This window comes from Homarus americanus, unplaced genomic scaffold (assembly GCF_018991925.1).
Source record: "Homarus americanus isolate GMGI-L3 unplaced genomic scaffold, GMGI_Hamer_2.0 scaffold23598, whole genome shotgun sequence".
NCBI classification, from domain to species: domain Eukaryota; kingdom Metazoa; phylum Arthropoda; class Malacostraca; order Decapoda; family Nephropidae; genus Homarus; species Homarus americanus.
The window spans coordinates 4761227-4833315 of NW_024731054.1; the positions used below are offsets into that span (position 1 = coordinate 4761227).

General features: G+C 42.7%; 3 protein-coding genes across 4 annotated transcripts; 2 read left to right on the forward strand and 1 right to left on the reverse strand.

Annotated features, from left to right (window-relative positions):
- Positions 1 to 2674: 2674 nt before the first annotated feature.
- LOC121867541 (galactosylceramide sulfotransferase-like) lies at positions 2675 to 12390 on the reverse strand. The gene is made up of 10 exons (XM_042367546.1): positions 12252 to 12390; positions 11605 to 11732; positions 11127 to 11141; positions 10408 to 10708; positions 9651 to 9826; positions 8867 to 8993; positions 8476 to 8666; positions 5084 to 5162; positions 4643 to 4758; positions 2675 to 4233 (listed from the first exon to the last, which is right to left on the reverse strand). The coding sequence occupies exons 1-10, from the start codon at positions 12288 to 12290 to the stop codon at positions 3942 to 3944; spliced, it is 1464 nt and encodes a 487-aa protein (XP_042223480.1). The 5' UTR covers positions 12291 to 12390; the 3' UTR covers positions 2675 to 3941.
- Positions 12391 to 19048: 6658 nt separating this feature from the next.
- On the forward strand, positions 19049 to 27162 carry LOC121867543 (gamma-interferon-inducible lysosomal thiol reductase-like). The gene is made up of 5 exons (XM_042367547.1): positions 19049 to 19150; positions 22203 to 22358; positions 23186 to 23356; positions 23467 to 23613; positions 26324 to 27162. The coding sequence occupies exons 1-5, from the start codon at positions 19112 to 19114 to the stop codon at positions 26495 to 26497; spliced, it is 687 nt and encodes a 228-aa protein (XP_042223481.1). The 5' UTR covers positions 19049 to 19111; the 3' UTR covers positions 26498 to 27162.
- A 32435-nt stretch (positions 27163 to 59597) lies between these two features.
- On the forward strand, positions 59598 to 68940 carry LOC121867544 (venom allergen 5 2-like). 2 transcript variants are annotated; one of them, XM_042367549.1, is made up of 7 exons: positions 59598 to 59862; positions 61617 to 61871; positions 65820 to 66166; positions 66312 to 66413; positions 66502 to 66618; positions 68256 to 68366; positions 68632 to 68940. In XM_042367549.1, the coding sequence occupies exons 2-7, from the start codon at positions 61634 to 61636 to the stop codon at positions 68839 to 68841; spliced, it is 1125 nt and encodes a 374-aa protein (XP_042223483.1). In that variant the 5' UTR covers positions 59598 to 59862; positions 61617 to 61633; the 3' UTR covers positions 68842 to 68940. The 2 variants fall into 2 exon arrangements, with proteins under 2 accessions (XP_042223483.1, XP_042223482.1); XM_042367548.1 differs by having other exon boundaries at positions 59600 to 59862; positions 65817 to 66166.
- Positions 68941 to 72089: the final 3149 nt, after the last annotated feature.

Sequence of the window (72089 nt, forward strand, 5' to 3'; positions counted from 1 at the left end):
TAGCCAAGCTGTTAAATCAGTTAACTCTTATTTTCACAGAACATGAGGTGGAATATTATTACCCTCTGTTAGAGTCAACTTTCACGCACAATGCTATCCTCATCCACATACCTATGCTAGCGCAACGCAAATATAATGCATGGCATTTAGAACCTTTCCCTTTGTATTCTAATGACACACTGTTTACGCTAGATAAACCAACCGAAGTTTTGCTAATAGATGAAGATTACTCTTTGTTGGCAGTAGATGATTCTAGGGTTTTATCACGGTGAAAATCGTCATATTTACATTCGCACGTTTGCCCAGCCTAGTTCTTCACGTTTATTCCTGCTGCTGAAGGAATATGTGAATTGGCGATCATTCAAACAGCGCTAAAACAATGTCAGTATACACCAATTGCAAAGAAACTTGTGTTTCATGCACGTCTACATAACGTGCAGTATTTTTTCTTCCCTTAAGAAACTAACGTCATTTTACAGTGCCAGGATGGTGGTAAACGTTTAGTTGTGAAAGGTTACTATAAGGCTCCGGATTACTGTGAAAGATCATGTCATTCGTTGAAGACCTTGCCTACTCATCATCATTTTGCATTGAACTTAAATCTCACTTCAGATTTAATTCCTTTGTATCAGGTTCTTAATTTGACCCTAAGGTAGCAGGCAGCTATCAAACAGGGAGGTACTACCGCCTGGGAAGATATTGGAAGCCTAATGTGTTGTCTAATGGTAGACCCTGCTGCCATATGGCATCACGAAAATTGTGACCAAGTCCCAGGTTGCTATCTGACTTTCTGCCTCATTTACACACAATAGCAGGGTCTCAATTGTTTCTCTTACTATTGACAACACAACATACATATATTGTTTCTCACCATTGATCTTTTTTTTTCATTTTTGTATTTCTTTATGGTTTATTATTATTATTATTATTATTATTATTATTATTATTATTATTATTATTATTATTATTTTATTATTTTTTTTATTTTTTATTATAAATTTTATTTACTATGAATTAATTATTATTATTAATATTGTTATTAATATTATTATTACATTTTTGCCCCCAGGACACGATGTGGGTCAGTGACCTATGCCCGGGTGGACTAATCCTGTATAAAAGAAAAAAAGAGAAAAAAAGGAACTCAATATTGTATCGGATCAATTAAAATTAATTTCTTATCTGAAACAATCACATTTTGCTAATCTTGAAAATAAACTGCCATTTTATTTTTCACAGGGATTTGCAATACCTAGTTTAACTATTCCCACTTTTCTCTTAATTTCAGCAGTGATATTTTTGTTTTGTTATTATAAGTCAATAATCTTTAAGTTTACCATTGTACATAATATATTATCTCGTAAGAGACTTCAGACTAGGGCTCCAGTTACTGCTGAACCCCAGGTTGCAGTTTCTCCACTTTAGTGTCTACACACGTATATATTTGTAACATGGATAGGCCGATGTATAGATAGAGTTTTCTCTGCGAGATTAGTTAATTCCTCGAGGAGCTCGGAAGGTGTGACCGAGCGATGTATTAGCCCGCCTTATAGACATAACTATTTATATAAATATGGGTTAATATATTTGTATTGTAACTATCACCCACTGTAATTTTCCGTAGTTGTGAGGTAGCATGTTCAAAGCACGTGATGGGTAAGTTCCATGCACAAGGCATGTCCTCAGAATACCCAAGGTCAGCTATCTTGGGCTGGACCCACTAGCAATATCTACTCAACTTTCACTATAGTTGGATGTCCTTAGAGCTTATCCCTGATAGCTCCGTCCTTCCTATAGCCCTCACAGTTACAATGACTATTACAGTGATTATCCTTTGGACAGTGTACATAGACTCTTTTGATAATAAACAAAGGAACATATTGGGTTTCGCTACTAAAACCCAATAAACTTTTATCTATATTTTAGTTCAAGAATATAAGGTAACAGCTTCACAAGTGCCTGTTACAAGTGGTGACAACCCAGCAAGGTTGCTACATATATGACAGCTGCACAAGTAGTTGTTATACAATGATAACAGTCACCTAGCAGTGACACAGTTGGTAAAGGTAGAGATAATTTGTTCTCCCCATTACTGTGTTACACTGTTACTAAGAAGCTATTGTTACAAACAAGCCTAGTAAGACAACTGAAGATAAGTGTTGCGCAAGTATTGTGGAAATGTTGTGATCAATATAAAGTGAAAAGACTAAGGTATTGTACACTGGTAGTGTGCTGACTATGCAGTATATTCGAAGTGAGAAGTCCAGCTGTGAAGCCATTACCCTGTGAACAGTGTTGTGAAGAATTAGTGACTATTTAAGGAGACTACAGTGCACAAGTGTGTTTCTGTGACCTGGTGGAAATCTACCTGCCTCTTGTTTGTCTGTACATTGACACCGATTATCAGGAAATTACCGGAGACTGGCGGGATAGCCAGTAGTAATTCGACGACACTTGTGAGAAATCTACTGCTTCGGTACATATGACCCTGGCTGCTGGTAACCAGTGGTGGAAGCTGGGTAAGCGGGAAAGGAGGGTCGTAACAGAATGTTTTGTCAATAGTAAGAGAAACAATTGAGACCCTGCAATTGTGTGTAAATGAGGCAGAAAGTCAGATCAGCAACCTGGCACTTGGTTTCAATTTTTGTGATGCCATATGGCAGCAGGGCCTACCATTAGACAATACATTATGCTTCCAATATCTTCCCAGGCGGTAGTACCTTCCTGTTTGGTAGCTGCTTTCTATCTACTACCTGGTGAATTAGTTTCATGTCATCTATCAATAATTAAGGTGGCCTCCACGTACAAAAATTCACCTGGGCTGGGGGAGAATACTACATAACTTATTAAAGTGAATTTAAATGAACCTATAATGTGGTTTTGTTAGGTTACCCTTGTTTGTATGAACTTACTGTTTGCCAGCGTGTGTGTAGTCTGTGTATATTGTTTGCACCTGTAGGCTATGTGTATTGTTTGTACTGTATATGGTTTTATTCCCGAATTCATTGTATACCTGCAGTGTCTGTGTACTATGCCGAATCATTATGAAATTGTATGGTGATTTTACTGCATAATATCTGTCTAACCTGGTGATGCAGTCTTTGGTCTGGTAGAACATGTCTTTGGTATATAGGACATAACTCTACGTACCTCATCCTGGCCTTTGATGTGGCCCCTTAAACTGTTGTGTGTGAATTCTGTTGAATGTGAAGAAAAATTTGATAACACGTAGTAAAGATTCTCTAAATATCCTTATTCGACAATAAGATATGCAGAGCAGTATATGTATACAGTATACTGATTTCAATAAATTTTAGTTATATCAATACGAACTAATTTATAGACCTCTTCCTGTCTAAGGCTGTTGGTTCGTTTATATCCACCCAGCTGCACTATTCCTAGGTGCCACCTTTGAGAAGGTGACCATATGTAAAAAATTTTGTACCCCCTTACTCAGATGCGAGCCTTGAACTAATACTTCAGCCAGTGACCAAAAACAGATGGAAGCGCTGTATTTTCCCAGTGGCACCTGAACACAGTGACTCATCTACCATTTAACTGAGGCAGTCATCACTTAGTTCCCATCGAGAGAAGAAGGATGTTTCAGAAGATGCGGGTCATCACTGCAGGCAGTATAAGAGAACTGCTGTTAAACAAGGCAGATGTGCTTGTGTCTGATGTAGCTTCCTTGAGTATCAGAAAAAAAAATCAGTAGTGTAGCAAAGGAGAACATTGGGCGCTGTTTATTGCCCATCTTGAGATGTTTCATTTATTATAGATCCCCTAAAATTTCTAATCGTTTTATAATACAAAAAATAAAGTTCAATTATTTCTCATTCATCACAAAAGAGAAATAAATCGAATTTATTATTCCTTATTCTTGAAATGCTTTTGATTATCTTCCTTTACCACCTCCTGCAAAAAAAAAAAAAAAAAAGCTATTAATCTAAGTGAAATTTCTCAGTTGTGCTTGAGGCGAGGACTCTGCCTTTGACCTTTTCCTTGGGAGGATGGTGGTGGGCGAGGCGCCATGCCCTCTGTTGGTACCTACGGCCTTTGGAGACAGACGACCTCCTTGACTTAATCCTGGACTTCCTCTTGGGGGAGGGGAGTGACCAGGTGAGGTTCCAGGGGTTGTTGATGTTGAAGTGGAAGCGGCTGTACTGCTTCCAGCGGAGCTTCTGTGTATACTCTATACTGGATCTCACCAAGTCGGTGCAGTACTTCTGTTGTCTGTGTGAGAGGGAAGGCTGGATCATCCTTGTGTACATTTATATGTATATACACTATATCGCAAATTTGATTGTAAATAATAAAAAACTTCCCTGGCTGTACATACAGATTATGTAGGCGTGTTAATGCTTTATCAACACATATTTCCTGTCGACAATTTAGCCTTTGTACTAAATTTTTCCCCTTTTCACATTACTGTATAGTGCTAAACAAATTATGACCCCTCAATGAAAATATATAAACACAACATTGTACAGTACATGTAGTTATATGTAGTTTTGGTTGTTTCTTTGAAGGTATTAAGTGGTTATATTCCTCACGTGACTTTTCATTGGTAATTACTTGCTTGATTTTTTCTTTTTTTTTTTTGCTTCTGCAGCAGCCGTTGTTGTCATGGGTAACTACCTACCTGGTGGAGCCATTGTTGTGAACCTTGTATTGGACTACCAGGTATCTCTCCATGTCTTTGTGTGCACGTCGCTTCGAAACTGAGTTCGTCTCCTTCAACCCACATTCCTTCCATACCTGGAGGGAGAGTTAACAATGTCTACTCCACTCTACAATTTGGAGTATAAGGTAAAACTTTCAATCTCTTGGAATTTTAAGGTAAATCTCTTTCTCTCTCTTACATCACATAAGTTGGAATCCACTTTGGTTGTCAAGGTGATCATCCCAGCCTTTATCATAAAAAAACTTCAGACTAACATTTAAAAATATAGAACAAACACCAGTATGAATTATGCCATTATATATATTGTAGTCATATATGTAACTAGATACATTTATATTAAGATTCTACCTTAACTAGATAAGGTACAAAACCTTAATGATTCCAGAACCTAGACTTTACCTTATCTCTCATCTCTCTTAAGCTCGTTACCTCCTCCTCCATCCGCCCACGCCCGAAGGCTTCCACATGCTTGTCAAACCTGTTGAAGAATTGATAGAATGTATGGTTAGAAATAGTAGTAGAATTCCTGCCCCGCCCCGCCCCGCCCCGCCCCACCCCGTCCTGTCCAGCTCAGCCCAGCCCTCCCCGCCCTGTCGGCCAGCACACCAAAACTTACCCTCCCTCTCTCCCTCCCCTCTCAAACTACAACCATCTACCTCTCCCACTGCTCTTCCTTTCCCAGGTCGACTTCATGGCTGGGAAATGCGTTTGTCAGTGCTCAGGGCGGAATTAGAAATGTACAACCTGTATTTGTGTGAGAAGTAACACACTATGTGTGGGTTGTAGGAAAGGGACCAACTGTCGAAATCCCTACGGCAGAGATCCATCACCTGATGACGACATGTCAGACGATAGCAGTAAACCCACTCAGTCGGAAAATACTGTTCATGAGGTGAATGACAAACAGTCAACAAATTGGAATGGCTTGTCGGGGGACGATGCGGAGAAGTGGGTCAAAGAAGCCTACTCAGAAGTCGTCTGGTGGTCGCCAGCTAACCTCTTTGAATCACCCAAGTGTGCGGCCACTAAAGAAATTATCCGGGAGATGACTCGCCTCATAAACAATTACACTCACGACAGCTCCCTGGCCTCATTAGCTCTTCAAATACTGGCAATAATACCCCATTTATTCTGTCAGAGGACACACGCAAGGACTAAGGCAAAGAAAATGTGGCGGCAATGAATAAGAGACTGACAATGTGGCAGAAAGGGGCCCTTAATGATCTCCTATGCGAGGCAAGAACACTGCAGGAGAAACTAAAATTCATAGGAGTTGAAAAGCAAAACACTGAGGATGTTGCCAGAAAGTTTGGTAACAAGATGTGTGGGGGAAAAGTGTCCTTGGCTGTAAGATCTCTCACAGAGGAATCTTCCGGTGGTGTTCTGCCAATAAACAGAGAGACATTACAACAACTGAAGGAAAAACATCCCCCTGCTAGTGCAGAGGAAAGCAGCCTATATCCCTCCATATGCTGTCATGTTCGAGAAAATAACAGGAGGGAAGGTGTGGGAAAGAGCACTAAAGACACAGGGAGGGACAGGCCCTTCAGGCGTGGATGCAGACGGTTGGAGATTCATCCTCAGCACTAACAAGTTTGGTGCCGCAGCAAGTGATTTCTGCAATGCCACCGCCACCCTTGCAAGAAAGCTAACAACCTTGTGCTGCCACCACTTCCATACACAGATGGTCAGCCACCTCATTTCACTGGATAAAAATCCAGGATGTAGGCCTGTAGGAGTGGCAGAAGTGCTGATCATTGGAAAATGCATAATGGGAGTGGCAAATGATGATGTCAGGGCAGCTGCAGGGAACCTGCAAGTATGTGCTGGCCACCAGGCTAGGGGTGAAGCTGCCATTCACGCCATGAGAAAGATATTTGAGCAGCGTGATTGTGAGGCAGTACTCCTGGTTGACGCTTCCAACACATTTAACATAATCAACTGCAAGGCTACACTGCAAAACATTTAGATCAAGTGTCCAAGCTTTGCAATGTATGTTGAAAAGACCTACAGGAACCCGACAGACCTCTCTATACCAAGCTTTAAGGCTCAAAGAGGAGGTACAGTACCATCATACAGTCAGTTGAGGGAACAACGCAGGGGGACCCTGTCGCCATGACAATGTACGTAATAGGCCTATTCTTGCTTCAACACACAAAAAACTATGAAACAACCAATGTCAAGCAAGTGGCATATGCTGATGACCTTACAGGAGCAGGAAAATTGGAGGACATCAAAAAGTGGTGGGACCTGGTAACATCACGTGGTCCAAAAATAGGGTACTACCCAAATGTCAGCAAGTTCTTCCTCCTTGGGAAGCCAGAATACCATGAACGGGCAATAGAGGTGTTCAACGGAAGTGAGGTCAAAATAACTAAGGACGGCCAAAGACACCCAGGTGCTGTAATCGGTACTAATGACTTCAAGACCGAGTATGTAACTGGAAAGGTAAATGAGCGGGTGAAGGAAATCCAAGCTTTGTATAATAGTTAAAACGAAGCCACATGCGGCTTTTGCGGCATTCACCCATGGAGTCAAGCAATCGCTTGATATCAGACTCCTCCTCCACCCTCTGGAAGAAGCCATCAGAGTCACTTTTATTCCAACACCAGTGAAATTCTTTCACTTAACCCCAGTAGAAATGTCACTCCTAGCACTGCTACCGAGACTGGGAGGAATGGGAATGGCTAATCCAGAGGGGCTTGCTGCCACCGAACATCAGAATGCAGTCAAACTCACAGCAGCCCTCACTGAGCACATCTTAGCTTGATTGCAGCAAGTGAAGTTGATACCAACGAATTAAACAAGATTCGACGGTCCATTATGACAGAACGACAGCACACCCAAAGTGAGAAACTTCATCAACTAATGCAGCAAATGCCAGAGAACCTGAAAAAAGGGCAGCTATAGCACAGGAAGTGAGCGCCTCAAACTAGCTAACAACGTTATCGATAAGGGCAAAAGGCTTCAGCCTTAACAAACAAGAATTTACAGATGCCATTACTCTAAGGTATGGTTGGCCAGTAGGTTTGCCCACTCAATGCGTGTGTGGCTCACCTTACGACATTGACCACGCCATGGTGTGCGAGAAGGGGGGCTTTGTATGCATGAGGCATGAAGGAAATCTGCCACGATGTCACGGTGGACCGCCCCTCCTTTCATTAAACGGTGAGAATCTCTATCATAGGACTTCCAACGAAGCCCGTGTGGACGTCAGTGCTCGAGGATTGTGGATGCAGGGAACTGCAAGCCTTCTTTGATGTCAGGATATTCGACCCCATGGCCGCATGTCACCGTAACCTAGCTCTCAATGCTGCACACAAGAGGAACGAGAACGAGAGAATTCAGAATGTGGACCAAGGCAGCTTCACTCCTTTGGTGTTCACAACCTCTGAGGGGTTGGGACCAACTGCAAGATACTTCTATGCGAGACTGGCCGAGGAATTATCTGGACAGAAGCTGCAGCCCAGAAATTATGTTGCTTAGGTCTGCATTGTTTTGCCTCAGGGGGACGAGATCTTCGATCCCAAAGCCGACAACGGTCGCAGATATTGACTATGAGGCAACAGTCACTGAATGCCGCATACATCTGCGACTTAACTAACTCAACACAGCTAGGGTAGCTAGGTTTGTATTAGGATATTTAATATTAAGGTAATAAAATGGTGGCGAAGGTGTGGCTATTGGGGGAGGCTGGAGGCCGCGTTTAAAAAAAAAAGTAGTAGTAGTCCATTAGTGAGTAGTAGTTGTTAGTAAAATTATTGTAGGTAGTCTCTCTCTCTCTCTCTTACCTGTCCTTAAAGTAGGCGTACAACTTGACATCGGCAGCGTTGAAGTGCTCCAGCGTGTTGACAGAGTGCTCACTAAGGTAACTACGGTAGCGGTCCTTGCGTACATTGCGGGCCATAGCAACCACGTCCTCCTCGGTCCAGCACATCAAATGTCTGAGAAGCACCAGTGACTCGTCCATACGCTCCGCCACCTGGTGAGGAAAACAGAACCAAAGGAAGGAGGACATTAACATAATTTATTATTTATTTATTTATTTATTTATCTAGCACCCCTCGGTAAGACATATCTCATAGGTTCGTAAGTTTTATTTTTGTATGATGAACAGTACATTGTAGCATTAATAATGAAAATATACACTTGTAAGTCTCTCTCTCTCTCTCTCTCTCTCACCAAAACTAGATGAAAGGTTTGGTCCAGGATGTTAATGGCTTCCTTCAGTAGAGATTCTTGGCGCATGTCCAGGTCGTCAAGGCCCATGTCCCACGTAATCTGGTTCCTCCCTAGTCGTCCCATGTACCTGTCCCAACCCAGGGTGTATTAGTTCCTCACAGTACATTGTTGGTGGAGGTAACAAAGATAACAACGAAAATAACACTAATAATAATAATAATAATAATAATAATAATAATAATAATAATAATAATAATAATAATAATAATGATAATGATAATAATTCACTAAATTCATTAACCCAATAATTCACTAAATTCATTAACCCATTCTATCATATTGTAAAGTGAAAAAGAAATGTTTAGGTTCTCTTATTTTATATTTTAGTTAAACTCAAAGTCACTATTTACCGTTATTTGATTTCTTTGTTTCCTGTTGTTATTATTTACTGTTGATGAATTGCTTTGGTACTGTTGAACTTTCTGGTAATGACTTCTGTTACTCTTTATTTGTCAACTACTTGTTTTTAACTGTTTTGTTGTTATGATGTATTACTACGCCTTAACAACTACTGTCGTCAAGTGTGTATGTTAAGTTAGTAAATACAGATCATGTGAAGATTACACCCCACATATTTCAACTGATGATTAAACACCTTAATATTATTGGGAGGGGGGGAGGAGGGTTAGGTTACATTAGGTCAGCATAAGGTTGGTTGGTTTTAAGGTTAAATAAACTGGGGGCGCTAATCTTCATGTGATCCTTTTGTTTATACTCTGCTCACCTGTTGTTAGCATTCTTGAACTTGGCTTTGCTGGTTGGGTTGCCCTCCAGCTTCCACACGAGGTGATCAAAGGTGGCCCCGTAGAACTTGTGCAGATGGTAGTAGTGGAACATGGATTCGAAGACAGCTGAAGGCTCTCGAACGATGGTCACCCACACCGAGTCATCGTAGGTCAGCTGGGGACACAAGTCTCTGGGTCACAAGGTCACATGGTTGTTAGGACGAGGTATTTAAGTTGACCCGGTTAAAGTAGGTGTGATATAGGGTCAAGTAACAAAGTCAGTTTTGAAAGACGATCCACCAGAGTAAGTTAGGGAAGGTTAAATATCAATGAGACATTAACTCTTTCGTAAAACCGTTACTGGACCAAGAAGGAAACTTTGTTTTTAGAATTTCATTAATGGACCATAAACAGAAGCCTCTATAATGTCTTAATGAATCCACAAAACTAGAAGTACTCCTTTCTCGCCATTTGAGAACCCGTGAACAAACTCAGGTCATGAAGATTAGGCACTGGCATATGTCACCTTATTCAACACCCTAACATTAACTTAACCTAACCCTCCTGGTAGCATTACGATGTATAGTCATTAGGTGGAATAAGCTAGGGTGCCTAATTTGTATGAGGTCAGAACCCTCTCACCCTTGAACCCACAAAATTTGAAGCTCTCCTCTTTCTCCCATTTGTGTACCCCATGAATATCCCATCACCCTCACTCTACTGACCCCACAAACTCCCCCTCGCACACTCTCCCACCTGTTGTATGGCGCGGACGTTGAGTCTAGTGTGGTGGATGAGGAAGTGGTACTTTCCTGTCGGGGGAGCGAAGGGTGACGCCTTGAGCTCTCGTACTTTGATACTCTGGCCCACGGCGACGTCATCTAGGTACTGGCCAGAGTAAGGCAGTGCCACGGACAGGTTATTGGCATCAGCGTAGCGCATCAAAACGTTCTGGATGGTAGACGAACCGCATTTGTGGGTCTTAAGGAAGACTAGATGACGGCGCGGGCGGCATGTAGGTATAGCTCGCTGGGCTGACCACATTCTTGGTTCGTCTCTGGAAGGAGTAACGACACGTCACCACCCATAAATTATATTGCTTTCTGAAAGTTTAAATAAATTATGACTTGTCCATAGTGATTCGTGGATGATTTATACAAAACAAAATGAAACGTTAAATCTCGTGAAGATTAACCCCACCAGGTTATTTCCCCTGATGATTAAACGCCGTAAAACTACCTAGGTAGGTTAGGTTAGCTTATGCAGAATTTAAGGAAGTCACCATTTAGGATCGTTAATGTTCAGGAGAAATAAGCTCGAGGGATTATCTTCATGTGATCCAATTATTAACTTGAATATATTTTCCGATGTTCCTTTGAGACACAAGAAATGTCTAACAGTAATGCTCTGGGTGTTTATATAGAGAGAAGTGGGCATGTTAGCCTTACTGCCCATCCTCACAACACAATACTCACGCTCCTTTGATGTTCCTATGGAGAGAGAGAGTGTGAGAGACATTGTCATCCCTTGTTAATGATTCCAAACACAAGACTGAATCACCATATAAAGGTTGATTAAAACATTGTCTATAGTTCACAATATTTCATAATTATAAAGTATAAAATTAGGGGTCAGGCTAGATGTATAGATGACGTGTATAGGATGGGTTAAGGGTAAGTTAGGTGTTGAGGAAGATGATGTACCTGAGTGTGATGTGAGGTTATTTAGCATATCTGTCCATGATTATGTCTAAGTGTGAGCATAAGTGAGCATGAGGTGAGAAGAGATCACCTTGCATACTTGAGCATACCTGGCCATATGCATGCCTGGCCATGTGAATACCTGGCCTAATATACCTAGCCATGAATGTACCTGAATATAAGTGTACTTGAACATGAAGTGAGATTGTTCAGCTTATCTGAGCATGAGATAATTTCGTGTACCTGAGCATACCTGAGCATGAGGTTCTGCTGGTTGGTGAGGTTGAGTTGAAGGACGAGGGCCATGCTGCTCACCACACACAGGAGTACCAACATCTTCACCATCATCGTGGGACCTCCATTCTCCTGCCCACGAGAACCCTGTAAGTCACCACACCATCACCGTCACCATCACTACACCGTCACCACACCGTCACGATCACCACACCGTCACCATCACTACACCGTCACCATCACTACACCGTCATCATCACTACACCGTCACTATCACTACACCATCACTATACCGTCACCATCACTACAACGTCACCATCACTACACCATCACAATCACTACACCGCTACCATCACCCAAACAGCACCCACACACCCTATACCGTCACCATCACTACAACGTCACCATCACTACACCATCACAATCACTACACCGCTACCATCACCCAAACAGCACCCACACACCCTATACCGTCACCATACATCACCACACACCCTACAAAGTCACCCTATGTCACCACCCACCAAAAACTGTCACCATACATCACCATACTGTCAACCTGCATCACCACACTGTTAACCTGTATCACCACACCGTCAATATCACCATACATCACAATATAGCTTATATTTGTAGGTAATAATATTATTTTGTGCTCTCTCTCACCTTCTTTTTGATAACCTTTTGTTCTTTCTTCCGCCCCATGACGAGGACCAAGGGGCAGGGTGGCTGAGGTAGGTAGCGAGAGGTTGAAGACGTTCCGTCCTATGGTGGGTCACCGGGGCAGTTTATACAGCTTCCTTCGTCCGGCCATCTTCTGTAAGGTAACACATAACCTGTACTAGCACCATGGTTCACCTGAAGATATTTTCCTCTCTTCTACACCTCATTTCACCCGAAAGATTATTTACCCTAATGTTAACTTAATGCTACTTGGGGGATTAGCATTAAGTTGTAAGTTAGATTAGGGTAGTAATAGTTTAGGTTAGTTTTGTTGCGATAAGTTAGCATAAGAACATAAGAATGGAGGAAAGTGCAGCGGGCCCATTGGCCCATACTGGGCAGTCCCATTTACACCCAGCCCCTATTGCTCATATATCCACCCAACCTATGCTTGAAGCTATCCAGCGTATTCGAGTTAATGATGATATTTGGTAACTTGTTCCATTCATCCACTACTCTATTTCCAAACCAATGTTTACCTATTTCGCGCCAAAATCTAAATTTGTCGAATTTAAAACCATTGTTACAAGTTCGCTCCTGGTAGGATAGTTTGAGTACCTTTGTAATGTCCTCTTTGTTTAGTCCTGACTTCCATTTATACACCTCGATCATGTCGCCCTTCACTGTACTCAAGGTTCCTAATGCCCTGGATTAGTCTTGTCATACATCCTCTGAATTCTTTCCAAGGATTCTATATCCATTCTGTAATACGGTGACCAGAATTGAACTGCGTAATCCAAGTGAGGTCTCACAAGCACAAGATATAGTTTTAAGATGACCTATCTAGTCTTGTAACTGACACTCCTTTGTATGAACCCAAGTACTTTATTAGCTTTGTTTCGAGCAAATACACATTGTTTACTTGGCTTAAGATTCCTACTTATCATTACTCCTAAATCTTTCTCACGGTTGGATTTCTCAATAACATCGTTGTTCATCTGGTATCTGGTTTCCCTGTTTACATCTCCTATACTGAGCACTTTACAATTGTCTGCATTGAATTTCATCTGCCATTTTTCAGACATTCGAAAAATTTGTTTAGATCTTCCTGTAGTTTTGCGGAGTCCCCGTCAGATTTAATTACACGTCCTATTTTAGTGTCATCAGCAAATTTACTTATGTTGCTGTCTACTCCGATATCTATGTCGTTTATGTATATAATAAATATTAATGGTCCAGTTACTGAGCCTTGCTTAACTCCACTAGTGACGTTACTCCAATGGGATTTAGTGCCGTTAATGCTCACTCGCTGTTTTCTGTCCTGTAACCACGCCCTAATCCATTTTACAATATCACCTTTAATGCCATGAGCCTCCATTTTTCTCATTAGTCTTTCGTGGGGGACTCTGACGAAGGCTTTGCTAAAGTCGAGATATACCACATCATAATTGTGCCCCTTGTCCACTGATTCGAAAACTGATGAAAAGAATGCTAATAGATTAGTTAGACATGAACGCCCACTTGTGAAGCCATGTTGGGAATCATTGAATTCAATTTGTGCTTCTCCAGGTGATTTCGAAGAGAGTTTGAAATGATTGCTTCCAGTAATTTGCCTACACTTGATGTTAGACTGATTGGACGGTAGTTAGAGGACAATCTCCCTTCTTGAAAATCAGTATTACATTAGCTATTCTCCAGGATTCTGGTACTACACCTGCTTTTAAGGACATGTTAATCAACTTTGCTAAGGGCATACTAAGCTCTTCCTTACATTCCTTTACTACTCTGGCAAATATCTCATCGGAACCTGGTGACTTATTAGGCTTTAGTTTGTCTATTTGCTTACTAACATCGTTACTAGTCACTACTATCTCGCTCAATTTATTTTCTTCACTATCTCTGTATAGAGTCGGAGCTTCGGGTATCATGTTTAAATTTTCGGTGGTGAAAACTGTCGAAAAATATTTATTCAGATTATTGCTCATTTCTCTGTTGTTATCAGTTAGCTCGCCGGTATCTGACTGTATTGGTCCAATCTTTTCTCGTGTTTTAGTTTGATACATTTGATAGAATCCCATGGGGTTTGACTTCGCCTCCCTTGCTATCTTTAGCTCATAATTCTTCTTTGCTTTTCTTATCTCGGCCTTAACCCTACCGGCCAATACCTTATAATAATCTCGGAGGTAAACTTCACCACGATTTATTTTCCTACCTATAGCCTTCCTTTGTCCAATAATATTCTTTTAATAATTATTTATCCATTTAGGGTCATTGTACTTTGATCTGAGTTTTTTGTATGGTATGTTCTGCCTTTGTGCATCAAGTAACCCATTATTTAAATTGTTGTGGAACTCGGCAACCTCGGATCTCGTTGTCAGGTCAATCTCAACCGTCATGTCTCCGGATAGGGTGAGGTCGCCCTCTGTGGGTACATTGAGTGAGGTCACCTCATGTGAGGCCATGTAGTTCACCCCCATGAGTGATACCCCCTCTCTCAACTGCCTCTTCAAACTATCAAAGTTTGCCCTTCTGAAATCTGGGACTTTAATGGAATTTTCCTTACAGCTGTCCTGAAAATCTAACTGGAATCTAATTTCTTTGTGATTGCTGTTTGCAAGTTCGTTCCCTACCTCGACATTATTAATGAGGTTTTCTCTGTTCGACAGAACTAAATCGAGAATTTTATCACCCCGGGTGGGTTCAGTTATATGTTGACTTAGGAAACAGTCCTGGATGGTTTCAAGAAAATCCTCTGATTTTGAGTTACCCGTAAGGTCAGTCCAATCTATTTGGCTAAAGTTAAAGTCGCCTACTATACAGACTTTGCTATGTATGGAGGCCCTGCGCATTTCTTCCCAAATAAGGCGCTCATTAACTCTATCAAGATTAGAAGGTCTATATATTATGCTGATTCTATCCAAATTGTTTCTGTATTCTGCTCAGTTTTGATTTCCTTATTTTTTTCGCATTTTAGATTATCCCTGACATAAATTGCTACTCCGCCTCCTTTCCTAATCTGCCTGTCGGTATGGAATAATTTTTAACCTGCAATTTGATATTCGACAGGTAACTCATGTGAGTCTAGGTTTATCCATGTTTCAGTGAATGCTATTATATCGATTTTTTCGATACATACCAAGGCCCTAATATCATTCATTTTGCTTCTCATACTTCTACTGTTTGCGTAGTAGACATTTAAGTTGTGTTCTGAGTCCTCTCTCTGTCGCGTTTAAGTTTTAATTCCCTGCCTAATTTAGTTTTGTCATAATTCCTAGGTTTGGTGTAGTTAGTTGTGGGAAAATCTTTCAGGTGATCCCGGTTTCAGGTGTTCAATACAACGAATGTTTACAGCAACAGCGGATTACCTGAAGATTAGGGGCCCCAACATCACCTAAACTAACCTATAATAGCATTATTAGGGTATTTATTCATTTAGTGAAATAAGCTGTGGGGACTTATCTTCAGGTAGTAGGTAGATAGGCAGCTACCAAACAGGGAGGTACTACAGCCTGGGAAGATATTGGAAGCATAATGTGTTGTCTAATGGTAGACCCTGCTGCCATATGGCATCACGAAAATTGTGACCAAGTCCCAGGTTGCTGATCTGACTTTCTGCCTCATTTACACACAATTACAATTGCATGGTCTCAATTGCTTCTCTTAACAATGACAACACAACATACATATATTGTTTCTCACTCTTCATCTTTTTTTTTTTCATTATTATTATTATTATTATTATTATTATTATTATTATTATTGTTATTATTATTATTATTATTATTATTATTATTATTATTATTATTACATTTTCGCCCCTCAGGCCCCGATGTGGGTCAGTGACCTATGCCCGGGTGGGCTAATCCCCGTAAAAAAAAAAGTGATCCCAACAGCTCATAAAGTATATTCATCCTTCAAAAACAGAAACTGATGCAGAAAGGAAAATTAGAAGCAATTATTTTATGTTTAATATAAGAATAAAGATTGATGAAGCTAATAAACTTTAAGTTACAGCAGGACTTACACCTAACCTAACCTACCACCACAGCTTGGGCTGGTAGACTGTTTCTCAGGTCTGCCACTACCACCACAGCTTGGGCTGATAGACTGTTTCTCAGGTTTGCCACTACCACCACAGCTTGGGCTGATAGACGGTTTCTCAGGTCTGCCAGCCTCTGTGTGAAGAAATATTCCCATATATTCGTTCTGTATGATAACTTAACGAGCTTGTAGTTATGTCCTCTCGTGTTGGTGGTGCGGGACATCATTAAGGATATTGAATGTTTCATTGAGATCTGCCCTAACGCTATGATAGTAGTGGTAGCTGTGGTTCAACCTGTGTCATTAAATAATTCAGATATGCAGTTCAGCGCGTAATTGTATGAAACATTTTAAGATTAAACTATGAACAGAAATGTATTTTGTAGCTTAACCTACCGCAAATAGCATTAGGACTCTTAAACTTCAGGTAAAATAACTTGGGGTGACTAATCTCCTGGTAAGGCAAGGACTTGACATTTTTCCTTGTAACTATTTTCATAGAGATTTTATTTATATTTTTTAAGTCACAATAGTTTTGTAAAGGATAAATAAAAATAACCAACAGTATAAAACAAAACGATAAATATCACATCAATCAGTGGTGAAGGTAACAGGTGGGATGTTATCTCAGAGGGTGGAATAGCAAAGGAACTTCAGTTAGACTCAACACGTCAATGGTGGGAGATAATGACGTGTTGTTTGGGGGAAATATTAATAATGTATGAGGCTCATTGCTGACATAAATATTTTTTATCATTACTGGAGTGTCTAAGGCATGGATATGTGTAAAACAGTTTATTTATATAGGGTGATTCAGCAAAGAGTGCATATAATTGGAGGATGAAATCTTTGGATAATTCTAAACCACAATGACTCTATGGTAAAATGTCAGATTCTGCAGAGTTTCCGTGTTACAAAACGTTTAAGATGTGGTATTAATGAGAGTGAATTTGATGTGAAACTCCCCTCCCCCCTGTAACTGCCTTTATCTCTTTCGTTCACACTGTCCCTGTCTCATTGCACCTGTGGCAGCCATCTGTATCACGCTGTACTGCTGTACATAAGACATCTGTGAATAAATGATTACAAAAACCTCCGTTGTGGGTCGTTTGACCTGTGCCCGAGTGGGCTAATTCCCGTAAAAAAAAAAAAATTGAAGAATCTCCCTCTCCCAACCCACTCCACTTGAAGAAACTCCCTCCCCCAGCCCACTCTACCTGAAGAATATCCCCTCTCCCCCCCTTCAACACCATCTAGGATGGCTATTCTTTAGGTGAGCCATAAATACTGTACCCTCTTCCCACACACACCGTGAGGTCGATTCCCATCTCACTCGGGGAAGTCCTCAGTACCTGGCACATCGGTCGCTGAGAGATTAAAGTGTTGTAAAGTATTCCCAGGGACTATCTATCGTATCTCTTGCCTCGTTACCACACGTGAGAAAACTGACATCAGGTGCTGTAGGTTGTACCTCAGTTCGTTGGCTGCCCTTCTCACCTTGCCTTCCTCACTTCATCTTCACACCTCATCCTTCCTCATATTATCTTCCTCACATTACGTCATTGATATGTTAGGACGCACCTTCTATCTTATTACACAGATAATTTTTTTCCCCATATAAAGAACAAATATCATAGTTACAGTTTATTATTTTCCATTTTATTTCTTATTTTTCATTTTCTTTTTTCTCGATTTTTTTGTATTATATTTCCACTCTTTTATTTTCCTTTTTCTTTTTTTCTTTTCATAATAAAACCTAAGGCATGGGTAGACTTACTTGGTGTAGGTTTCAACATAAGAATAGCATGAAGGGGAAATGCCGAAGTGGTTATACGTTAAGACCAACATAATAGGTATTCCAGCACCCATATTATTGCTATGTCCAGTACCCCGAGGTTAAGTGTGGCCGGGCCAGGGATACCAACAGTACACAAGACAACCTTACCGGAAATAAAATAATTGATGCCCTTATTGGCTAGTCTTGGTTGAATTGTCTTACTCTTTATCATTGTTTGTATACCTGCGCCATCCAGGTACTGTTTGCTATAAGGTATCTCTACGGAGGGGTCCGATTAATTTCAAAATGACCACCGCGAATTCTGTTGTCTCGGTAGGGTTATCAAAATTCTTCGTCTTGTGTCATATTGCCTCGCACATAATACTTTTTTGGAGCGAACGTTACATTGGTTATATACATGCACGGTTTATATACAATACCCCCAAAAAGTATCGTTAAATTTTCCGTCGCTACAATTTGAAACACTAGATGAAATTCTTTGATGATCCCCAGTGCTTCATCATAAGTTGGTACTCCAGCTCGCCATATCAACAACAGTTAGAGATAGGGGTAGGAATAGGGGAGGGAGTCGTCCTTGTATGGTATACTATGTACATTCAATATAACAAGAAACTCATGAAGCTATATTAATCGTTCGAAAATGTATAAATTCATTCATGCTCAATGGTCGCGGATGTAGAACTACCAGCCGATCCGAAACAGGTCGAGTTACATTGCTCGGAAAAAACTCGAATCACATCGACCCCCATCGCGAACGACACTTTCTTGGGGTACTATACATTCTGAACCGCATACCTGCATTGTTTATGTACTTGCTGAACCAATTGTAAACTTATATGACGATCTTACTAGACACACACATACAGGTAAGTACAGACACAGTACAACCAACAAACAGGTTGAAGATATTCTAAGTGGGGGTATCGGGGAGTACCTGGGTGAGGGTAGGGTAGGGTGCGGGGGGAAGGCACTATAAGAACCCCCAAGCAGGCCATCACAAACCAGTCTGCCACAAGACGACAACATGCGAGCATCATTCCTCCTCCTCGCCTTCCTGGCCTCGGTAATTAACATCTAATATTAATTCTTATATTCTATTCGAAGAAAAGTTCGCAAAACGGAATTTGTTGGATGAGAATTCAAGTGAAACAAAATTTTATACTGCTCATCCAATTTTCGAAAAAAAATGTACCCAAAACATCTTGTATATATCAGTTTTCTTGTTTGGGGCTCAGAGTTTTGTTTTATAAATTTTGGATCATAATTTGATTGATTTTGTGAATGAGTGAATAACTGATGGACGACTGAACGATACGGTAGAGCCTGGCAGTACAGGTGTCTCCAAAGATCCTTTTTTTTGTTTTACTTTGAGGGAATATCTGCTGATTTTTTTTACGTGTGCACAAGGGCCATACAAAGGTAGTACCAGGGTCATGCAAAGGTACTTGTACCAAGGTAGTGCCAGGACAACACCTTGGTCGTACCAGAGCTACACCTTGGTCGAGCCAGGTCCATAAAAGGGTAGTAGTACCAGGGCCACACCAAGGTCATACAAGGGCCACACCAGAGTCGTACTGGGGCCACACAAGGGTATTAGGAGTATCAAGATCATACCGGGGCAACTACCTGGTCGTGCCAGGGCCATACAAGGGTAGTAGTACCAGGGCCACACTGGAGCCAGGATCAGCTGACGTGTTGGGTCGACGCGTCACCTCTGTTCATGGTAAGACACAAGACCAACACACATAACAACATTAACGTCATAAAACCTTAATATAAGCATCGTCATGACTGCTTCCCTCTCAACAACTATCATCTTAACTCAATTAAAAAAATTAGTTTGTCCTTTTTTCTTATATATATTTCACCTAATATAGCAGCAAGTGTAGTATTTGTTACTGCTTCTCTCCTGCAGTGGGTCCTAAACTGGGGGGGGATGGTACAGGAGGGAGGAGGGGTGAGGCAATGTAATGTGAAATACAATTTTTTTTTATATAAAAGAAAAGTTTTAATAAAATGACGCAAAAAAAATTATTTCATGGTATATTTTTCAGTCATTCCCTTATGCACGAGGTACATGGATAAAATAATTACAAGTTAGTTGATCTTAAAATATATCTAAAGACGAGTACAAGGTGTATATTTGATTGGTAAAAAACAAAATAGTGACGTTAAGTGAAAAGGTTTGGGAACTACTGCGTCTACATCATCAGTTTACATACTTTACAACAATGACGTCATCACAGCTCACGTAACATACGAAAGCAAACTAGTTACTTTTTGGTCGACTAATCCTCAGTGCGGTGTTCGAGTGGATAAAACACTCCCCTTGTGTTCCTTGTGTCTGTGGTTTAATCCCCAGGCACTCTCAGTCCACCCAGCTGTAAACGGGTACCTAAATTTACAACTTGGAGAAGTGTACCAGAGGCTTTAGTATACAGTGTGTTGTAGCCGATGGGACCCACTCACCCTACTCAGTGCAGTACTTGTTTAACTCATTGATACACACAACAAGTTACTCGTTGCCCATATTAAGCCTCACAAGCTGTGGGCCTTACGGATAAACAAACTTTATTGCATCACCTGAAAAATCTCCACTCCAGCTTATTTCACCTGAAGATTAACCACCCTAACACTATAGGGGGGGGGGTGAGGTAAGGTTTGGTTTATGTTAGGTTATGTTTGGTTTATGTTAGGTTAGGTTTGGTTTAGGTTAGGTTAGATTAGATTATGTTAGGTTAGGTTTGGTTTAGGTTAGGTTAGATATGGTTTATGTTAGGTTTACGATAAGGTGGTTAATCTTTAGGTGAAAATTAATAAGCTGGGGTGGTGATTCTTCAGGTGTTATAGATGGTAATAAGAAGTATAGATGTATAGAAAATATTGCTAATATAAGGAAGCTGCCATATATTTATTTTAGATGTTCAGGGATGGTGAATTATGTCAGTATGTATCAGTGTCCAGAGATACATGTCAGTGTCTGTATGAAGGTGTGTTAATGTTTATAACAATATTTTTCACTTTATACTTCAATGCATCACTGTTTACATCAATATATATCACTGTTTATAGCAATATGTATCAGTCCAGACCAACCACCACCACCACCACCACCACCACCACCTTTTTTCTCCACCATCACCACCACCACCCCCTCACCACCTCCTCCTCCTCCACCACCACTCTCTTCTCCACCACCACCACCCTCACCACCTCCTCCTCCTCCACCACCACTTTCACCACCACCAACCACCACACCCACCCACCTCCCTCCACCACCACCACACCACCACCTTCTCCACTCACCACCACCCCACCACCCACCACCCACCACCACCACCACCTCCTTCTCCACCATCACCACCCTCACCACCACCACCACCACCACCCACCACCTCCTTCACTACCACCACCACCACCACCACCACCACCTCACCACCATCACCACCTCACCACCACCACCACCACCACCCCTCCCACCCCTCCACCCCTCCACCACCACCACCACCACCACACCCACCACACCACCACCTCCTTCTCCCACCACCACACCACCACCACCACCACCACCACCACCACCTCCTCTCCACCACCACCACCACCACCACCACCACCACCACCACCACCACCACACCACCTCCTCCACCACCACCTCCCACCACCACCACCAACCACCACCACCACCACCACCACCACCACCACCACCACCACCACCACCACCACCACCACCACCACCACCACCACCACCACCCCTTCCACCACCACCACCACCACCACCTCCTCTCCACACCACCACCACCACACCACCACCACCACCACCTTCCCCCACCACCACCACCACCACCACCACCACCACCACCACCACCTCCTTCTCCACTACCACCACCACCTCCTTCTCCCACTACCCACACCACCACCACCCCACCACCACACCACCACCACCACCACCACCACCACCACCACCACCACCTCACCACCACCACCACCTCCTTCTCCACCACTACCACCACCACCACCCACCACCACCACCACCACCACCACCACCTCCTCACCACCACCACCACCTTATCCTCCTCCACCACCATCACTACCACCACCTCATCTCCTCTCCACAGGCGCTGGCCCAGGATGCGCCGCCAGTCAAGATCGATCTGTACTACGAGACGCTCTGCCCTTATAGCATAGAGTTCGTGGTGGACCAACTCTACCCAACCTGGACCATTCTGAAGGACATTATGGAGGTGGAGATGTTCCCCTTCGGTAACGCCCACGTGAGTAGTGACGCTATATTTTGGAGTAAAGTTCAAACGCAATGATCGTGACTGATTCACTGGTATATTCACTCCAGTTAAAATGTTCGAATCTCCGTAGTGTTATTTAGGCGATAGAGAAGTAATATTTTTGTTATAATTTTACGTTTTGTTTTTTATATATCCTGTCAATCATGACTTAATATCGGGTATAATTTATTAATCGGCTTAAAAACGCAATGTAAATAATCCCTAGTTATCATTCACATTTTTTCTTCTTGGACAATCTACGACGTACGCGGTATTGTAGATTACTATGAAACCTTGGATTTTTTTTCTCTAGGATGAACGGTCTCGCTACCTACTTCATAAATATAAAATCATTGGATACGACCTTTAGTATGCCACATCTGGACTTGTAGTTGGATGACGTGAAGATTAGAGACCCCAGCTTATTTTATCTGGTGATGGAATACCCTAACACTAACCTACCCTAACCTAACTTAACCTAACACTAACCTAACCCAACCTAACACTATCCTAACCTAACCTAACCTAACACTATCCTAACCTAACCTAACCTAACCTAACATTAACCTGACGTAACCTAACCTAACACTATCCTAACCTAACCTAACCTAACCTAACCTAACATAACACTAAGCTGACGTAACATAACATAACCCCTCACCAGGTAGCGTTAATTAAGATGTTTATTAACCAAGTAAAATAACCTGTGAAGGAGTACGTGGCTAATCTTCAGGTGATCTTTATAATTAATATTTCCGTGTCGAGTGTTTGTTTATTTGTTTGTTTATGTTTATTATTTATTCGTGTTTGTTTATCAGTACAAGCAGGATGGAGAGGGCTGGTCCTTCACCTGTCAACACGGGAATGGGGAGTGTCGCGCTAACATGATCCACGCCTGCGCCAAGGACCACTTCAAGGATATCAACATTGAGATGGAGTTCGTTAATTGTCTCCTTTCCTCTGACTATCCTCCTAATGCTGGAGCCACAGTGAGTACCTAACCTAAACTAACCTAACCATATCTGATTAGTATATTAAACCTTTGCCTAGTTATCTTACAGTATGCGGCACAGATACACATTACAATCTTATCTTACAGTGCGCGGCGCAGGTGGGGCAGGACTGGGCACCAATAGACGCTTGTGTCAACTCTGTGGAAGGAGAGAACCTACTGCATGAAGTGGCCGTGGAACAGGAGAAGCTTAAACCCGCTCTCTACTACGTCCCGTGGATCCTGGTGAACGACGTGAGTCCTGGGGAGAGAGAGTGGGAGGGTACTTGGGAGAGAGGAGGGTACTTGGGAGAGAGGAGGGTACTTGAGGGGAGAGGGGAGGGTACTTGAGGGGAGAGGAGAGGGTACTTGAGGGGAGAGGAGGATACTTGAGGGGAGACTTGAGGGAGAGTGAGGGGAGAGGGGGGGTAGAGGGAGAGGGAGGTACTTGAGGAGAGGGAGGAAGTTGGGGAGAAGTCTGGATTGGAGGATAGGGGAGGGTACTTGGGGAGAGGATTAACATTAGGGGAGAGGGTAAGGTATTTGAGGGAGAGGGGAGGGTACTTGGGGAGAGGGGAGGGTACTTGGGGAGAAGATTAACACTTAGGGGGGAGGGTCACAGGTGGTGTTGGGTGTAACCACAATAAGGGCAACACGAGACCAGGGCTCAAGACAGTAACTCACTTTTACAACACTAGGTAACACTTGGCAACACTAGGCAACACTAGGTAACACTTGGCAACACTAGGTAACACTTGGCAACACTAGGCAACACTAGGTAACACTTGGCAACACTAGGTAACACTTGGCAACACTAGGCAACACTAGGCAACACTAAGTAACACTAGGTAACACTTGGCAATACTAGGTAACACTAGGTAATACTTGGCAACACTAGGTAACACTTGGCAATACTAGGTAACACTAGGTAACACTTGGCAACACTAGGTAACACTTGGTAACACGTGGTAACACTTGGCAACACTAGGTAACACTTGGCAACACTTGGCAACACTAAGTAGCACTAGGTAATACTAGGTAACACTAGGTAACACTTGGTAACACTAGGTAACACTTGGAAACATTAGGTAGCACTTGGCAACACTAGGTAACACTTGGCAACATTAAGTAACACTAGGTAATTCTAGGTAACACTTGGTAACACTTGACAACACTTGGTAACACTTGGCAACACTTGGTAACATTTGGCAACATTTGGTAATACTGGGTAACGCTTAGCAACACTTCGTAATACTAGGTAACACTAGGTAACACTAGGTAACACTTGGCAACACTTCGTAATACTAGGTAACACTAGGTAACACTTAACAACACTAGGTAACACTTAGCAACACTTGGTAACACTAGGTAACACTTGGCAACACTTGGCAACACTTGGTAATACTAGGTAACACTAGGTAACACTTAGCAACACTAGGTAACACTAGGTAACACTTGGTAACACTTGGCAACACTTGGTAATATTAGGTAACACTAGGTAACACTTGGCAACACTTGGTAATACTAAATAACACAAGGTAACACTTGGCAACATTTGGTACTACTAAATAACACTAGTTAACACTTGGCAACACTAGGTAACATTAGGGAGCACTAGGTAACACTTGGCAACACTTGGCACCACTAGGTAACACTTAGTAACACTTGGCAACACTAGGTAACACTTTGTAACACTAGGTAACATTTGGCAACACTTGGTAACGGTAGGCAACACTAGGTAACACTTGGCAACACTAGGTAACACTTGGTAACACTAGGAAACACTTGGTAACACTAAGTAACACTAGGTAACACTTGAAACCACTAGGTAACACTTAGCAACACTAGGTAACACTTGGTAACACTAGGTAACACTTGGTTACACGAGGTAACACTTGGCAAAACTAGGTAACACTTGGTAACACTAGGTAACACTTGGCAACACTAGGTAACATTTGGTAACACTTGGCAACACTTGGCAACTCTAGTAATAGATATTTAAAAAAGTACTAAATAATGTTGATTTTAGTTGTGAATGATGAAGAGTTGACATGATTATTTGTAATGTGTTGGCCTTGAAGACTCGCTCTTAATGTCTCCTGAACACTATACACATCACTCTAAAATAACATCGTATTACCCCATAACCCCTGATAAGTCCCGCTACGAACACACAAACACCATCAACTCCTTGCTAGCTCAATAAATTATCTTCGTATGATAGAAATTACACGCCGGAAATCAGTCGATAGATGTAATTTCAATCATCCTAATCCCTGCATCAGTAGTTAATATGTGTGTGTGTGTTTTACGGGATATATCAATCGACAATGCATTATTCGGTGTTGCCTACATGTTTACGTACACACACACACACACACACACACACACACACACACACACACACACACACACACAGACACTCACACACGCTGGCTATATAAGTACGATCATAAGGACATAAGAATGGAGGAAACTGCACCGGGCCTATTGGCCCATACTAGGCAGTCCCGTTTACACCCAACCCCTATGGCTCATATATCCATCCAACCTATGTTTGAAGCTATCCAGCGTATTTGAATCAATGATGATGTTTGGTAACTTGTTCCACTCATCCACTACTCTAATATCTGGTTTCTCTGTTTACATCTCCTAGACTAAGTACTTTACATTTTACCACATTAAATTTCATTTGCCATTTTTCAGACCATGCGAGAAATTGGCTTAGATGTTCTTGTAGTTTTGCGGAGTTCTTGTCAGATTTAATTACACGCCCATTTTAGTATCGTCAGAAAATTTACTTATGTTGCTGTGTACGCCGATATCTATGTCGTTTATGTATATAATAAATAGTAATATTCCAAGTACTGAGCCTTGGGGAACTCCACCAGTGAAGTTACCAATCAACAACCTTAGTCATTCATTAAACCTTATTTTATACGATTTCCTCCTCTTCTCCGGACAGGTACTTGACGGGGACGGTGAGAGCCAAGACAACCTGAAGAAGGTGGTGTGTGACAATTACACTGGAACCAAACCCGAAGCCTGTAACTCCCCTGCACCCCCCGCACAACGTCCTACTACCAACAAGAAGTCCATATCCCCACGCATGGCTATACGTCTGGCTAACAGGTCCTAAGAAGGTTTAGTTACGTGTATATCCCAAGCACAGTACAGTACAGGGTATGTGGTGTTGTGGGAGCTTCGTTCTGTTCCCTCCTTCACCATCCAACACCATCACCACCGTCATCTTCATCACCTGTGTTTTGGTGAGGTCTACTAAAATGCCTTTCAACATCTGGCTATAAGTGTTTCCAAGTATTTAAACACATCACTATCTGGCTATAAGTGTTACCAAGTATTTAACACCCTCACCATCTGGCTGTAAGTGTTACCAAGTATTTAACACCCTCGCCATCTGGCTGTAAGTGTTACCAAGTACTAAAACACTTTCCACCTTCTGCTTATGAGTGTTACCAAGTATTTAACACCCTCATGATCTGGCTATAAGTGTTACCAAGATACTTGACACCTACACCATGTGCCTTGAGGAGTTACCACAACATCTGGCAGTAATCAGTCACCAAATACCACACACCAACACCTGGTCTTAAGTAATCACCATGTACCTGCTAATCACCTCCAACACCTGGGTCACAGTGCTACATTTTGCCATGAACCTCGACCCGTGCCAGCGCCATTGTCATCATGATTGTCGCCATATGACGACAACAAATGTCAGGCTGGGAGGTACAGTATTATGTGGTATAACTTCACCTGTCCAATAAAGGCAGCATTATCATATTCTTGTAACTCTTTTCTATTCCAGTCCATTCAAGGTAACACGGAGGAACACTTTCTCCCTGCATAAATGATTTTGTCAATGATCGTGTAGATATGCTGGGTTTTTTTTCCCATAAGTTGTATACAATCCTTCTAGCGCCTCACACCCCCATACAGCCGTCAGCAGGCGAGCTAGAGGGAAAAAAGTACAGTAATGAAATCGATTTTCGGCAACACACTGCTTCAAGATATGTTATTTGTTATGTTTCATGGGTCGTGTGGATACAGCCGACATTATACTCGGCCGCTTCACCCCATTGCTCCAGTAAAAATTTAAGCCAAAGCTGTATAATTGTCATGAGATTTCACCTCGCCCCACAATCTTGTCATTAATCAATAAGCTTCCCATTTTTTCTTGAGTTCCCCTCCACGAATACTAGAAGATACAACTTCCTTCCTCGTAGATGCACAAATGTTCGTTTAGTAAAATCGTAAAACTAGTTCACATTGGTTCATTAAATAAGTCGCTCAAAAAACTAACTTCAAAAAATTGTGTTGAGAAAATGTAACACAACGGACGAAGGATTTTGACAACCCTACTGAGACAACAGGAGTCGCAGTGTTCATTCATCGATCACCCCAAGTAGAGATAGTTTTTTTGAGTGACTGTACACAAACAGCGTAGGTAAACAAAAGATATGGCAAACAGTAAGTAAATTCAGATCACGTAAAGATTAGGCACCAAATGATGAAACATCCTAATGCTAACATACCCTAACCTAACCTCCCCCAGGTAACATTGGGGTGTTTTACCAGCAGGTGAAATAAGCTAGGGTGATTAATCTTCAGGTCATTGGCCAATTCAATCAAGGAGAGACCAGGAAAACTGTTTAAAAGCTTATATAAAATATTCAATGGGGTCCATTCCAACAATCTCGGCGGAACACGCGATCTTATCACTTCTTTGTTTCGTTATGACCAGTGCCTGATGATCATGTTGACCTGACTTATCCTTTACCACGGTCAGTGATTGGTGATAAGAGATAGGGCATTGTCTCTCGTCATTATTCTTATCTAACCTCAGGTATTCCCTGTCTTCTTATCCACCCTTTATCCAATTTCTCATCCCATTTTCCCCATCCCGCTCCTTCTGATGGTTGGGAAGAGTTTATTGATAGTTTCGTGTGTATAAAATCTATTGACATTTGGGTGTTCCTGGTCTGAGTGATATCGCCGGGTGAGGGCCAGACTTACACTACATGTGTGTTTTATTCACAAGATTCATATGCATCAATATTATATAATACAGTACAATAGATACGTCCCCATCTCGGTTGTGCATTAAATAATTCTAGGACCAAACATTGACAGCCTTTATGTACTCTGTAGTGACACTGTACTATACAGTAGAGTTAAGGTTTTAGTATATAATGGCCATAACATGCAATTCGATATCGGGTTTTAGTTTTCAAAGTTATAACTTATGGTAAAAGAAAAGGACAAAGGCTAAGACATAAACACGTTAAATGAACAGATTTTATTTACCATCGTACAGTCGCTCAACCGACGCTACAATCCTCGCTACCACTTCAAGCTCCCTCCTCAGCACCTCCCACTCCTGTCGTGCGTGTAGCAGCATCTGGTGAGATGCCCGTTCCTGGCCCGGCTCCAACACATTGACTATGTTAGCCCAGATGTTGTCTATTGGGTTTAAATCAAAGGCTTTACTTGGCTAGTTTTAAAAGCTCCTTGTCCCACCGCTCCGGCCACCAGAAAGTGACGATCTCAGCCGTGTGTACAGTTGTCCAGCATGAACACAGCTCAGGGTGCGTAAATCCACTTAAAGGGAATCATTACCTCCTTCATTAAGCGCAAAGCAAGGTTAGTAATTGCACTGTCACAGCTCGTGGTGTATTATTGCGTCAAAATTAACGAAAAAGACCATATAAGCGTAGGTCGAGAAACTCAGCACGAGAAAGGTATAGAAACTGTGTAAAGTACTTGTAGATAGGCGGCAACATTACCGCCAAACTCTCGACGTAGAGGAACAGATTCACAACGTTGAATATTCTAGCACAAACACTCGACGAGTTGCTGCTCCTGTGTACACTTCACAACCGTCCGTTTGGAGGACTCCACGAACAGCAGCTGTACTGTACTTATACACTGTCATAGTCCAAGCGTTGAATCCGGCTGATTATCCTGGACGACTGGTGGTGTATCAGTATGTTTTACGCCGCTGTGTTAATAACCGCTTGTTTTCATGTAATTTACAGACAAATGAATCTAGTTTTTCACTTGACGGAATTGTTAAGTCTCACAACTTATATACTTGGCAGAGGAAAATCCTCACACAGCAACTAGTAGAGTACGTCATGAACGATATGCAATCAACGTGTAGGGTAGAAATCATCTTATCGGCCCGCATCTGCTACCGCACTGCGGTTGCATTTGTGGGCCGATTAACTGGAGCTTCTTATATGCGATTCCTCGGGCAGAATTTGTCACTGCTGCTTGAATATATACCTATGATAACTCGACGACTAATGTGGCTCATGCATAATGGTGCGCCAGCTCATTTATCCCGTTTGAGTGAATAAATCGATGTTGTGTATCCCGACAAGTGGGCAGGGCGTGGTGGTACTATTCCGCCTTCTCGGTCACCAGATACAATTCCTCTTGGTTTATATTTGAGGGGTCATTTGAAAACATGGTTTATGCTACACAGGTCCGAGCATGTAATAAAAGTGTGACTCCAGGATTTTTCTACTGTCAACTACTGGTGTTACGACCTGAGGCGGTATTCAAGCCGTAGGAAATGATGTAATTATTGCCTCGTACTTCAGATCTCAGTTCCTCAAGAATCCTTTCGTGTGTTATAGTTCAAAACTTAAGGGATTGTGGTATTTTTCTTTACATTTGTTTCAAGAAAACACCTGAGCCATCTGGCGCACACTTGTGAATCCCCCTGTATGTATAGAAAAGGACCAATATGGCTCTAGTCAACAATATTTACACATACTGTACTGACTTCCCCAGGCCGCTCGTAAATCAGAAGTATCCATATTATTGTTTAAAAAATACATGAAATAAGTAATAAGTAACATGAAATATCCTTCAAAAGGGGAATTACGAAGCTGGATAAATATAACCTACGGAAAGAAAACGTTGTACGTGAACTTGACTCGAACCTCCGATTGATACAGACTAAGGTAGATATTTTGACCTTATTTGAGAGTTCCACCTGAAGCATTAAATAAAGATGTCACAAAAAAAAAAACATAGTTCAACTTGATCCAAAAGCAAATACTGAAAATTATTTAGTCGGCAGAAATGTGAAACTGCTAAACTTTGAAACTAAGACAATAGTAAGCGATAATATAAAAAAAACAGTATTTTTCAGTAAGGTATAGAGGACCAAACGTTTCATAAAATAAATAAAACAATCTCAATTGAACGTAAAAACACAAAACCTAGTCATAAAAAATGGATTTCGGCAACAATGTTTACTGGTGATATAACTAGATGGCGTCACTTGCACTGTCTAGCTGCGGCTTGGTATGAAGGCTCGGGTGTGCAGTGTTGTGCTCTCGACATCACAAGATTAAGCGTGTGTGGGACAGAGATCAGTTCCCTAAAAGTCAATGTGAGTGAGCAGGAGTTCTTGCATATACTGTATTGACAGAGTCTGTGTTAGAGAAGGAGTGTGGTGGGGCTCACATGGCGAGTGAGTTTACTGTACTGTCATCGCTGGAACATAGCAAAGACAACATGGGATCTGCAGCAAATGGTAATGGCTCTATTTTTATTATATTTTATTTAGATGTGATGCTATTGAAAATGTGTCCTTAAGAGATATTTTATATTATCTATGTGAAACGAGTTAGTCAATTGTATTTTAATTATTTTCCTTAGGATTAATTTATTAGTATCATTTAAAGTCGTAGTGAACTGTGGTCACGTGAAATTCAGGTCTCCTTATTTTTAAAGAAAACTCAAACATCGTGATATACACTGCGGTATGGCGGACTTGCGTATACAGTGATTAGTGAAGAGGGGCTTTGGTTACGATTGACATACTGTACAGTATACAGAGCTCTCGTTTTTCTCTTTTGTCTTGTACAGTTGGCTCCACTCCTGCGTTTACACGTAGTGCTGTCAATCCTCTCTCCCCCTGAGGTGTGAACCCCGAACTCTGAAGTGTGAATTCGAAGCTTTCGCCAGGGAGCTGGAGGGAGAGGGCCGGGGTGTGTTGGGGTAGGTGTGTTTCAGCGGGCAGGAGACGGGGTATTAGAGTAGGGATGAGGACAAAAAAGGTATATCAGTTGGGAGAGATTACAGTGAAGGATTACACTTGGCAACACCGACGGGGTTTCCTCAGCTGAGTGTAACCGTCTACCGCTGGCCAGATGAAAACACTAAAGTTACAATAGGATGAGAGGGGAAGGAATTCATGTTGTGTGTTGCAAAAGCGACATTTATGAGCAAATGGATTATATATATGTGTGTGAATCTATTTCTTGTAGAAGCAGCGAAGTTTTTTTGACCCTTTGATTACGAGATGGAACTTCCCCAGCTGAATGAAATCATCTGGCGGTAACCAGAATAAAATCGGCAATGAAAGGATTAATTAGCAATTAAAACAATCAGGAAGTAGGCACCACATATTTATTGTAACACAAACTTGATGTGAACAAAAATAGTTAAGTTGGCAGCTGTCTAGTATAGTGTCAGCAAACCAAATAGTTCAGTTGTGCCAAACAGTGAGGTTAACTGGGTAAAAAAGGCTATTATTATGATTATTATCACCAGAGGTGTAATTTATGGTGCAAAGTGATATATGTGTTGCTTAAAGGTCGTATATGATAAAGTAAATTGCTTCTATGCTGTGCATAGGAGGAAACCCTCGACTCCCCCGCCCTCCCTGCCTCCACCACCCAACTCCTACTCTGGGTTGCTGGTAGTTAAACCACTGCAGACAATTTGCAGAGTAGAATAGTATTGTGTCCTCTCACTTCGATGAGGGCAATTATGATGAGAATACAAATACAAGTGATACTCAGTAGTTCAAGCATCGGCCATAAACGTATGCTGTAAAACCATATTTGTCTTATAATCCTTTATCTGGTTACTATATGGCATAGACACACTCACGCCAGAATGGTATTCGGGCGTTTGGGCCACGAGCTGTATGTAGGGTGGACGTTTGGGCCATGAGCTGTATGTAGGGTGGACGTTTGGGCCACGAGCTGTATGTAGGGTGGACGTTGGGGCCATGAGCTGCATGTAGGGTGGACGTTTGAGCCACGAGCTGTATGTAGGGTGGACGTTTGGGCCATGAGCTGTATGTAGGGTGGACGTTTGGGCCACGAGCTGTATGTAGGGTGGACGTTGGGGCCATGAGCTGTATGTAGGGTGGACGTTGGGGCCATGAGCTGTATGTGGGGTGGACGTTTGGGCCACGAGCTGCATGTAGGGTGGACGTTTGAGCCACGAGCTGTATGTAGGGTGGACGTTTGGGCCACAGGCTGTATGTAGGGTGGACGTTGGGGCCATGGAGCTGTATGTAGGGTGGACGTTGGGGCCATGAGCTGTATGTGGGGTGGACGTTTGGGCCACAGAGCTGCATGTAGGGTGGACGTTTGAGCCAGAGCTGTATGTGGGGTGGACGTTTGGGCCACAGAGCTGTGTGGGGTGGACGTTTGGGCCATGAGCTGTATGTAGGGTGGACGTTTGGGCCATGAGCTGTATGTAGAGTGGACGTTGGGCCGCCAGCTGTATGTAGAGTGGACGTTGGGCCATGAGCTGCATGTAGGGTGGACGTTTGGGCCTGGCTGTATGTGGGGTGGACGTTGGGGCCTGAGCTGTATGTGGGGTGGACGTTTGGGCCATGAGCTGTATGTAGGGTGGACGTTTGGGCCATGAGCTGTATGTAGAGTGGACGTTGGGCCATGAGGCTGTATGTGAGTGGACGTTGGGCCCATGGCTGCATGTAGGGTGGACGTTTGGACACAAGCTGTATGTAGGGTGGACGTTTGGGCCGAGGCTGCATGTGGGTGGACGTTTGGGCCATGAGCTGTATGTAGGGTGGACGTTTGGGCCATGAGCTGTATGTAGGGTGGACGTTTGGGCCATGAGCTGCATGTAGGGTGGACGTTTGGTCCATGAGCTGTATATAGGGTGGACGTTGGGCCATGAGCTGCATGTAGGGTGGACGTTTGGGCCATGAGCTGTATGTAGGGGTGGACGTTGGGCCATGAGCTGTATGTGGGTGGACGTTGGGCTGCTGTATGTGGGTGGACGTTTGGTCCATGAGCTGTATGTAGGGTGACGTTGGCATGGCTAGGGGTGGTTTGGGCCACAGCTATAAAGTGGACGTTTGGGCCATGAGCTGCATGTGGGTGGACGTTTGGGCCATGAGCTGTATGTAGGGTGGACGTTGGGCCATGAGCTGTATGTAGGGTGGACGTTTGGGCCATGAGCTGCATGAGGTGGACTTTGGTCCATGAGCTGTATATAGGGTGGACGTTGGGCCATGAGCTGCATGAGGGTGGACGTTTGGGCCTGGGCTGTGGGGTGGACGTTGGGCCGAAGCTGTATGTAGGGTGGACGTTGGGCCATGAGCTGTATGTAGGTGGACGTTTGGTCCATGAGCTGTATGTAGGGTGGACGTTGGGCCATGAGCTGTATGTAGGGTGGACGTTTGGGCCATGAGCTGTATGTAGGGTTGACGTTTGGGCCATGGCTGTATGTAGGGTGGACGTTGGGCCATGAGATGTATGTAGGGTGGACGTTTGGGCCATGAGCTGTATGTAGGTGGACGTTGGGCCAGAGCTGTATGTTAGTGGACGTTGGGCCATGAGCTGTATGTAGGGTGGACGTTGGGCCATGAGCTGTATGTAGGGGTGGACGTTGGGCCATGAGCTGCATGTAGGTGGACGTTGGGCCATGAGCTGCATGTAGGGTGGACGTTGGAGCCACGAGCTGCATGGGGTGGACGTTGGTGTCATGAGCTGTGGGGTGGACGTTGGGCCATGAGCTGTATGTAGAGTGGACGTTGGGCCATGAGCTGTATGTAGAGTGGACGTTGGGCCATGAGCTGTATGTAGAGTGGACGTTGGGCCATGAGCTGTATGTAGAGTGGACGTTGGGCCATGAGCTGTATGTAGAGTGGACGTTGGGCCATGAGCTGTATGTAGAGTGGACGTTGGGCCATGAGCTGTATGTAGGTGGACGTTGGGCCATGGGCTGCATGTAGGGTGGACGTTGGGCCATGAGCTGTATGTAGAGTGGACGTTGGGCCATGAGCTGCATGTAGGGTGGACGGTGGGGCCATGAGCTGTATGTAGAGTGGACGGTGGGCCATTGACCCAAAATTTCTTGGCTGCAAATTATAATCCCTCTAATACCCTTGAGAACCTTCCAGTCAGGAACATTCCGGTTAAGTTAGGTCAGGTTAGGTTAGGTTATTATGTTGTTATTTACATTACTTTGACCATGATCCAAACGTCCGGGGGTCGTGGCCCATGGGTGAAACACCTTACATTCCGCCAGAATATAGAGATAGTGGAGAAGTAGTATAAGGTGCAACACTCAGAATGTGTGGAATATGACATTTATTTTAACTAACACTTAATAATGTGAAGGAGTAGCCAAGACTAATAACTCCCACACCCGGGCTGTCTCAACTACTGAGCATCACCTCTATTTGTATTCTCATCATAAGTGAGAGGACACACCATTATTCTACTCTATAAATTGTCACATCGTCACTACTAGCAGCCCAGAGTAGGAGTTGGGTGGTGGAGGCATCATAAATTGCACATTTCATAATAATAATAATAATAATAATAATAATAATAATAATAATAATAATAATAATAATAATAATGATAATGACGACGACGTCATCATCATCACTGTTTGGCACAACTGAACTATGTGGTTTGCTGACACTATACTAGACAGCTGACAACTGAACTATTTTTGTTCACACCAAGTTTGTATTACAATTAATATGTGGTGCCCACTTCCTCGTTGTTTTGATTGCTAATTAATCCCTTCACTACGATGTCTTTTTATCGATTTTATTCTAGTTACCGCCAGACGATTTCATTCAGCTGGGAAGTTCCATCTCGTAGTCAAGAGATTAAACAAAACTTCGCTGCTTCTACAAGACATAGATCCAAACATATCTATAATCCATTTGCTCATAAATGTCCCCTTTTACAAAGTAACAACTTATTTACAACATGAATATATTCCCTCTCATCCTATTGTAACTTTAGTGTTTTCATCTGTTTACCGCTAGACGTTTACTCTCAGCTGAGGAAACCCCGTCGGTATTGTCTAAGTGTTATTCTACATTGTAATCTTACCAACTGAGATACTGTACACTCCCTCTCCCAGTACCCCGTCTCCCCTCCTCCATACAGAAAGGCACCCTGACACACCTTTCCCTCTCCCTTCCGCTCACTGGGCGAAAGCTTCGAATTCAGAGTTCAGAGTTAGGGGTTCAGACCTCAGGGAGAGAGAGGATATAATATGTGAAAGCAATTGACGGTTCTGCCAAATAGGGCTAACTCTTTATTGCTACAGTAGGTTAACGTTAAGTAAGGGTAGGTTAGGTTTTCTATAAACTCGTATATATTATGATGAGCTACATTCTACAATATCAGGAGACTGCAACCTTTCTATAGTAATCGGTCACGTTACAAACAAGAATTCAGTAATCGGCAGCAGTCACCACACAGTGTAGTTATTATAATATGTAGCAATTAAGTTGAGAAAAAGTAAAACCTGAAACTGAGCATTAAGCAACACAGTACAAAACTAAACCGTATATTCAGACAATAACTAGCAAGAACAACAATATACTATAAGTAACCTGATGGCTGGCAACAAATGGTAAAACAACAAAATATTATGGTTCACATTTAACGGTACACAGGAAATGGTTACTAAAACTCGTATGAAATTCGAGACTAAATATCCTCTGCAATGTTTGTGGAATCTGGTTAAAATTTAGTAAAACTTGCATCCACAGTTCCTTTGTGTGAGTGTTAGTGAGTTTTGAGCGGTACAGTATACATTATATTTACAAAAGTCTGCCGGCAGCAGGAAGGTGACTCAAACATTGACAACAATGAACTCTAGTCACCTCAGTGTTACCTGATGCGATTTTCCCCAAAGGTCTAACAATGACTCGGTGGTTTTGTGTGAGTATTCCAGGACACTAAGCTGTTGGTCTAGGAGCTACAACTGTGTATCACCAAGATTTCCCTCGTTAATATATGACTGACCTCGTCTGTTAAAGATAAAAGGATGTAAAAGAAATGATAACCAAATTTTCTTACTCTGGGTCTCTTAGAAAAACTATCGGTGAATTCCGACTGTAATCATTTCAACCATTTTATGTACTAGTGTGTGTGTAGTATAATGTTTCACAGTCTTACAAAGTGTGTCAGATTAGGTGTTTTCTGCATCAATTGTTCAAACAGCCTCAGTTTACCAATTTAGCTGGCCGCTCATCACATAATATGGACGTCGTCATGCCGGCCGCATATATAAATTTTCTGGCTTTATAGACAACACAGGTATATGGTATACTTTCCAATGTACCTAGACAGTGCAGGTACACAACAATAGTAAACAGTAAGGCAATTTCACCGAAGACGGTCAACCAAACCCCCAGAAGCTTATTTCCAGTAAGGTCTTCTGATTTTTATCTCTCGTTTCTCTCGCCACATCTCTCTTGTGTCTCCTCCTCGATGCCACATGTAAACACAATGGTCTTCCCTCTGAGGCACAACAATTACCACGCACACACCCAAGACTCTTCTCTGCCAGGCTCTGGTCATTTTCAAGGTGACCATGCGTAGCCATGTAGGGCCCAACTCATCGTGACACCCTCCTTCCTACTAGGTAATCCTTCCCATTCCTTTCCTTCTACTTACATAACGTCACCATAAAAGAGCCAACTTACCCGTACTACAACAGAGGCAGGTCGTTTATTCCAGCTCACAGGAGAAGAAAAATGTCTGATTGTTTGTAGATGTACCGGCACCCGGGAGGGGGAGGAGGGAGATGCGGTAGCAGAAATCTTCAGTTATGTTCGTTAATTATCACCTGTCAGCACTGTGGCGTTCACACACTAGCTTCAAGATACGGCCATCTTTACGTATGGCAGCTGAGAATAAATGGAATGATACAGAGAGAGGAAGGGAGGGAACACAGCAAGGACTGTGTAAAGGGCAGGGACAGCGGATGTGGGGGCGCAATACAGTGGCTGCGTCAATACTGTGGCGGTGGTGGTGGTGGAGGGGCCCAGGCGTGGTAACCGCGCCCGCGCAAACCCACCACACATAACACCCCGTAACACCACACCGCGCGCCCATGTAAAGCCACAGACACGTTAAATTTGTTAAGGTTTGTTGGCTTGAGCTCTCTATTGTTCCTGGGGTGTGTACTGTATGTTTAGTCCTTCCCTTACCACAGTGAACAGGACGAAGGCAGGCAGGTCGGTGGTCACTATCTATAGCAGGCAGATCGGTGGTCACTATCTATAGCAGGCAGATCGGTGGTCACTATCTATAGCAGGCAGATCGGTGGTCACTATCTATAGCAGGCAGATCGGTGGTCCCTAACTATGACAGGCATGTCTATGGTGCCTAACTATAGCAGGCAGGTCGGTGGTCCCTAACTATAGCAGACAGGTCGGTGGTCCCTAACTGAAACAGGCAGGTCGGTGGTCCCTAACTAACAGGCAGGCAGGTCGATGATCCCCTAACTGATAGCAGACAGGTCGGTGGTCCCTAACTATGACAGGCAGGTCTATGGTCCCTAACTATAGCAGACAGGGCGGTGGTTCCCTAACTGAAACAGGCAGGTCGGTGGTCCTTTAACTATAGCAGGCAGGTCGATGGTCCCTAACTATAGCAGGCAGACAGGTCCTAACTATAGCAGACAGGTCGTGGGTCCCTAAATAGGCAGGTCGATGATCCTAACTATAGCAGGCAGGTGGTCCCTAACTGCATGGCAGGCAGGTGGTGGTCCCCTAGCACTATGGCAGGTGGGTCGGTGGTCCCCTATGACAGCAGCAGGTCATGGTCCCTAACTATAGCGAGGTAGGGATCCCTAACTATAGCAGGCAGGTCGGTGGTCCCTAACTATAGCAGACAGGTCGGTGGTCCCTAACTATGACAGCAGGTCGGTGGTCCCTAACTATATGCAGGCAGGTCGGTGGTCCCTAACATAGCAGGCAGGTTGGTGATCCCTAACTATAGCAGGCAGGTCGGTGGTCTAACTATAGCAAGACAGGTCGGTGGTCCCTAACTATGACAGGCAGGTCGGTGGTCCCTAACTATAGAGGCAGGTCGGTGGTCCCATACATGAGCAGGCAGGTCGATGATCCAACTATACAAACAGGTTGGTGGTCCCTAACTATAGCAGCGGTTGGTGGTCCCTAACTATAGCAGGCAGGTCGGTGGTCCCCAACTATGACAAACAGGTCGGTGGTCCCTAACTATAGCAGGCAGTGGTGGTCCCTAACTATGACAACAGGTCAAACAGCAGGCAGGTTGGTGCAGGTTGGTGGCCCCTATGACAGCCAGGTCGGTGGTCCCTAACTATGACAAACAGGTCGGTGGTCCCAACTATAGCAGGCAGGTCGATGGTCCCTAACTATGACAAACAGGTTGGTGGTCCCTAACTATAGCAGGCAGGTTGGTGGTCCCAACTATAGCAGGCAGGTCGGTGGTCCCAACTATGACAAACAGGTTGGTGGTCCCCTAACTATAGCAGGCAGGTTGGTGGTCCCTATCTATAAAACAGGTTGGTGGTCCCAACTATGACAGGCAGGTCGGTGGTCCCTAACTATAGGCAGGCAGGTCGGTGGTCCCTAACTATGACAAACAGGTTGGTGGTCCCTAACTATAAGAGGCAGGTCGGTGGTCCCTAACTTTGACAAACAGGTCAGTGGTCCCTAACTATAGCAGGCAGGTCGGTGGTCTAACTATGACAGGCAGGTCGGAGGTTGAACTTCCAGGTCGGTGGTCCCTATGACAGGCAGGTCTTGGTGGTGTCCCAACTTTGGTCCCAACTACAAACAGGTCGGTGGTCCCTAACTATAGCAGGCAGGTCGGTGGTCCCAACTATGACAAAACAGGTTGGTGGTCCCTAACTATAGCAGGCAGGTTGGTGGTCCCTAACTATAGCAGGCAGGTCGGTGGTCCCTAACTATGACAAACAGGTTGGTGGAGCAGGCCTAGGTTGGTGGTCCCTAACTATAGCAGGCAGGTCGGTGGTCCCTAACTATGACAAACAGGTTGGTCCCTAACTATGCAGGCAGGTTGGTGGTCCCTATTATGACAAACGTTGGTGATCCCAACTATGACAAACCAGGTTGGTGGTCCCTAACTATGACAGGCAGGTCGGTGGTCCCTAACTATGACAAACAGGTTGGTGGTCCCTAACTATGACAGGCAGGTCGGTGGTCCCTAACTATGACAAACAGGTTGGTGGTCCCTAACTATGACAGGCAGGTCGGTAGTCCTTAACTATGACAGGCAGGTCGGTGGTCCCTAACTATGACAGGCAGGTCGATGGTCCCTAACTAAGGCAGGCAGGTTGAAAGTCATTATTACAGGTAGGCTAGAGGTATTATGACATGTAGGCTGGAGGTAATGTAAAAGGTAGACTGGAGGTAGTATGACAGGTAGACTATAAGTATTATGATAGGTAGGTTGGCGGTAACATGACAGGTAGGCTAGAGGCAGTACGACAGGTAGGTTGGAGGTAATATGACAGGTAGGCTAGAGGTAATATGATAGGTAGGCTGGAGGTGCTGTGACAGATGGGTGTGTCCTGGTGACTCCCCGTTAGTCTAGTGTGGTAATCAGCCATCGACCGCCTCCACTGTGGCCATTAGTCCCCACTCACACTAGTCTCGTGTTGTGTATACTCTCTCGTGTTACGGATCTTCACTTAACGATGGGGCGATTATGTATTGGTGTCATGGCCCGTCACTTTAGATATAGGATGGGATGACTCGACGTATATAAGTGTCTGCTATAGGCCCGTCACTTTAGATATAGGACCTATACTTGGACATGGTATAGGAAAATGACACTTAACACCATTTTAGCACGAATCTCTCTCTCTCTCTCTCTCTCTCCACGTCACCCCCTAACCTAAACCTATCTCTTGCCGCGGTGTCGTGTGAGTGACGTCCTTTGTATTATTATCTGGTCTGTGTTTACTGTCTGGTGTTATCTCTTGAGGTCACGTGAACATTAGTCCTCCCCAGCTAACTTAACCTAACCTAACTGTAATGAGGGTAACTCTGGTAGAAATACAGGTAATAGTTATAGTTGTAGGCTTGTAAAGTGAGGAAAGTTGGTAGCGTGGCCGATTAGTTATTTAACTTGGTATTATATTCTTAGGGGAAAGCCTCTAAACACCACTTCTAAATACAGCTATTTATTAGTTAACTGAATCATTATATTGGCGTTACTAGACAATGACTCCCGGACACAAACATGAAATGGATACACTTCCCACCGTAAGTAACTCACCCTATGGATCGCTCTGACAATGACTCGCATGTGACCTGAGGGAGGCCCAGCAGCTGGGGAATCTGTCTGCAGGTGCTACTATAGAGATTGGTCCCAGGTGATGCTGGACTCTGTCTCCTGTGGGAGACTCTGTCAGCTGGGGACTCGGTTTTGGGGAGGTAAGTCCCTCTCCCGACCTTGACCTGTGACGAGTGTGACTCCGTCTGCCTCGAGTTCTGTTTCTCTCTGTGTGTCTCTGGGAAGCAGCTGTCGGCCCCTTACATTGGCGGTGTCAGGCCGGCAGATGCCGTCACTAATTAACACTAATCTGGATGTGTGGAGAGAGCTGTGTTTGAACAGGTGTGGGCTGCAGGAAAGTTTCTTGAGTTAACACGGTCATGTGGCCGGTTTGACTAATCATGGGGCGGTGAGAACTCTCTATCATTGTGACCGTGACCTCTGCTGGGTCAAATCTTAATCTCACATTAATTACGAAGGGTGAGTCAACGTTACGTGGGTGTATACCTGCGCATCTACTACTTACTGTTATATGTGCTGGTCTTCTCTGGCCTGTAAGCTATGGTCTGATAAGCAATTATTGCATAACCTAACCTAACCTAACCCTGTTCTAATGGCTCAGTGTTTCCCCTACTTTACCACCATGGGCATAAGTCTTACCATTAGTATATGTACGCCTGTGTATGTAGTGATTAAGAGAGGTGTGTGTGAGAGCGGCTGACCTTACCTGGCGTATTACCTGAAGTTTTATCAATTTATATCCTCGTACGCATTAACCCTTGATATATATTTACTTTATTTGGTTATTTTTTCTCCCCCTTTCTTCTCTTTCATTATTGTTCCATGTTGCTTAAGTCTTCTATTCTTTCTCTCGTGTTACGTTTTACTCTATCTACCCATTTATTCACTTTGGATTCTTCCTGCTGTTGACATTGAGCCATGTCTTTATTTTGTAAAGACTTCCCGTCGTGTATGTAGAGGTACTAACCTAACCTAACCTAACCTAACCTGACCTGACCTAACCTAACCTAACCTAACCTAACCTAACCTAACCTGACCTGACCTGACCTGACCTGACCTGACCTACCTAACCTTGAACTCACCTAAGCATTATTATATTAGTAAGGTTAGGATAGGTTAGTTTGGTTTAATTTGTGAGCGATTAATTATATAATATAGCAGCTCATAATTTTACGGCGGTTAATACAAATCTACTTTCGCGAATTAAATGCATCTATATTAGTGTTCTATACTTAGTTTATAAGGAAGGGATCTATAACGATACCAAACAGTATGTCCTCAGTCATTGAAGCGCAGTAATACATAATAACAACAACAACAACAACAGCAGCAGCAGCATTTAATTCATTTCACTTAATTTAAATGTTGTGTTCCAGAGCCCGGCTGACTGCCTCCATGGCTCCGAGGAACGACTTCCATTGTGTACAGTATATTTAAATGAAGAACCTTAGTGGCGCCATCCTCACTACTGACGCAGACCTGCACCAGTAACATGAGTACTAGAAGAAACTGACATGAAAATTTAGGTAAGATTTAAAGCCATTTGTTTGTCTTCGTATTGGAGATGTTAAGGTGACTTTACTAACATGAAAAGTGCAGAGACAGAGTAGACAAGTGTCACTGTTAAACCTGTTCACCGAGGCGTCTTCTGAAAATATTTTTCATCTGTTTTATCAACGGAACCCTTAATGATACCCGAGGCACCGACTATAAACAGAGTTAAGTGAAGAAAATAGATTAAGCGAGATAGTAGTGACTAGTAACGATGTTAGTAGGTGGGTACCAAACAGGGAGGTACTACCGCCTGGGAAGATATTGGAAGCATAATGTGTTGTCTAATGGTAGACCCTGCTGCCATATGGCACCACGAAAATTATGACCAAGTCCCAGGTTGCTAATCTGACTTTCTGCCTCATTCACACACAATTGCAGGGTCTCAATTGTTTCTCTTGCGTTGACAACACAACATACATATATTGTTTCTCACTATTGATTTTTTTCATTTGTTTCCATATTATTATTATATTATTATTATTATTATTATTATTATTATTATTATTATTATTATTATTATTATTATTATTATTATTATTATTATTATTATTATTATTATTATTATTATTATATCCCCCCAGACCCTGTGCGCTGGTGGGTTAATCCCGTAAAAAAAATAATAATAATAAAAAAATAAATGTAAATAAAACTATTACGTCGCCAGGTCACGGTGAGATATTTGCCAGAGTATTAAATGAATGCAAGGGAGAGCTTAGTATGCACTTAGCAAATTTGTTTAACATGTCATTTAAAGCGGTGTATTACCAGAATCCTGGAGTGTGGTAAACGGTTTTCAAGAAGGGGGATACACTACACTATTATGATGAGGTTTACCGCGACTTTAGCAAAGCTTTCGACGGGGTCCCCCACGAGAGACTAATACGTAAAGTGGAGGCTCATGGAATTGGAGGAGATATTCTAAACTGGATTAGGGCGTGTTTACCGGACAGGAAACAGCGAGTGAGCATTAACGGCACTAAGGGCCAATTGCAAGAACAGTCGTTGGGTGTACGACGCCGTTTACGATGACCTTCTTGCCCTGATCTTGTTTCAGGAATACCACCCTTTTGAAGCTCTGGAGAGATCTCGAAGTTTCGATATTTTGAGTACAGCACTAGCTAATAATTCCCACCAGGAAACTTGTTTCGAGACTTCTCCAAATCTTCGAAAAGTGCAGAATTCCATGTGTTAAAGGCGATATTGCTGAAAAAGATCAGGGCAAGAAGGTCATCGTAAATGGCGTCGTACACCCTATAACCGTTCTTGCAATTGGCCCTAAATCCGATTGGGGTAACGTCACTAGTGGAGTACCCCAAGGCACAATAGTTGGACCATTATTATTTATTATAAACATAAACGACATAGATATAGGAGTAGACAGCAACATAGTCAATTTGCTGATGACACTAAAATAGGGCGTGTTATTAAATCTGACGAGGACTCCGCAAAACTACAGGGAGATTTAAACAAATTTTTCGAATGGTCTGAAAAATGGTAGATGAAATTTAAAGAGGACAAATGCAAAGTATTTAGTCTAGGAGATGTAAACAGAGAAAACAGATATCAGATGAACAACGATGTTATAGAAAAATCCGACTGAGAAAGATTTAGGAGTAATGATAAGTAGGAATCTTAAACCAAGTAAACAATGTGTATTTGCTCGAAACAAGGCTAATAAAGTACTGGGGTTCGTACAAAGGATTGTTAGTTACAAGACTAGCGAGGTTATCCTAAAACTATATCTTGCGCTTGTGAGACCTCACTTGGATTATATACTTCAGTTCTGTTTAGCTTACTACAGAATGGATATAGAATCCCTAGAAAGCATATAGAGGAGAATGACAAGACTAATCCCGGGCATTAGGAGCCTTGAGTACAGAGACAGATTAAAGCATCTTAATTTTCACTCCCTCGAGAGACGTAGAGTGAGGGGCGATATGATCGAGGTGTATAAATGGAAGTCAGGGTTAACAAAGGTGATATAAAAAAGATACTTAAACTATCCAACCAGGAGTAAACTCGTGTAACAATGGTTTTAAATTAGACAAATTTAGATTTAGGCGCGAGATAGGTAAATATTGGTTTGGAAATAGAGTAGTGGATGAGTGGAACAAGTTACCAAACATTATCATTTTCTTTAGCACGCTGGATAGCTTCAAATATACAGTAGGTTGGAAGGATATATGAGCGAAAGGGGTTGGGTGTAAACGGGACTGCCCATTCTGGGTCAATAGGCCCAGTGCAGTTTCCTCCATTCTTACGTTCTTATCAAATGATAACAGGTAAATAAATGGACCGGTACATTACCACTGCGATCTATAAATTGATGAATTATATAATAGATAGAAACAATATTCAGTAAAGTCGTCATGCAAGTTTACAATTAGCTCAGCATGTACAGTATATAGATAATGCAGGTATACAGTTAAATAGTTTAATTTTAATATTAATGTATGTATGGGTAAACAAACATGGAATATTATTACACTAGGTAAAATTGTAGATTCAGTATACTGTATATAAATTAACATTTGCTTTATTATGATCTTAAGGTGAATAAGATGCAGTTGTAGAGAGCCTGTTTAATGCTTCACAACATTTATCACATTATTTCTCAAATATTATCATATGAAAAGTTTCTTCATATTTCCAGTATTATTTGGTCCATGTGAAGAATCTCTAACATATTTGATGATATACAGATGTTACATATTCTCTTAGTATCAAGGCAAAGAGCAATATTCGGTAGAATCTGTCCTGTAAATATTTCTTGTTTACTGTGTAATTCTGCCCTTGTGATGTGATCTGTGTTGAGGGTTCTACTTCAAGGAAAGGATGAATAAGGGAACACGTAGAACCGATGGCTTGAGTTAGGAAAATCCCAATGAAATGGAAGTGTGAAAAGTCCTAAATGTGTCAGAGAAAAAGTTCTACATCAGCTAGATAGGGGAAGAGAGGGACCTGTATCAACAAGAATACACAATATATAAATATGATAATTCACATACATAACATGGTGCATAATAAATGGAAATATTACATACGATTAATACATGTTCTGTAATACTTTACTATACATAATTAATAGAGTAATATAAGAATACACAGCTTAAGGTACTACTTCGTGTCCATATTATACAGTCAGGGGTTGAGTTCATGGGTTGTCAGGGGTTGAGTTCATGGGTTATCTGAGGTTGATTTCATGGTTTGTCAGGGGTTGAGTTAGTCCACCCGGGCCCAGGTCGAACGACCCACAACAGGGCCTAGGGGGCGAAAAAATAAGAACAGAAAGTGAAACAGGTTGTATAAGTATGGAAACAGAAGAAGGCAGAGCATTCCACGTTTGGCTGTGTGAGGAAAGAAGGATGTACTATAACGGGTTATTGTAGCGTGACCGACATCCACAGAGAAACTGTGGGCACCGCGGGCAAGACGTGTGTTAGGAGCCCACGGCCTTGTCGGCGGTACACAGGATGCCAATTCCACCTAACATTGCCCGTTAAAGTACCTGTAAAAGAGAGAGTGAAGCAACATTGCGGCGAAGAGAAAGGGAAGAGAGATTGTCGACTAAAAGAGGAGAGTTAATAAGACGAAATGCCTTTGATTCCACCCTATCTAACAGATGGACATAAGAGCCACCCCAGATATGAGAGCAGCACTCCAAGTTAGGACGAATGAATCCCTTTTATACTTGAAGCAACTGCTCTGGATTGAAGTAGCTACGGCATCTGTACAGCATTCCCAACTTTCGGGAGGCAGCTTTAGCTATGTTGAGGATGTGGGACTTCCATAACACATTAGATAAGGAATTATTGCCTATAAAACCTCCAGGATGTATTATAATTAAGTTACCGATGTTGGGTGCTCTTCGATTATATAAAAGAAAATGTAATACAATAAGGGCTAACTACTTTATTTTGACAATGAACCAATTTTTATTATTTTTTAGGTAATATTAACTTCTGTCCTCTTCGCCACTGATCGGGTTAATATGCCTTAATTGGGTGGGGGGTGTATCGTAAACACAAGGTAATGAGGAAAGATATTAGGTACAGTATATTGATATTAGTAATGCGGTTTCACTGAGGTTGTTTAGTTAGATTATGTATGTATATTTAGACGCTTAAGCACCTAGATAAAAAGACTCGTAAAACACATGTAGGCGAGGCAGTCATCTGTCAGGTCATCAACCATCACCACCGTGGCTGCCACCAGAGTCCACAACAACACTGCCTTCTTCATTTTCTTGTGTTTTTTTTTTCTCGAGAGTGTGGCGATGGATGTTGCTATTACTTCTGTTTGTCTGTAGGTATTGTGACACTTAGGAGGGGTGGTGTATGGGCCTACCATTTATATAGGTTATGGTTATGTAACGTTGATGCATTTTCTCGTGTGTCCTGAACAGCTGATTTTCAGAGCCTCCGTCAGACACCGGGCGTCCAGATAAGGAGTAGCTGTTGTATAGTGGCTATGATAAACCAGCTGTAGAGGCAAAGAGAAAGGGTGTATCATGTTGTGTGGGAGTAGGAGTATTTCTGTTCCTATAAACATATAGACCACTTGTTGTGTGGTGGTGATGGTACCAATATTTTTATAGTTTACATAACCACGAGAGCCTCAGAGGTGAACCATCTGGTAGATTTCTGCCGTAGCGAAGTGTCGCAATTTGTCCTGTAGTTCCCCTTAGCACCTCTACTAAATTTAGAACATCCCTTTTATGTAATAGATGTGATCCTGAGCGGCGTCTTTAGTAACAGCCTTGGTGCCGCCTCTTGTGTACAATATTGGAAAGTTTAGGAATAGAATTTAATTGTAAATTTTGTCTTTTATCAGTGTTTTGTTTTGTGGATGAATAGTAAAGCCAGTTGTATTATTATTATAGGTCAGAGTCTTTCCTATACTCTTCTCCCAACTCTACCAACTATTTCGAACTCTTTGACTATCTCACTTCTTGCCATGAGTCGTTGCTATCCACACACCCCAACACCGAGATCCTCTACCTAGGGGATTTCAATGTACATCACAGAGAGTGGCTTGGCTCTGCAAGTGATGACCCAGGTGGAGCTGAGGCACTCTCTTTTTCCTTACTTAATGATTTGGAACAAATAATCAAACACCCTACACGCGTTCCTGATCGACACGATCAACTTGCTAGCATTCTTGATCTTTGTTTTACCTCTAACCCCTCACACTATTCATACTAAATTTTTGCCCCCTTAGGGTCTTCTGATCACAACCTTATTTCTATTAAATCAAACTGGGCACGACCACCTCCCCCACCCCACCTCTAAACGTCAACTATGGCACTATCGGAGGACAAGCTGGCAATCCTTGCGAGAATTCTTCACTGACTTTCCTTGGGATGAATGTTGCTTTTCCACTCGGGATGCCAATAGGGTGATAGGGAGATGGGCTGGAGTAAGTAGTAAGTGACAGTTCCTTAGGTTTCAACAGGAGGAGGGAAGGATATGGAGGAATACTGCATGACCTATGTATGTGTGCGCGACTTGGGGAATTGTTGTTATCACAGTGGCCAATGATATCGTAAATTCTGGACAGTAAATATGCATAGATGGTTCAGACCTGTAGCACACGCTGGGAATGCCTCCCTAATGTGCGGTAACACATTGTACTCATACTTTGTGTATTATCCTGTGTTGTAACTGCACAGGTAACTGCTTAACTCTCCCCACCCCTCTAGCCCCCCCTACACTCTGACCCTCCTCAACCCGTGCACGTCTGTTACTCACTCACACCGGCTCCAGTCCTCCCCCGGCCTCTCCTTTGACTACTCCTGAATCTGAGAGAAATCTTCCTGTATAGTGCTTCACTGCCTTCACAGTCCATTTGGTTCTTAATTATCCTTTATAACTTAATATTATCCGTAAACATTTGTATGGAGGAGTGTACCTGGCATATTATATTATTTATATATTTTATAACAAGCCGGTACACTGCCCTGTGGTAACCAGCTTGTCATGGGTACACATGACTATTTTATGCCACGCTACTATCCGTACCCTGCCAGTTTAATATTCGAGCTTAAGTCACTCTTACACAATAGACAAGTGTGAGGCGCCCCCAGGGGCAGTTGGAGGTCTGTGGCGACCGCCCAAGCGGTTAACGAGCCGATCAGTGGCCAAAAGGATAAAGTAAAGTGTCGTTAGCCGCTTGGGCGGTCGGTCACGTCTCTGTTACTCACTGTTGGCAAGTATTACTAGTAACATATTATCAGTGTACAAGGTGGTCCAATGTTTTGTTATACACATCCCTTCTCTCTCTCTCTCTCTCTTAAGGTTAGGTTTAGTGGTTAAGATTTGCTAAAGGACAACCATGGAACTCTATATTGATTTGTGTATACGGAGGTAGAGAAAAAAATAAGAACAATTAACTCTGTAGCTCTCTGGTTGTCCTGTACCGAATATTTATAGGTTTAGGTGAAATGTGGATACAAATATTATAACTCTTCTGTACAGGGTGGTTCAAAAGTCTCGTAACACCCCAACTACTTTACAGGATGGTGCAGAGGTATTTGTTACATCCCATTTTCTTTGAAGTAGTAAGTTTAGATGTTGTTAGTTGGAAATGTGGACAGTAATAGATTCTTCTTCGTTTCAGATGGCTGACAAAAGCTCCTATATCGCCCTTTCCAGGTGAGTTAACAAGACTTACTGACCACCCTGTACAGAACGAGTGGTGCACAAAAAATAATCAGAATTAATTACTCATTATTTTTATTTTTTGTTCTTTACATTTTATGAAGACTTCTCTGACATGTAATATATTTCATTTATTATATCATAAGACTGCAACAAGAAAGGCATTATAGCTATTTTACAGTAGCACATTTAACACTTGCATTATAAATTTACAGTAAGGTCACGAGTACAAAATTATTTACACCACTTTAACAATGATCATTATAAAAGGAACTCCACACCGCATCAGTGAACACCAAGCAAATAATAAAGAACAATATTAAAAAGCTCATTAAGTGTTAAGGTTCATTTTAAGTTCATTTCACTACCGCCTGATGCTGTGACAAACACCCTCCAAGGTCTTCCTCTCATTCATATAGTCCAGACACACTGTAGGTTGATGCATCTTTGTGGGATGTTTGATTAGTTTTCTTGGGGCCTCACCAAGAGACTCCTTAATCATGGTAGTTGATACAAGAGTCTGGTCCCTTCTAATGACTTCCAGATGGTTGGGTGGTCAATGGTCATGTCCCACAAGCTCAGGGAAAGCAAGACTCCAACTCTCGCTTTGGTTCTTGGTGCGATCCTTCCCACCAATGGCTTCCTGGTGGACATTACATAACTGTGGTGGAAATATGGGAGGACTCCTTCTCATGTGTGCAGTACTGGGGGAAGTACTCCATCAGGCTGGTGGCTGGATGTGACGACAGGTGCCGAACACATAGGTGGTAGTGAAACAGCCCGATAGGCTTTCTAGTCCTTCAACATCAGGTATGTTCTCCAGCAGATAATCCATCCCATTGGTCACCTCATCTACAGGTAAAAAAGCCAGTCAATCCAACTCACCACAAAAATGTTTCACTCGATCATCATTACTGTATGTAGCAGTCAGTCAGTCAGTCCTAAACTTTGCATCTTCCTCCGTGTTCTTTGAGTCAGGTGGTAGAAAGAGCCACTAGGTGACACATGTGGTTCCAGTGCTGTAGGAATAACATTGATCATTACCTGTTGAAATCTGTCATCATAGTGGTGGAATTGAGAGTGTGCAGCAGACAGAGAGGCGTACACACATATCACAGCAGTTTGTCCAAGAGGTGCTCGGTTGACATAATTGCCGGAACAATGTTGGAGCTGTTAAAAAAAATCCCAGCCATAAACCTTGTAGTACTGCGTGATAAATGTTCAAGTCTCGGGTTGGTTGCGAATACTATAACTCTCTCTGTCGACTCAGATCCTTTGTCATAAATGAGGAAATCCTGGTGCTGGAGCTCCTGTAGTTTTCCACTCACTATTGATGTGCTCCAGTTCTCGTAGGATTGTATGTATATATGACCCTATTTAGTGACAATAATAATGACCTAAGATATAGATGACCTTACATACAGTATATCTTAAGTCATCACTATTGTCTATACCGAGATAGGTATCTTGAGGAATCTTATTATAAAAATTTAAGGTTTTTGTCCTACTTTGCATTTTAACCAATGGGCTGTTGTTATTTATCCCAGCTATATTTTACCTAAATCTAACCTAAACTAACTTATATAACTTACCTATCAACATAAAGAGGTCACAAAGGGTGTTAATCAGAACCCAATGGTCAGGTTATTGTGGCGTTGAATGTTACAAAGTATTTCAAATATATCGTTTGTTTAGTTCTGTATATAGAGGTTGACTTACTCAAACCTACATGAGTACCACAGTGTGAGTACGCTTCACTATGTTGAGAGTTTGGCTATCGTTCAGTGTCTTTTTTCAAGAACTACAGACGCAATTAATGAGAAAACCAATGTTTCCGTTTTCCCCAAAGTACTGTAGGTAATGGCGGCCATCTTGGATTTTCAAAAATGACCACCCGCGAAAGCATTTTTTTTTTTTTGCTTCGAAACCACACGAAGAGTCTTGATTATAATGACTAAACCTAAATTTTCTGGGCACTGAATCCAATTACACCAAGTAAAAAAAAAATATACTTAGGCAATATCTGTGAATAAATCCCATCTAAATGGCCTTAAAGCTTAGCAGAACGCAATATGATTAGACAAATTCGTTTACTGTGAAATATCAATCACCATCATCATCACTCGTCAATCAGTCAAGTGTCCCGAGAATCTTCATTATTCTGGCACTTGTGGTACACAGAGATACTGTATGTACATGTTAAGTCCTTTGATCAGCAAGAGCATCTGGGAGAGGAAAACTCCTCTGCACTGACATCTGACCACCTCGGTGATGTCCTTAGGGGCTGGAAGGGCCTCCGTTGTCATCGGCTTCATTTGACCATCGGTGTCCTTGTAGAAACCATTCTGAAATGGATTCAGGATCTCCTGCAGAGCGATGCTTGCCTCGCCCCACGCTCTAACCTGGATATGTGCTCTCAGGATGCGTTGTTTAAGAGCGCCAAAGGTAAGAGGAACTTTGATTTTCAGCCAAATGCTTGCATAAAAGATGCCATCACTGTTCAGGGATGCTGTCAATCTGGATGCCTTTGGGTAGATATGCAGCACATGAATGCAGCTAATGTGGACAGCTTCTCTTCAGTCACTTCAGTGGCTTCTGTAAGCATCTGCAGAGCCTTGATGACGTATTCACCTGCCTTCAGGAAGACCCGCAGCCAGGTTTTCTTGCCTATTCGAGAGAATCATTTTGTTTCTTGTGTCATGATGAACAGTCAGAGCCAGTCCCAGGACTTAAGGGTTTCCTTTTGCATGGTGTGGCCTGAAAGTTGCTGAATCGCTTCTTGGTTTGTACTTCACCTGTTTCTTAGACTTAAATCCTTACAGATGTTTTGGCTCACCGTGAGTACTGTCCTGTTGACAACTCTGGCTTTTTTTGGTTTCCATCTCATCCACAGGCCCCACCATGATCCAGTAATTCAGGGTGTATAGTTCAGCTGGAACCCCGCCAAAGCTGCTCGACACTGGAATGACATTGGTTTATTTTTCCTTGGTGAAATCAGTACTGCACTTATGTATCATCTGTGCTGCTTTGTAGATGGCCTTCATGTTGGACATGTCATCGCCCTCACTCGTGATAGCAGAATGGGCCAGGTCTTCCTCACATGCAGCTGGGGAGTAGAGGACAGCTGGTTTTCTTCGGTTCTTTTGTAGGACAGACGCCATACTCAGTAACTCAGTGAGGATCCTGTCTTGCAGCCTCCGTCTACTGAATGCAGAATAGTTTTCCAAGCTGTCTGTACCAAGCATGTTGACATATGTGGTTTCCATGTCATCCATTGAGAGGTAAGCTTGGTTCTGAGTTTGTACATCAACGAGTTTGATCAGTTCAATCAGACAGGTCCTTTGTGTTCGCTCCTTCTGTCTTGTAAAACATGGAACACGTGTTTAGTCCAACACAGTTTGTGGTAGATAACTTCAAATGCGTGTGCATCACCGGGTGATATACATCTTTTCAATCTCGCTTTGAATGAGGCATCTTGGGTCATCTCTACAGCGTCTCTGATATCTTTACCAGCTTTTTCAGTCCTCACTTTGAACAATTGCTGGCCACCAACCTACTGACACAAGAAGCACCGGTTATTGTCCAGTGGCACTGTTCATGACCGTGTGAACGGCGGTGAGGATGCAGAAGTAGATGGGTCATACTCGATCAATTTCGGTTCTTCCTATTTTATGTCTATGTTTTATGTCAGTGTAGGATCCAGTTGAAGCTGCATTGGTTATGTTGTCTCTGGCACGCTGTATCTGGTCCTCATTAGTTACATTGGAGTAGCAACTACGGTGCCATAAAGCTTTCTCTCTGGGAAGGGTTTCTATTGTGCGAGTCTTGTAGTCGATTTTGCACTTGAACAGAGTTGCCAGCAAGAAAACTGGCTCTCTCTTGAACTGTCTCCAACAGATGCTGATGAGTCTGTTCTGTGTGCATCATAAGATTGGTACAGAATACACAACTTGCAGTTCGTGGGTTCTTGGGTTTGATGTCACCCATGATGTACAGGTACTGGAACCTGTAGAACCTGCTAATAAAACAAAGGAAACCACTATCAACACAGCCACAGTATTGACACAGTTCTTGTTTATGTGTTGTACTCATTAACTCCATAAATTTTGTTTTGATAAATTGCATAATGGCCCCAGAAGTGGTTGTACCACATTATGCTTGGTCCCATTGGATTCTTTGTATGTTTGCTGTTAACTTGAAGACCCGGGTGGTTTAGAAGCTGAAATATTGAGATAAATACCTTTGCCGGTGGTCATTTTTGAAAATCAAAGATGGCCGCTATACATACCTCCGTGGAAATGGAAACATTGGTTTTCTGGTTAATTATACTTTGCAGTTTCCAAAAATCGTATAAGTTTGAAAATCTCCAAAATATCTGAATGAAATTAGACAATAAGCTGGACTATGTGAGGCAGTATGCCTGGCCGCACACTGTTATTCACATCTACGTGAAAGGCATTCAAACATATCGTGTGCTTAGTTCTATACAAAGGAATTAACTTATAACTATTAGTTACAGAAAAGTTGAAACTGTCTTAATATGTCCGCGACCTTGCCATTAGATATAAAGCAGTTTACCATCTCACACACACAGGGCTTCAACCTGAGTCTCTATACTGTAGTTGTTTCTTCTCACACTCAGAGGTTCCCAAGCATTTGCCAGTGCAACCCCATCTAGTGCTGTCGCTTATCCACAACACACAAAACACAAAAAAAACAGAAATAGAGCACACCATCGCACCACGATTCAACCATCCATAACCAGTCACCAACCGGACATCCTGTAACCACGACACAAACCACACGTCTTCCTATTATCATTTCACCACATGGACACTGAAACAGCTGAATAATACACACTAATAAAAAAAATATTCCCTCTCAGTTGTTTGAAATTATCCACGATTGTGTTGGCCTAGGGATTATAAACACTTAAACAGTGAGAGAGGGTGGGTGGGTGGGTGGGCGGACGAGAGAGAGAATGTGTGTGTGTGCAGATGGAAATATTTAATCAGCTCTTGAGTTGTTTTTGTCACACACCTCGACTGTGACTGTGGTAAAGACTGAAGATTCTTAGAAAAAATACGGACATATTTTTATACGTATTTAACTGTAAAAACAACTTAGGTAAACGTATAACATAATTAAGAAGTGTAAAGGTAAACACTGGCAGAAACAGGCTCTTCTTCTTCTGGCCATCAACGACTGTGGCCGAAGACTTGCTTACTGTTGCCTCTGCCGTTTGTTCTTCCTCTTCTTGTTAACTTTCTTCCGTCCTTTTTCTTGACCACTTTCTTTGTGTTCTCTTACTTGGTGTTCTGGTTCATCTATATATAAACTTTGGTTAGGGTTTCCTTAACTTGGCTTATATATGTAAATAAGTTGAGGGGTTAAGTTACAAACCCAAAATGGTCTTTTCTCCACTTATTGGTAAAACTATATTGGTCACAGTCTATTAGCAGATGCACCGTAATTAACACTGTAAGCTGTGAGTGTTAGTTAAGGACGGGGGCTCAGCTTGACTGAGTTAGGTCACCCGTCCGATTCTCGTGAGACTCAAGTGAAGATTGGTACCTGTTAGGGAACACTCTGAAGGAGAGGCTGGGCTAACCCTACTTTCTCAAGGTCGGCGTACTGATAGAGGAGCTTCCCCTCACGTGAACAGCACATGGCACCTCACAGCTTATGAAAAATTACAGTAGGTTGATTGGATTATATAAACTAAATGTATTAATCCAAATTTATATAATTGTTATTGCCATGAGACAGGGGGCTAATACACACCTTCTGTTTCTCCTTCTGCTTCTGAGTCTTGAGGTTCATTATCTGGATGTTCCTCAGGTTCTTTCTCGAGTTGTTGTTGGTTTGTCTCTGCCTCATCTTGGCGACCTTACACTCGCCCCTCCATTTGGGACATGTCCGGTCAGAGGAGGAGTGAGGACCGCCACAGGCTGATTATTTATTTTTCTTATTCTTGCAGTTCTTCTACTGGTGTCCAGAGGAGCGCATCTGGAACACACGTCCTCTGGAGCCTTGCATTGTCTTGACTTGTGGCCGTACCTCTTGTACGTGTAGCACCTGATTGGCCTCTGTTCGTAGGGCTTCACTGGGACACACGAGACTGCGCCTAAGGTACAGGTACAGTCACCCAAGAAAGTCCTGTCGCGAACCATGAACCCCGAGATTCAGACTCGTGAACCCGAAGCAGTAGACACTGATACATTATTCTGTCCATAAATGCTTCGGATTCAAGAGTCTGAATCTCGGGGTTCATGGTTCGCTACAGGACTTTTTTGGGTGACTGTACCTATAGGAGTACATCACCACCCCTGAGCCTAGCCACCCGACTCTCACACCCTCTCTCACTACACCCTCACTTACCCTACAACCTTCTCCTACAGGTCCTCGTCCCTCCCTGACCAGGCCTGGCACTTGACATAATTAGGGACCTTTCGCGCTTTGCCATAAATAGATGAATTGTCCCGGGAACTCCCTACATACACACTCACTATGTCACTATGTATATAACTTGCTGACAAAACACATGGCCCTTCAGCCACTGGCGTCCTTAACGAGTCACGAAGGAAAGCATGAACTCCGCATGCTTCCCTATTGAGCGCCGTAAACGCTTTTGCGCTTCGCCTTGCACATGATGCAAGGGGATGCCCAATAAACTAGCCCCCTCGCTGCAAATCTGATATCCCGACTTAACGAGACAGCACCTGTCGGCCACGTCCTTTAGTCATTGACACCTGGATTAAAAAAAAAAAAAAACACATGTGACCGCTGCAGGACCCAGGTGACTCCAGCGACCCCATGAGTTCTATGTGTGTGTGTGTGTATATATGGTATGGTCGGTAACCTCCCCACTTGAGAACTGAACCTCGGCGAGGTAGGTTCTCCCTGCTCCCGAGATAACGCGTGACCATGTTCACCTTTGATCAGGCGAAGGTCGTTAGACTGATTCCGGTCAAGCACCCTTCGCGCAAGGAACTCAATCTCCTTGTCATGAGAAAGTTTTTTGACTACTTCGCAATCACGGGGGTGACAGGGGTCGTCCGCAGTAACAACGGTGGCCTTATCGTCACCTTCGCGGAGTGGGGAGAGGCCCAGCAATTGAAAAACGTAAGAAGAATCAATGGAGTCGACATCATAGCTGAAGCCTGCCTTCAGGACAACTTGGTTTTGGGAGTCATTTCCCACACAGAAATCGAACATCTCGAAAAACAAGAACTTGCTGAGCTGATCGGAGATCAGCTCTCAATAGTTAGGAAGCTGACCAGCACCGCTGCCCTGGTTGGCTCCCCTAAGGAACTTCCTAGCTCCGTTTTACTGGGTTGGGAGAAAATCCCAGTAAAACCGTACCAGCAAAGACCTACTCGTTGCTACAAATGCCAGAAGTACGGCCATCTGGCGCGGAAGTGTCGTGCTCGGGAGGTGTGTTCAAGCTGCGGGACACCCGGCCACATTGACGCTAACTGCCTGGCGGCCGCGAAGAAGTGCGCAGCTTGTGGTGGCCCTCACTCCTCCGACCGGGAGTGTCCCAAGTGGAGGGAGGAGTGCAGGGTGGCCAAGCTGCGGGCTAAAGAAAAACTGAGCTACAAGGAGGCCCTCCTTGTAGTGAAAAATCAAGAAAAGAAAAAGCAAGACAAGAACAAACAAGACAAGAACAAGCAAGACAAGAACAAGATCAAGGAACCCGATTTCATTACACTATCTTTAACATCGCTTATTGACGTGTATGAGAATATCCCAGAAGGAGACCAGAAAGAAGAAGACCAGAAAGAGGAAGACCAGGAAGAAGAAGAATGGAAAGTGAAAAGCAAAAGAAGAAACAAGAAAAGAAAGAAATCCAACCAATCAGCTTCGGCCGAAATAGCCTAACGGCGAAGAGGCCAGTAATCCCCAACAACTTTGACTTTAACCTCCCCTAGTCCCACGCAGTAGGTCGAGGGTTCGAGTCCTGGCTGGTGAGGTAGTTGATTATATGTTCAAAGTCCGCGTGTTATATGGACTAAAAATGAAGTATATATATTACAGATTTTACAGATTGCCCCGGAGGGGGCTAGTTTATTGGGCACCCCCCTTACATCCTATGCAAGGTGAAGCGCAGAAGCGTTTACAGTGCCCAATATATATTATTGTTCAATATTTTCTTTTCAATCTTGTGAAAGAGAACATTGTACTGGGAGGTAGAAAGGGTGGTCGAGCAGCTGCCTGGGAGTGATTTAATAATGCCTGCCTGACTGGGATGTACAGTATAAATCTTTCCCTCGGTGTTTACTTTCTCCATCACGGTCCACTTCCTCGTATGACTTAGCCGTTGAATGTTATGCTAAACATTTATAATATTATAAGATACAATAAAGTAACACACAACCATGGGGGGGGGGGGAGGACAGTGATTGTTATTTTGTCATGCTTCCCCGAGTTATGCTAGAGACTCTCAGTTGATTGAAAATACCCAAAGGAGGGAGGGTGGTGTCTGCACTACGGCACCTCAGGCACCCATGGAGATTAGAACTCCAGCAGTTGCCTAGATTATACATGCGCTAGTAAGAAGTGACTTAACAGAAGGCTAAAAACACCTCCACCAGGAATCACAGGTTAAGGTTGAAGAAGTCACAAGTTTAGAAACTGTCAGGGTAAACATTTTTGTAGCAAGAGTATGGAACTTTTGGAAAAATCTGTCAGTGTGTGTTGTGACGGCACCGAGTGTGAGCGCATTAAGACCAGACTTGACCAACACTGGAGCAGGTACAGATGGCTTGTACATATGGTCATGCCACTGTTGGTGTCGTGGTAGTAATGACCAATATAGATAAATGTACATATCGTCTATCTATAGTTTAGGGACTATAGTATCTTATTACCAGTGTTGGGACTTTTAACTTGTGAACTTGAATTTAGTCTCATATACCAAGTCGTATTTCCCTTTAGAAAATATTACAGGTTTAGTATTTGTACTTATGTAAATACGCACCGGTATCATTGTATGCATATTTCTTCGAGGTATATTTGCTGTGTCGGCCTTTAAATATTATTATTATTATTATTTTTATTATTATTATTATTATTATTATTATTATTATTATTATTATTATTATTATTATTATTATTATTATTATTATTATTAAGTATTCCAAGTTTTTGTCATTTGTTTTAATATTTGTAGCGATTAATACCATCATTATGAATATATTGTTTAAGAAAAAATTTGGGACAATGTTAGTTTATAAGTGATATTTTAGGAAACGTTTTACTGTAGCTGTTTTAATTTGGTAAAATACAATAGAAAATGTATAACTAATAAATGTTTCAGTTCATTATAATATAAATGTAATATAAAAACTAAAATATGATAATTATAAAACAAAAATTTCACTAAATCTGATTATATATGGATAAATTTTCAGTACTAATCTTTGAACACATTATATTAACTGCTACATTATAGTTCTAGTTTACATAACAAAGTTTGTGATCAAGTTGTTCTACATATGCTGTAGTAATCTCTTCCTTAGGTAACACTAGTCCCACTCAACCAAGGGTGTTTCAGGGTGCTTCAGTAGCTGCCAAAAGGAATATCTCCACAAGATCTTTACACTGTAGCCAAGGAACCTCACACACCTGCCATGGGGCGCTCCAGCAACAGTCATAAGGTCCGCTCTTATTATATAATCTCTCGGGTGTTCTCAATGGGGTCTGCATCACACAGCTTGCTCAGTCAACTCCACACCTCTTAACACGTTGCTGAATATACACCAGCATTCGGATACGCTACGAGCTTCAACTATTAATGAACTCAGACGACGACAAACTAACCCAATTTAACATTATCCAAGTTAATCTTCTTAGAAATTGTTCATATCGTTCGAAAAATTCAGTTAAAAATTATCCTAACCAAAAAATCTAAATGAAACCGAAGATATCCTAGCCAAACAGAACATGTATCCTAGCCAAACCGAAAATATCCTCCCCAAACCGAAAATATCCTCCCCAAACCGAAAATATCCTCCCCAAACCGAACATTACCTCCCCAAACCGAACATTACTTCCCCAAACCGAACAATACCTCCCCAAACCGAACATGACCTCCCCAAACCGTATCTACAACAAGCCAAACTCAACCAAACCAAATGCAACTTAAGGACAGTGCCAATACAACACACTGAGCACTACCCCTTCAGTACACAAGAAAGCGATATGACCGACAGTACACCCGACTCCCTGTACTTCCCCAATTGTAAAGTTAGGCAACCATTCGCAGCTGAGGGATCTGATGAGATAACCCGCCCGCGAACTGAGCAACCTGAAGTGTTATGTCCACTCGGCCTCTGAACCCATGAACGTAAATAGCCTTAGTTGATAAATGATGAATAGGGGTGTTGAAGGAGGTGTGAGGGCCGTGTGTGCCTCTCTGTCTCCCGCCTCAAGGAGCTCTCTAACACCTTCAACTGCCACACACCACCACCATGACGGCCAACATCTTCTGTTACACACACTATCACACTTCACACTCAGGTTAATTAACAAGGAAAGCATAAAAATAAAGTACGTGTCAATAATATATGTATGACATTATTTTTTGGTTCATGAACTTTGGATATGAATATGTGTTATGGTGGTGTTGTGGCAGCCTTCTAACAGCTGGTGCTCCGTCACAATGCTCGAGACCACGGCAGTGTGAGTTTATAACACCATGCTATAAATACGGGTACGCCTCGAGCCTTCACAAGCACATTAACGGGACCTGTCTTACGTGCTCAGTGAAAGCTAAAAATTTATACAGAAAAGTTATCTAGTAATTCTCATTACTTGTGAGTTTCTTGACCACTGTGACTACATCCGTGTAGGTGGTCAGTGGCACTTAACTGGTGTACCCGCGAAGCGCCTTCCTCTGCTGCCAACATCAGGTAAGCATTATCATAGGAAATACCTATTACTTGCCTAGTCCATATATATATATATATATATATATATATATATATATATATATATATATATATATATATATATATATATATATATATATATATATATATACAATTACAGTCAACCAGCGTAACCAGGCATTTCACGAAGTGACTGAAAATTTTTAATGCCCGAGATGAATGTTTCAGGCATGTTAGATTAGATTAGCTAAGCTTAGAGGGGTTAGGGTTATGTTAGGTTCAAATAGATTAAGTTTGGTTCTAACCTAATCTAACTTAGAAAAATTGTTTCACTCAAGTAAAGCGAGGTTAGGACCTAACCTAACCTAACCTGCATGAAACATTCATTTTATTAATTGACTAAAGTTTTTCCGTTATATACTATCCAACACCTACGGGGGTTGAGAAGTGCTAGATAAAGGAATTTTCCTGTTAGTTGAACCTCACCTTTAGTATCTTCTACTACATCCTACAGTGCACAGTGTTACAGCTGACCTCGTAAATTCGTGTCTCAGAAGTCCGTTTTTCCGTAACCCCGTACATTTTCATGAGTGTTCCCCAAATACCGCGTTCTTCGCTTGTCTGCTCGTATGCGAAAAAAAAGAAAATCTTGAAATTTAATCGCTCACAAAACTGCACGGATTTGGGGATTACACTGACTTCTTTAACAGTTATTCCACTCACTGTAAACGATGTAGCTTATAAATAAAGAAAACAATATTAAGCTATAAAATAAGACAAATGAAGAGCATGGGTGTCATTGTGTGGGAAGTGATCATGTGTGTGTGGAGGCGATGGACTGCAACTGCGTCGGTGACAGGCCCGCCAAGCCGCCTCGGATATTCTTACATGTAATTAAACTATAAAAAATTGAGGAACAAATATTTATTATACTTTAATATGACTTATAAATAAATAAAATATAATATAAAATAATAAAATAAGATAAAATGAAGAGCATGGGTGTGCAATATGTGTGTTGAGGCATTAAAGGGTTACACATATCCATTGAATCGCTCAGGGACAGTGTAGGGAGAGGTTGACTTTGTGTAATGTTGGTTATTGAGAACTACATCTGTCTTAAAGATGTTCATAATAAAAACATTTACTTTGATAAAAAAACAAATGAGATAATAATTTAGCTCAAAGGGAATAAATAGTGTTTAAGAAATACACATTGAATTGCTTAAATATTTTCATTAGACATTTTTTATACTGTAGTGATAAATAAAGTAACAATTTCGATAATTTATGAAAATGTTAATAATTTGTTACTCTAAAACCAGCAGTTTAAGTGTTGACTCATATATCATGTTGACTCATACATGTTGTTGACTCATACATGTTGACTCATACACCATGTTGACTCATACACCATGTTGACTCATACATGTTGTTGACTCATACATCATGTTGACTCATACATGTTGCTGACTCATACATGTTGTTGACTCATACATGTTGTTGACTCATACATCATGTTGACTCATACATGTTGCTGACTCATACATGTTGTTGACTCATACATGTTGTTGACTCATACATCATGTTGACTCATACATGTTGCTGACTCATACATGTTGTTGACTCATACATGTTGCTGACTCATACATGTTGTTGACTCATACATGTAGCTGACTCATACATCATGTTGATTCTTGTCGACTCATACATCTCGTTGATTCATACATCATGTTGACTTACCCATCATGTTATTAATCCTACCATCATGACAGTATCCAGGTCGTCTGTGATGGGTGGTGACCGAGTGTGGTTGAGGGGAGTCCTGGCGGTGATGCTGGTGTTGGTGGGTGGTGGTGGTGATGCTCGGACCACCACCACACCCCACCACCCCCGCCAACAGCTGCTACAGGAGAAAGAGATCACTCAGCAGCTGGCCCTCATAGATAAGCTTGTTGGTGTAATGCTTGACGCTACTGAGTGCGGTGATCGAAACAAGGTCGGACCAGAACAGCAGGAGAACACAACAGGTAAACAAATACACTATCACCATAATGAAGTGTGTGTGGGGAGTGCGTGTAGGGGTAGTGTGTGGGGGGCGGTGTTCTGCGGTGGGAGGGGTGCGTGTGGGTGGGGGGGGGTGCGTGTGGGTGGGGGAATGTGTGTGTGGTGCGGGTGAGTGTATCAGCCATGGGTGATGTTTCTTGACGTATGAAAAAAAAATGCAATTGTTCAACTGTGTGTAAGCCGTGCCAGGCAAGTGTGTAAGCCGTGCCGAGCAGCCGTGCCAAGGGTGTGTGAAACCGTGCCAGGCAGGTGTGCAAAGCGTGCAAGTGTGTAAACATGCCGGGCAAGTGTGAAGCCGTGTCAGCAGTGTGTGGCCTGAGCAGAGTGTGTAACCGTGCCAGGCGTGTGTAAGGCGTGCCAGGCAGGTGTGTAAGGCGTGCCGGGGGTGTGTAAGGCCGGAGCAGGGTGTGGGAATCGTGCCAGCCGAGTGTGGCAAGCTGGTACCGGCAGGGCAGGGTGTGTAAACCGTGCCAGGAGCAGGTGTAAGCAAGTGCCGAGGCAGTGTGTAAGCCGTGCCAGGCAGTGTGAACCGTGTCGGCAAATTTGTGAAACGTGCCGGGCAAAGTGTGTAAGCCGCCCAGCCGTGCCAGGCAGGTGTGTAAGGCGTGCCAGGCAGGTGTAAGCCATTGCAGGTGTGTAAGTCGTGGGCAGTAAGGCCATGCCAGGCAAGTGTGTAAGCCGTGCCAGGCAAGTGTGTAAGCCATGCCAGGTAGGCGTGTAAGCCATGCCAGGCAGGTGTGTAAGCCGTGCGAGGCAGGTGTGTAAGCGATGCCAGGCAGGTGTGTAAGCCGTGCCAGGCAGGTACTTATCAACAAAGCTGTTTATTAATGGAGTCTTTTCCCACTCAAGTTATTGCTTGTTATTCATTTCACAAGGACCCAGCCTGATGGTGGTGGTAATACACTTGGTCATAGACGAAACAGTTGACTGTTTCTGGCGATAACTATAAATGTTTCCAGGTTACACCATCTTTCGCAACGGTCGAGCCCTGAGCAGTCTCTGTGCTTTTACATAGAGAATATACGTAAGACCCTGTTGTACCTAACATTGGGTGTCCATCCACACCTACACGGACAGATTTACCTGGAGTAGTGAATCTTGATTAGTGTGGAGACATAGAGTGAACAAATATATTTAAAGTAGTGTGTGTGTGTGTGTGTGTGTGTGTGTGTGTGTGTGTGTGTGTGTGTGTGTGTGTGTGTGTGTGTGTGTGTGTGTGTGTGTGTGTGTGTGTGTGTGTGTGTGTGTGTGTGTGTACTACTACTACTACTACTACTACTACTACTACTACTACTACTACTACCACTGATAATAATAATAATAATAATAATAATAATAATAATAATAATAATAATAATAATAAGTAACGGTTTATTAAGAGAACATGGCAGGCGGAAGGTTAAAATATACAGTTGCATAATTGGGGAATGGGTCTCTTGATTGACAAATAATATACAAGTAACATAAGTGATACAAATATGATATATAATAACTAGGTGGGAAGAAGGTTATACAACAGGGCATTTCAACAAAATGTCTGTGCAAAAAGGTAAGATTGAGATTGACTGGGAGTGAATACACGAGTTCATTGCAAGTTGTTGATAATTTTTACAATGGTTGGGACTGGGCTGTTCTTGTAGCGATCAGTACGTGCTCGTGCTGGATGTGGTTGTGGTTTCGAACAGCAATTCGCGGAAGTGGAGTAGGAGGGAGAGAGAATAATCTTGCATGCCTCCTTTTTCTCGGTGTTTACGTTGTGTGGCATTTAGGGAGGAAGACCAGGCAGGGGAGGCATGGGTGAGCCTGGGAAGTATGAATGATGAGTAAGCACTGAGGAACTCGGGCGCAGGAACTCCGAGGGACTTCAGTCGACGGAGGAGGTGGAGACGAAAACTGGAGGATCTGACAACTATTCTGATATGTTTTCCAAATTAGTTCGTTATCTGTAGCGACGCCGAGCAGCTTATTGGAGTCCACAACTTGGAGTGTGTTGGGGCCTAAAGTAATGGAGGGAGGTGGGACAAGGTCGGAGGAGAAGTTGATGTGTATAACCATGGTGACATGGTTGTTTGCGGCCCAATATTGGAGACTGCTCAATAAATCCTGAAGGGCGGTGTAGTCGGGAGCAGAGTTGTTCACACTGATCCCAGTGGTGGAGTCGTCAACACATTTCCAGCGAGCACAGATCTCTCTTAGGGCATCATTGATTAGCATAAGGAAGCATAGTGGTCCCATCTTGGTGCCTTGCGGGACGCCACAGGTGAGTGACTGAAAGGTGGAGACAGCCCCTCGGAAGCGTACGGCTTGGCGTCGATCACTGAGGAAGTCTGTAAGCCATGGTATAAGACTTCTTCGAAACCCGAGGTCGATAGCTTTGTTGGTGATTAAATTGTGGTCGATTAGGCCAAATGCTTTGGTGAAGTCAATGAAGGCGACAGCCACAGACGTCTTTCGGTTTTTCCAGATGGCGGTATATGTAGTCGAGAAAGCTGACAAGACAGTGAGAGGTGGAGGAAGTTTTCATATTGCCAAATTGCTGGGGATCTATGGTGCCTGCAATATAAGCATAAGTCCAGTCAAACACGAAACTTTCGCAGATTAAGCTGGGTATTGGGGTGATGGCAATGAGTTGTAGCTCATTTAAGGATTGTGGGCTGGTTGACATGGGCACTGGTGACACATAGGAGGTCTTCCAGTCAGCTGGGCATTTTGCTTGGCTGAGGAAAGCATCAATGATGGAGCAGAGGGGCTTAGCTAGTTCCGGGGAGAACTCCCTGTAGAGTTTCATTGGTAAGTTAATGTCCAGACGTTTTGCTACTTCAAATTCTTCCAGTAAGTCAGTGGGAAAAGGGGCTGGTAGGTAAGCAGGGAGATTGGTTGTGTCAAGAGATAGGAAACGTAAGACTAGGGTGTGTTTTACTGGGGCTGGGATAGGGCATGTAGCTGAGAGGATGGATAGGGATTTGTCAGGGGAGGGTATCAAGCCAGTTGTGTGTCTTAGTGCAGGAGGCAACGACATAGGAAAGGTTAGGAGTGAGGAACTTTTAAGGAGGTATAGGGAGGCGCTGGGGAAGATAAGAGATAGGGGATTTAAGTTGGCGTGATTTTGTTTAAGGTGTAGAAGCTATCGCCAACACAACAACCACACCCTAAGTTAACGAGATACATGACCCAGTGTCAAGGAATAGTCTCAGAAGACTATACAACTCGCCAACTGAACTGACTAACCATTACCCCGGAACACGATCCGCAAATCGATTAACATCCAGGGTAGACTGCTGGGTAGACAGAAGCAAATGTCGACCTGTGGTTTAATGGTCAGCATGCTCGTCTCGCAAGTGAGCGGACACGGGTTCGATCCCCGGGCAGGGTGAAACTATCGGCAAGTTTCTTTACGCCCCCGCACTAGATGTAGCCCTCCACACCTGCAACATCTGTGGACGACCCTGCCAGTCCCGTATTGGCCTCTCCAATTACCTCAGAGCTTACCAACGAAGGTCACATGTGTTCTTAATAACTCATATCATTGTATCATGGCTGAATGATCGTCTTACTCGACTATGGGTGACAGCAAAGTAGTAGTAGTAGTAGTAGTAGTAGTAGTAGTAGTAGTGTGTGTGTGTGTGTGTGTGTGTGTGTGTGTGTGTGTGTGTGTGTGTGTGTGTTTTTCCTCTGTTTCCACACAGCCAAGTCTTACATTTACACTTTTTCTTCAGTAACTCCTCATCAGCATCTTAGTGACAACAGTGAACAACAGATCAACACACGGAATTATTTTGGCAGTTAGGAAGTGTTTAGTTGATATATTATTGACAGTAATTACGCAGTATCTGGTTTGTGACGTCAAGCATGATGTAGATACCAGTTAGTTGTAGACATAGATATTTATTTGTTTTGTTTTAATTTAGCAGCAAGTCCGCAATCAACAAAAGATCCGCAATCAACAAAAGATCCGCAATCAACAAAAGATCCGCAATCAACAAAAGATCCGCAATCAACAAAAGATCCACAATCAACAAAAGATCCACAATCAACAAAAGATCCGCAATCAACAAAAGATCCGCAATCAACAAAAGATCCGCAATCAACAAAAGATCCGCCACCAACAAAAGATCCATCAGACTGTCAGTACTCGGAGTTCAGCCCCACCCATACGATGCTCAAGACTCAGAACACAGAATGCGAGATACACAAGACGGGACTATCAGCCGAGGAGAAGGAACTGATACTGACATTACACAATGATCTGCGAGCCAAGGTCAGTCTCTCTCTCTCTCTCTCTCTCTCTCTCTCTCTCTCTCTCTCTCTCTCTCTCTCTCTCTGTGTTTCTATGGTTCATAATTATCAGGTTCTTATGTGCATCTACGACATATTTATTCACTGTCTCTCACTCCCCTGGGCAGGTGGCGAGGGGCGAGGAGACCCGAGGCAGCCCAGGACCACAACCACCTGCAGCCAACATGCAACAGCTGGTGTGGAACGACGAGTTGGCTCAGGTGGCACAGGTATGAATCTCTCTTTCTCACACCTGTCTGTCCAAACACAATACCTGTCTCATGTACCATTAACGTATTTGGAGTGTTCCTGATGCAGGCGTGGGCGTCGCAGTGTCCGAACGGCCACGACTCTGCCAAGGAGCGAGCCATGTGCACCAGGGACTATTACGTCGGCCAGAACATCCACTACTACTGGGGCTTCGACGAGAATCCCGTAAGTCTCGAGTGCATCATTTGTCGTCCTACTTACTGCTGAGATTATTTTTTTCATTCATTTTTTCATCGTTTTTCTTTACGTCGTTTTCCTTTGACTTGTTGTTCTATGACAGGTTTTACATCTTCTATAATCCTCTACTTTCACTACACCTCTACAACACGTGGGTCATCATCTGGTTCAGTTCTCTTCGGGGGGAGGCGTTATGTCATCAACTTATATGTTTTGTTTTGTTTTGTCTTTTGTTTTGTCTTGTCTTGTTTTTTGTTTTGTTTTTGTTTTTTGTTTTATTTTCACAATGTTCCTTATTCCTATATAAATTATGTTTCCTATAATCAAAGATCAATCGGTCTCGTTACTGTTGTTAATGCAGTGTTCGTTCCCCATCCCTTCCATACCCCAACCTTTCCATACCCCATCCCTTCCATATCCCAGCCCTTCCATATCCCATCCCTTCCATATCCTACCCCTTCCTTACCCCATCCCTTCCCAAGTAAAGTAATGTCTGATAAAATTACTTCACTCTTTGAAGGTGACCATCTATAGGCAGTGAGATGACGGAGAAAGTTATTCATTATTTGCCTGTTTTCCACACAACAGTTGGCGGCAACCTTGTTTAGTATCTTCACTTACAGTCACGGCTGAGGGAAGTGGTGTAGTGTCCCGGTTATTTGATCCAGTGTAGTTAAGATGTTTTGTCTCTCTTGGTCCTTCATATGATTGCCTGCGTCACATCTGTCATATATATATAACATCTACTCGGTCACAGTGAACATCGAGCAAAGGTAAAGTGGTGTTCTCGCTGAGCTCACATGGTGCAGAAACGTAGCCCCTCAACATATGTACCCTGGCCCTGGCTACTGTGTCTCCTGGTCAGCGTCCTGATCCAGCCCATTATACAACGTACAGTACTCTTGGTAGATGTTCTTGGTGTGTCATCCTCATACACCAAGTAGTAAGGAACTAAAGTAAATTCGAAATTGAATACTTTTCTCAAGTCAACTTCCTTGGCCTAGCTGCTATGATTGATCTGCTCCCTGTCAGCATTCAGTTGCATCACCTGTGCAGCTGTACTAGTTTTCTTCTTAGCAGAACAGAGTGAGTGGTGAATGGATTGATCTTCATCTTGTGGAAGGGCTCGCAGAATATAATACTTCCCTCCTGAAGCTGTGTATCCACAAAAATGTTCATTGTCATATTTCCATTAGCCTTTATTGACCATCTGAGGCGATAACTTCAGTAGCCAGTTTGACCAGACCAACTTCCTCCCCACTAAAGGATCTATCATTTGGTTGTGTACATTACTCAGTCATAATGGTGCAACCTCATGAATTAGCAACACAACATTAAGTATTGGAAGACGCTAACAATATCGGTTCAGATATAAGGTGCTAATTATACACAAATGAAATATCTGAGGTCATAATCATTGCCGTTTTTGCACAAATAGGAGTTGAAAAAACCACCAGAAATCTTTGTGTGTATACCTACAAGGTGACACCCACACTTTTACTATTACAGTATTAGCTTTCATATGATACCAGATGTCCAATATTATAGAGCTGATGCTGTGAAACCAATTGTTACCATCCCAGCTCTCTGACTAACAGTTCAATAACAGGTGATTATCTGGGCAGAACTGGAAGAAAGCAGTGCATGATTGGTACGAAGAGGTGGTTGACATGCCCAACAGTTTTGCTGCCTCCTTCCAGCTCCACAAGACGAAGAAAATTGGTCATTATACCCAAGTAAGTGAACCTCTTGATGTGCTTTCTCATTAATACTTTTGATCTACCGAGGTTCTGATTTTCTTGGCATATATATTTCACCTGATGATTAAATACCCAAACACTACCTGTGGGTTAGGTTAGGTTAGCATTAAGATAGTTAATCGTCAGGTGAAATACACTGGACTGGGCTAATATTCAGGTGATTCTTAATATCAGGCTACAATAAGTTCCCTAGACATTAAGGAAATCTGATGTAAACCTCCTGATGGTGGCCGTCCTGCAGGTGGTGTGGGCCGACACAAACGAGGTGGGCTGTGGCTTGGTGTACTACGAGGTGGAGCTGAAGGGTAAACTCTTCCCAGAGAGCAAGATTTATGTGTGTAACTACGGGGCGGCAGGTAACGTGAGGAGCAGGCCAATGTATGCTGAGGGACCCGCTGTCTCCAAATGCCCTGGTGATGTCTCCTCCACCTACCCGGACCTGTGTGTCTAGACCTGTCATGAGGGACCTGTGTGTGTGTGTCTAGACCTATCATGAGGGACCTGTATGTGTCTAGACCTATCATGAGGGACCTGTATGTGTCTAGACCTATCAAGAGGGACCTGTGTGTGTGTCTAGACCTATCATGAGGGACCTGTGTGTGTGTGTCTAGACCTGTCATGAGGGACCTGTGTGTGTGTGTCTAGACCTTTCATGAGGGTGTGTGTGTCTAGACCTGTCATGAGGACCTGTGTGTGTGTGTGTCTACCTGTCATGAGGGACCTGTGTGTGTGTGTGTCTAGACCTATCAAGAGGGACTTGTGTGTGTGTCTAGACCATCATGAGGACCTGTGTGTGTCTAGACCTATCATGAGGGACCTGTGTGTGTGTCTAGACCTATCATGAGGGACCTGTGTGTGTTTGTGTCTAGACCTATCATGTGGGACCTGTATGTGTCTAGACCTATCATGAGGGACCTGTGTGTGTTTGTGTCTAGACCTATCATGTGGGACCTGTATGTGTCTAGACCTATCATGAGGGACCTGTGTGTGTGTCTAGACCTATCATGAGGGACCTGTGTGTGTTTGTGTCTAGACTTATCATGAGGGACCTGTGTGTGTGTGTGTCTAGACCTATCATGAGGGACCTGTGTGTGTGTGTGTGTGTAGACCTGTCATGAGGGACCTGTGGACCTGTGTATCTAGATCAGTGACGGCTGTAGACATGTCGCCTAATACGTAATTTGAAATCTCACTCTGTATCAGTTATATACACGACCAGCGTGACCTACAGTACTATAAAGTTCTTACAGATATAGAGGACGCGTGGGCACCACCTTTGAACACCTCCTATAAGCAGTGGTTGTCATTTCTGTGTAAGGGATGTATCATATATAGAGTGTATTGGTACTACAAGCCTGCAACTTAACATGTCAGTTCGATCGTTTAGTGTCACTTTCTTCCGTCTGTTTATATTGTGAAGTTTAAGTTGCAGAAAGTTGTTGTAGTAAACTTATAGATATCGTCTAGTTTATGATTTCAAAGTCTAATTAGTGTATAATGAGGTAATACGATAACCACCTATAGTTTATTTTATCTTGCAGCTTACTTACCAAAGGTTTATGACAGACAGTGAAAACAGCGTCGCTGAATGATAATATTTATCCAACTAGCTGCATTTGTGTTCCGTCATGAATGCAGAAGGCAAAATGTACGTTATTTGAGAAGTACCACGAACATGGCTCCTAAGTCATTTTTTAGTCATGTTCTTTTTATCACACAATAAGAACAAATGAATCCTAACCGAGGTACCCTTGAAAACTTCGGGTAATTTCCTTTAGGGTAGCACAGCTTTTGATGATCTGCCTCTTCTAAAAAGTTATGGTTTCAGTGATCTTGCTCGTGGTACTTTTCGAACATTAATTTGCATGTGGACGAAACTCATCAACCCAGCTTAGAATGTAAACAAAGTGGGCTCTGTAGGGCGAGATGCTTCTTTTGTTTACTGTTTTCTTCAATATTAAGATCTGTTCTGTATCTTAGCACAGTATATCTCTCATAGCTTACAGTATGTTCAGTTTGACTCACATCTCTTAGTTCAAATTCTCTCCGTTTAAGTACAGTATCAGGTCGGTGAGGTCCATCTATAAAATGTATTATGTATTTTTTTATCAGTATTTTTCATTGTATCATTTTATTCGTTATTATCAATATATTGAGTTGTGTTTTATGTCTTGAGGCTTTTCCATCTAAAAAGTCAACTGTAATGAAATATAGTAACTTGTTGCAAGACGTCACTTAAAATAAACGGCGTAGATTTTTACCTTGGAGTTTCTTTCATATACAGTATATGTGAGTATTGATGTATATGCTCTATACACAACACTAAGGTGGATCTTAATCAATCAAAAGTGCTATCCTTCTATCTGAGGGTTGGCGACCACAGTCCTCCACTCCACAATAACCTCGTCAAGGCTGTCATGAACATTGTTACTTTCTCCAAAGGTCACACACATCAAAGGTCACACACATCAAAGGTCACACACATGAAAACAATCCCTTAGGTTCTGTAAATATAAAGCTAAATCTAATGCCAACCAAGAGACGTAAATTAACCCAAAAAGATGGAAAACTTAATTCCAAGTCAACTAAGCTAGAAAAGAGAAGCCATTGCAGGTATAAGTAAAAATAACGACAAATCATCATACTGTACATAACAGAAGCCTATACAGTAATCAGTTTGTTAAAGGTTAGTACAGTAAGGTGACCTGTGTCGAGACTCTTAGGTTGCGATTACACCAAACGAGTCGAGCCGAGTCGAGTCTAATCGAGTCAAGATGACTCATGACTATATATGACTAGCAATTCCAGTTCACATAAGTTTATATGTATTTTTGCAGAAACCGTCCACACCGGGAGAGTTGAGTCGAGTTGTGTCACGCCAAATAGAGTCGAGCTGAGCCACGCCAAATAGAGTCGTGTTGAGTCACGCCAAGTAGAGTCGAGCTGTGTCACGCCAAGTAGAGTCGTGCTGAGTCACGCCAAGTAGAGTCGAGCTGAGTCACGCCTGACCCATTTATTCGTCAGTCATCGCGAGTCAGTTGTGGTGTGAACAGCATCATCAGGTAGTTCGGGAGCGTCCTGCTCTCTATACTTCTTCAAGTTATCAGTTGCCACCCTCAAGAAATTGTAGCATTTGTCGTCTGGATGGTTCACCAAGTTTGGCAATAAATAACTAAAGGCACCAAAATCTGGTCTTTTGGTGTTGACATCATGTACCCACATTCAGTTTCTCCTCCTCCTCCTACGTCGCCAAACCCACAATTGACCATATAATTCAACGAGAGAATTTGTGTTCATATACTGCTCGTTTTGACTCTTTCGGTGTGAACGGGAATGAGTCAATTTGACTCGAGTTAAATGACTAATGATTCAACTCGACTCGTTTGGTATAAACACAGCCTTACACGGGCGCTTGTTATTGCCGTAAAACACCTGTTGGAGAGTGAATTACGTTCCTCTAATGAGTGTTTTGTGTTTGTATAACATACAGGCTGGTGGTAGTGTAATACTCTCGTGTGTGTTGGTGTACACTCGCTCCAAGAGGCATCTTCACTGGGGGGAGTCCGATTAATTTCAAAATGAACACCGTGACCTCTGTTGCCTCAGTAGGGTTGTCAAAATCCTTCGTCCTTTGTCATATTGTCTCACGAAATCGTAAATATAATTTTTGGAGCGAGTGAACCTTTGTGAGAAAGAAGT

Bases quoted from the DNA above. Each gene is read 5' to 3' on its own strand.
- LOC121867541 (XM_042367546.1), bottom strand. From the start codon at position 12,290: ATGGGGCGGAAGAAAGAACAAAAGGTTATCAAAAAGAAG. The intron at 5,163-8,475 runs GTAAGAGAGAGA...ATTCTTCAACAG, and splicing joins TACGCCTACTTTAAGGACAG to GTTTGACAAGCATGTGGAAG. The intron at 4,759-5,083 runs GTAAAGTCTAGG...CTCTCCCTCCAG, and splicing joins TAAGAGAGATGAGAGATAAG to GTATGGAAGGAATGTGGGTT.
- LOC121867543 (XM_042367547.1), top strand. From the start codon at position 19,112: ATGCGAGCATCATTCCTCCTCCTCGCCTTCCTGGCCTCG. The intron at 22,359-23,185 runs GTGAGTAGTGAC...TTTGTTTATCAG, and splicing joins TCCCCTTCGGTAACGCCCAC to TACAAGCAGGATGGAGAGGG. The intron at 23,614-26,323 runs GTGAGTCCTGGG...TTCTCCGGACAG, and splicing joins CGTGGATCCTGGTGAACGAC to GTACTTGACGGGGACGGTGA.
- LOC121867544 (XM_042367548.1), top strand. From the start codon at position 61,634: ATGGGTGGTGACCGAGTGTGGTTGAGGGGAGTCCTGGCGGTGATGCTG. The intron at 61,872-65,816 runs GTAAACAAATAC...GTTTTAATTTAG, and splicing joins ACAGCAGGAGAACACAACAG to CAGCAAGTCCGCAATCAACA. The intron at 66,619-68,255 runs GTAAGTCTCGAG...TTATCTGGGCAG, and splicing joins GGGGCTTCGACGAGAATCCC to AACTGGAAGAAAGCAGTGCA.